This window comes from Peromyscus maniculatus, chromosome 7 (assembly GCF_049852395.1).
Source record: "Peromyscus maniculatus bairdii isolate BWxNUB_F1_BW_parent chromosome 7, HU_Pman_BW_mat_3.1, whole genome shotgun sequence".
NCBI lineage: Eukaryota > Metazoa > Chordata > Mammalia > Rodentia > Cricetidae > Peromyscus > Peromyscus maniculatus.
Genome location: NC_134858.1, coordinates 94,657,647 through 94,729,735, shown reverse-complemented (window position 1 = coordinate 94,729,735; position 72,089 = coordinate 94,657,647). Strand labels below are relative to the sequence as shown.

The 72,089-nt window shown below is 40.9% G+C and overlaps 1 protein-coding gene across 1 annotated transcript; it reads left to right on the top strand.

Moving 5' to 3' along the window:
• The first annotated feature begins 28,017 nt into the window (after positions 1-28,017).
• On the top strand, positions 28,018-61,209 carry Slc25a36 (solute carrier family 25 member 36). The gene is made up of 7 exons (XM_006975158.4): positions 28,018-28,259; positions 38,629-38,793; positions 41,910-41,987; positions 46,468-46,568; positions 54,000-54,066; positions 56,587-56,876; positions 57,529-61,209. The coding sequence occupies exons 1-7, from the start codon at positions 28,219-28,221 to the stop codon at positions 57,720-57,722; spliced, it is 936 nt and encodes a 311-aa protein (XP_006975220.1). The 5' UTR covers positions 28,018-28,218; the 3' UTR covers positions 57,723-61,209.
• Positions 61,210-72,089: the final 10,880 nt, after the last annotated feature.

The window sequence follows — 72,089 nt, the reverse complement described above, 5'->3', positions numbered from 1 at the left end:
CATTTAGACAGGTCACAAAGTCCCTAAAAATAGCACTTGTAACCAGCCACTGGATTCCATAATGCTGAGGATTTAATGAAACCATTCTTCCCATGTTGAGAAAATGTCTGCACGTTGATAAACATGCTGTCAACTGTGGCAGAGCAGTGAACAAACAATTAAGTTTTGGGGTTTGTTTGGTTGGCTTTTTTAAAATAATAACATTGCTGTCTTGTAGGAAGAACTGTTTATATTTTCAGATTAATATTAGACTGGTGTATTTTAAGCAGAATTTTGAAGGGTGGCAATTTATTTTCTTCCACAGAAATAAGATTAGTTCAAATGGTCTTAAAGAAATCCTTCCAATCTGGTTTCATGGTCTCCTGCTGTTTGCCAGCTGCCGTGGGAGTTTCAGCAGTTAGTTAGAAATCCCAACAGAATCAAAGCAAGTAAAATAGCATGTAAAGCTGGATGCAGAGAAATGTATGGTTGCCTGTGGCTGGCTGTTTCATCCCCCTCTTCCTTTTTCTGACTTCCCCAGTAGTTTTCTGAGCTCAGAACAAGGCATCTACTCCCAGCCAGCTTCCCACAGCCTGCCACCATGAAAATAAAGTTAAGAAACTATCGACTCCTGTTTCTCCTGGATCCGCCTGGCCTTGATGAGAGCCATTTTAGTGAAAGATGATGAAGTGAAAATCTGATTGTGAGGAGAAACACGACACACATGAAACCAACAGAAACCCAAGGCAATGGCCAATGAATACTAAGTTGTGGAGTGTTGACAGGCTATTTCTTTAGAGAACAGAATAGACTTCAAATAGAGAGGAGGGTAGGGAGATGGCATGAGGACCCGAACTCTAATCCCCAGCACCTACTTAAAAAGCGAGACACTATAGTGAGTGTCTGTCACCCCAATGCCAGGTCAGGTGGAAACAGGTCGATCCCTGGAACTCACTGGGCAGCCAGCTAGCTGAACCAAGTCAGCTGCAGGTTCAGTAAGAGACCTTGTTTCAAAAAGGAAAGTGGAGAGTGATAGAAGAGAGTACCAACAAGTACCAACATCACCACTGGCCTGCACACACACACACACACACACACACACACACACACACACACACATGCATGGGCGTGCACCTACACCAACCCACACACGTCCATACACACAAAGAAAGAGATGTGAAATAGAACTACTGAGATGGACCTTGAAATAAGATGATACTGATAGTATTGATAGTTGACATTGATTAGTAGGAAAAAACACCAGACTTTGTGTGGATGGCCTTGTTTACTCTTCGGAACAACTCATCTCACAGATAAGGAAACCAAAGCTCAGAGAGGCAAAGGACTTTGGCCAGTGAAGGAATCTGGTTCATCAGCAGTCTAAGCAGGGATCCTTCCCAGCACATCAGATGTGGCCCCTCCTCCAGTGGTAGACAAGAGCCAAATTTGTTGTCTCTCAATGGAAACCGTCTTTGATATTGTGAAGCTGTAAAACTAACGTAGTATGATTCAAGAGCCCCTCACTCAACCTAGGCTTCCAAAAGAAAGGAGGTCATGGCTTGTCAACTGAGTTAGAGACTAGCTGGATATTCATTTGTTCTGAATGGGTGCCAAATCCCCCACAGAGAGAAATGAGAAGTAGGAACTTCTATCAACCAGAAACAAAAGATGGGAGGCCAAAACAAAAAACCTCACTCCCCGGGAAGGAGGGGAAGGACTAACTTTAAAAAAATTTTTTTTTTATTTTCTTATATTCCTTCATTGTGTGTTGGCTTGGCAAGCATGTATGTATCACTGCACACACGCAGAGGTCCGAGGACAATGTGTGGAAGTCTGTTCTCTCCTTCCTCCCTATGGGATCCGGAGAACGAACTCAGTTTTTCAGGCTTGGCAGATAGTACTTTACCTGCTCAGCCAGCACTCTGGCCCCCAAAAGGACTACCTTTCTGGGAGACTGATCCAATGATAATGGACTCTAGGTAGAGAAGAGGTATGGGTGTCTAGGACCAACATCTGTGTGCTACTACACCTAGGATCATGGGTGATGGAATCCAGTCTACCATAGGCTATGTGGTACCCAGTCTCCAAGATGAATCCACATTTGTGTCATCTGCTCTACTGCACCAACGCTGTGCTCCTGTGCTCCCTGCCCCCTCCGTGTGTGTGTGTGTGTGTGTGTGTGTGTGTGTGTGTGTGTGTGTGTATCTCACTCCAATAGAAGTTAGCTATCATATTATGACAGGTCTATTTTTATAAGTGCAAATCAGAGCCCAGAGAGGCATCCACTGAGATTTCTAAGTCATGTGTCCAAATAACAAATTAGACCAGGAGTAGATGGCTAGTAATCGAAATAAAGGCGTTTTATGAAGAAAGAAGGCACATTTCTCCAGAGGGTAGAAATGGGCCACTGAGCTGGGAAAATACAGAAGCTCAGCAGCTCCAGCCCCTTGAGTTCTGATCCTTTCTAGGTCATTACAGTGTAAGTATCTTCTCCGGATCTCTCAGGCTCTTCTCCAGCATGTTCTATTTTGTTTCATTTAGTCCAGTGAGCAAGAATTTCCAATCCTTCTGTCAACTGGCTTCTCTCTCTCTCTCTCTCTCTCTCTCTCTCTCTCTCTCTCTCTCACACACACACACACACACACACACACACACACACACACACACACACACCTATTCTACTGCCACTACTGTGGAGAAAAGCCAAAGCTTTGCCAACAACCACATGGATTTGGAAGCAGATTCTCTGACCTGAGTCAAATTTCAAGACAAACTGGCTCAGGGAGCATCTTGACTGTGACTTCATGAGCAATCCTGAGCCAGAACCACCCAGCTAAGCTGCTCTGAGACACTGGCCTCAGACACTGTGGAGGATGATAACTGTCCGTCGTGTTGACTGCTCCTTTTTGCATTAGACCTTAGAGGGCCAGTATAGGGGTGTGCAAGAGCTTGCCAATCAGGCAGAGGAGCTGCTCCTGACAAATGCAGAAGGAGGAAGGAGCCTTGGGATTCTCCTGACTGTAAGTCCAAAACACATTCTGCTTCCTGATTCCACATAGGCTACTCCTTCGCCTGCAGCATCCTCCTCACGTGACTACCTGTCTCCTCCTTCCAGGGCCTTCTCTAAGCTCCTCCACTGGGTACTTCCTCTATAATCATCCAGGCAAGATAGAAGATTGTTCTAGAACTCGATTTGTAGACCAGGCTGGCCTTGAACTTACAGAGATCCTCCTGCCTCTGCCTCGCGAGTGCTGCGATTAAAGGCGTGCGCCACCACGCCCGGCGGAAGATTTGATCTAATGAGAGATGCATGCCTCTCCCTTTGACTATCTCGCTCTTAAAACAATGGGTCACACAGAACTGGAATTTCCTCAGGAATCCAGAGCCCTGGTGCTCACTTCCCAGGAAGAGATTTCACATTCTTCTGACAACTTGCTACCACCTTGGAGTAGGGACTGGAGCCCCAACAATGATGGGTCTGTGATAGATGAGACCACACTTTGACCAGGACAACTTAGCTATGCGTACCTCTTGCCCTCTCTTTGAACCTAAATCTCACGTCACAACCCTGAAAGTGGGCTTGGAGTCGCTGGACGGCCTTGTTTGCTCTCCTTTCTCTGCTATTACTTGTCTCTTTCTTTGGCATATTGAAGACAGCTGGCCCTAGGCTTTGTCCTAAAGTGCCAATAACAATCCCGTGGCCCCTCCCCCCCCCCCTCCACTCGCCTCCTTTTTCACAGCCGTGACTCCTCAGGGCCTGCTTCCTTGTCCGTCCACCACACAGAACAGGGTAGGGCTGATCCCAGCACCTAGCAAAGTGCTTGTCAGTTAAGAAGGACTTCCAAGTTTCAGTGGCTCCGGGAACTCAGAGTCATGGCTAGTTCTGCGGAAGGGAAGCCCCTGCAAGAAAGAGCTAGAGGAGACTCTTTGGGTTATGAGGACAAGGGCGTCCCCGTTAAGAGAAGCCAGAATCAAGGCCACCAGGCTGTCTGCCCTCCGAGCTGAAACATAATGCCAAGTGAGTTGAGACTAGGAAGCCAGCTCTGGACAGGACCCAGCATCCACCCAGGCCACTATGTTATTCCAACCAATTGACCTTGATCTGGAAGCTCAGCTCTCTTTATTTAGAAAGCAGGAAATGCTGCCATGAGGGACGGAGCCCAGGCTAGGCGGGTGACCTGTTGAGTCATCAAGTCTAATCCAGGACTGGGTTCTGGGTTAATCAGAAACTAGGTTTCTGGAAGACACTAGGTTAAGGCAAGGGAAGGGTACTCTAGCACAGTGGAGTTTTCCATTTCTTTCCTTTCTGTGATTTGACTTGGGAAAGCAAACTCAAATGATGTTTTTCTTCATCTTGATCACAATCCGGAAGGAGAAGAAAGAAACAAAAACTCTCTTGCATTCCAGAGTTTCCCTATTCGGTCTTGATCTGCACACACAGGCTAGACCAGGCGTGTAGGTTCCTTAGCAGCAATAACAGCAGCAGCAACGGCTGCATGGGCGGTACAACAGCAGTCTGCAAGGATGTGAGAGCCAGACACTGAGGAGGCTAAGGCAAGAGGACTGTGTATTGGGGCCAGTGTACACTACGAGATAAGACCCCATCAAAAAGGAAGAAACCAAAGTTTAATGTGGTTGCATTTTTCAGTTCCTGCTGAGGGATTATACAAATAAAAACACTCTGGGATTGCCAAGCACTTTCTCCAGGAAGCCACGTTGTCCATGGTCAGCCCACCCCGGCTCCCGTCGCTACTTTCAGTTCTCAGAACTTAAGGGCCCTATTGCCCTCCCAGGCTCCATTTGGGCCAAGGTAGCTTTGTTCTAATGCCTTGTTTCAGGTAGATTCTTTAGGAGACAAAGAAACAAAGTTGCACATCATTTTTCTAGCTTGTTGTTTGTTTTACTACTTTGCAAATGTTTTTCCCAAAGAGAAAACCCTCATTTCTATAATTGAATTTATCTTTCTTTTATGACTTAAGCTATATTTAGGTGAGGTTCCATATCGCGCTACTATGTATTTATTTTTTAAATCTTTCAAGTTTTATTATAAACTTTTATTTTCTAATTTTAATCAAATTTCATATAAATCATATGCAATAAAATATAGCCATTTCAAGGATACCCTTCGATGAATTTTGAGAAAATGCATACCATTAAGTGGTCAACACTGCAATTAGTATTTCCACCTCCCACTGAATATGTAGCCCTGTATAGACAATTCCCCTTCCTGCCTCCACAGCCAAGCATTGATCTCTTTCCTCTCCCAAAAGAAGAATAGCATAGGAGTTGAACAGTGTGTTCTTTGTATCTTATTCTCCCTTTGAGCCTAATGTCTGGGGATTTATTCACGCTGCATATGTCTTCTTTCTTTTTTGTTACTTTCTATGGTGCTGGAGATTGAACCCAGGACTTTGCACATGCCAGGCAGGTCTTCCTCCATGAGCTGCAGCCTTCACCAGCCCTTCCCACTTTTTGTTTTCTTTTCTTTCATTTTCTGAGACAGGATTTCTCTGTGTAACAGCCCTGGCTGTCCTGAGACTTGTTTTGTAGCCCAGGCTGGCCCCTTTGCATCCCCAGTGCTGGGATAAAGGTGTGCACCGCTGCCACCCAATCCTTACTTTTTATTTTGAAATAGGGTCTCGCTAAGTTCCTCTAGCTGGCGTTGAACTCCCTCTCACCTAGAGAGGCTATGAAATGTCCCTCTTCCTGCCTCAGCCTCCAGAGTAGCTAGGATTACAGACTATGCAACCATGCCCAGATTTTCTTCTCTCTCTCTCTCTCTCTCTCTCTCTCTCTCTCTCTCTCTCTCTCTCTTTATTGTTGAGTATAATTTCACTCTCTGGATAAACCAGAATTTGTTTATCTACTCACTAGTTGGACATTTCCCAGGGTTTTGTTTTGTCTTATTTTCATTAATAATTCTTTTGGTTTTACAGTTTTGTTTTCTCATGGGTTAATTTTTAATAGATGTTTTTAAGTCAGAACAATAAAAAGCACAAAGTTCACCTATACCACCTATCCTACCTAAGTTCAGCCTAGCCCGCTATCAACTTCCTACACCACAGTGGCACATTCGTTAAAGCGAATCAACACAGTATTGTGGACCAATGTTCAAAGTTGATACTGAAGTTCACTCCTGCTGTTTTCATAGTCAGTGGATTTGGATGATGTATACTGTCACTTATCCCTCATTATAGCATCATACAGAGCGGGCACAAATTCTGTGTTCTGCCTGTTTATACTTGTCTAAACCTGACCACCGGCAACTAATCTTCTTGCTGCCTGCCTAGTTTTGTTTCTTTCTCGAGTATCTATTTATGTTCTTCGCTTCCATCTGTATATCTTCTTTGGTTGGGATGTCACGTCTTATACTCACTTTGTAAAGTGAGTTGAATAGATTTTTGTTGTTGTTGTTGAGTTTTAAGAGTTCTTCAGATACTTTTGTGTTAGTGTTTCATGGCTGTGACAAATCTCCAGAAAGAAGCAATGTAAACGATGAAATGGATCTTCATTTCAGAGATTCCAGCCCAAGGTCAACTGGATCTATGGCTTTAGGCATGACGTTGGCAAACTATTGTAAGGTTAGGAGCATGTGGTGAGAAAGGCTACTCACCTTAAGGTAGTTAGGAAGCTGAGAGAGAAAAGAGGAAGGGGAAAGAGGATGAGGGAAGGAGGGATAGGAAGGGTGGGGAGAGATGAAGGAGCCAGGGAAGAACACAGCCCTCCAAGAAACATCCCCAGTAACCTACTTCCTCCAACTTTCCCTACCTACTATTTGCACTGCCTTCAGATAGTGCTATCAAATTATGAGGCCATCAGTAGACTCATCCACTGATCAGGTTAGAGGCCTCATGATTCAATAAACTGTCAAATGGATCCAATAAACTGTCAAATGGATCCAATAAACCATTCAATAAACTGTCAAATGGATCCAATAAGCCATTCAATAAACTGTCAAATGGATGGCACATACCTGTAATCCCAGCACTGGAGACTCTGAAGCAAGAGAATTCTGAGTTTGAGACCAGTCTAAGTTACATAGTGAGTTCAAAGCCAGCCAAGGATACATAGTAAGACCCTGTCATAGAAAGAACAATATTGCTGGGTGGTGTGGCACATGGACCTTTTGAAGAGATCCTTCATGTCTAAACTAAAACATCTTGGATAATAAATAGTCTTGTATTTTCTTGTTGCTGGGACCAAATATCTGACAAGAAATAACTTAAGGGATGAAGTGTTCATTTGGGCTTACAGTTCAAAGAAACACAGTCTATCACTGTGGAAGGGCATGATAGCCAGAGCAGAAGGTCACATTCCATCTACAGGCAGGAAGCAGGAAGCACACAGGAAATCCAGCTAGGCTGTGAAACTTTAAGGTCTGCACCCAGTGGCACACTTCCTCTGGCAAGACTCTACCTCCTAAAGACTCCTTGACCTTCCCAAACAATATCACCAGCTGGAACCAAGAGTTCAAACACATGAGCCTATGGGGAAGGGCACCTTTTTTATCCAAGCCACAACACAGTTCTTATATGAGAATGTTTTGCAAATATTTTCTTGCATTCTGTGACTTGCCTTCCAATTCTCTTGATTCGACTTCCATATTTAAAGTTTTGATCCCTCCATTTAGATCCCAAAGGGTGAGGTGGGGAAACCAAGTACAATTACTCATCATGTAACAGCATTTCAGCCAACAATGGATGATGATGATGATGATTCCCCAACACTGTATCCACCAGTAACACAATAGCCATCTTATTTTGTTTAAGTATACTCTATAAAGTTTGTATAATCATCAAATTGCCTAAAGACAAATTTCTCAAAATACAACATTATTCTACAAGGTTTAGTGATAAGTGACTATAGTTTTGAAGGTGAGATATCTAAATTCACCTTGGTCTGGAGAGATAGCTCAGTAATTAAGAAAATTTGCTGTTCTTACAGACAACCTAGGTTCAATTCCCAGCACCCACATGGTGGCTCACAACCATCCATTAGCATGCACAAGGTGCACATCCATACACAGGCAAAACCCTCATACACATAAATTAAACAAAAATGTAAATCTAATAAAAACATGTTTAAAGAAAGAAATTCACAACTGGGTGGGGGTGGTAGTGCATGCCTTTAATCCCAGCACTTGGGAGGCAGAGGCAGGTGGATCTCTGTGAGTTCGAGGCCAACCTTGTCTACAGAGCAAGATCCAGGACAGGTACCAAAATTACATGGAGAAACCATGCCTCGAAAAACCAAAAGAGAGAGAGAGAGAGAGAGAGAGAGAGAGAGAGAGAGAGAGAGAGAGAGAGAGAGAGAGAAAGGAATTCACCTCTCCCCGCTGATCTGAAGTGCTTTTAAAAACTAAGTGCTCGTGTACATTTGGATCAGAGTCATTTCCTTGTAGTTGCTCGAAACAAAGGGTGCCTGAGAAGCTTCAGACATGGTGAGGTGCCCAATTATTCCATGCGTGAGCTCACCATATCCTGGAGTATATATTAAACCATTGTGGAACCACATTGCGCAGGAACTTTCTCAAGGGTAACTGGAGCGTCTCGGAGAGCAGACACCATTGACCTGGAAGTTCTGGGCGCTTCTCTTCCCTTTCAAACTGACTGTTCCCTAAGGGCAGGAATAGTATCACATCTCTCAGAAAAAGATGGTCTTTCTCATCAGTCAAAAGGACTCCTGTGAAGGTGGCGATCCCCTAGGGCAGTCTGCACCACTTTCCTGAATCACTGGCTACCGGCCTGGAATATTGGCCACTCCCTTCCCCCCATTGGCCCCCCTCTCTCCCTATTAAAACTGTTTCTGATACTGTGGCTCCCTGTGACAGTGTGTGCCACCAGGAGCCAAGAGAAATAATGACCCCCTATGTTTGGTCCAGTGCTTACATTTCTCCTGGCCAGCAGAAAACCACTTGGGGATAGAACAGCCTCACCCCACAGCCAATCATCTCGGGAGGTCTAAATATGCCTCCTGCGGCGATGCCTCCTGCTGAGTCTGGGTGGGGAGAGAGTATCTTCAGCTTGATCTGCCTGCTGCATCCCTCATCTTCTTCTGGACTGTCTTGCATTTTCCACCTTTACCTGCTGCCCTTTTCTTCTTTCTTTCTCTCTTTCTCTCTTTCTTTCTTTCTTTCTTTCTTTCTTTCTTTCTTTCTTTCTTTCTTTCTTTCTTTCTTTCTTTCTTCCTTCCTTCCTTCCTTCCTTCCTTCCTTCCTTTCCTTCCTTCCTTCTTTCTTTCTTTCTTTCTTTCTTCCTTCCTTCCTTCCTTCCTTCCTTCCTTTCTTTCTTTCTTTCTTTCCTTCTTTCTTTCTTTCTTTCTTTTTCTTTCCTTCCTTCCTTCCTTCCTTCCTCCCTTCCTTCTTTCTTTCTTTCTTTCATCTTCATCATTTTGTGTTCCTTCTCACAAAATACTACTAATACTAATACTAATACTAATAATAATAATAATAATAATAAAAGTTTGCAGCTTTAGTCAGAAGGACAAAGAACAGAACTAGGCAGAGTCCTAGGGATGTTGGGATGTTCTGGTGGAACAGCAAAGAGGATCATGACATAGAATCCAGCATGGAAAACGGAGGATTGCGACTCTCAATCATGAAATAAATCAACCAGGACACATCTAGCAATGAGTCAGAAAAATGACACAAATTAAGGTTACTTAGTGCTGACCAGACTTGATGTCTGCGAGAATTCATGATTAATCTGTCATAGAGAACAAATTAATACACTGTGCAAATAAATGGTCCTTTTTAGCAACTCCATCTTAATGTGGCCTGCAGCCTAAAGTGATAATGCCTGGGGCACGAGACAGCACAGAGCCCTGAGCTGTCATGGGCTGGGGTCACAGGTACCTACAGCTCCTCATCTTTACAATGATGATGGCATCACTCAGTTTCCTTCTGAGACTGTCATGATGATACAAAGCATCTTACATATGGTAAGCATGAGGCACATTCCTGTGGGTGTATAGATCTGACAAGTGGAAGTTTATTCTAGTCAAATCATCCAATACCCACTAAAGGGCCCTTGTCCTGGTCATGAAGCTAGCATGTCATAGGCTAGCATCTCTATGGTGATGAATTAATTTGGGTTAAACAACATTTTTATTGGAGGTGCTGTGTATTTTCTTCCTTATTCCATCCACTCACTCTCCTCTCACTCCCCGACAGAAAATGTTCTTTCCTCTGAGGTCACTGTCCGAGCTGCCACTGACTGTCCTGACAGGTCTCCTAGCTCCTTTCCTGTCCCCTTCGAACCCAACTTCCACATGTTACCAGAGCGACTTTTGGAAAGTGAGACCCAGGCCCTCACACCACCGCACTTAAAGCCTCCAGCAGTTTTCCATGTCACTTAGAGCTCTTGCGGTGACCTACAGCGTGAGCTGGCCCTGTCTTGCCCTTCCTGTTTTCTCTGCTTGGGCCCCACTGTCTGCCTCTTCCCTTAAACTTACTCGGGGCCTTCATGCTTTCCATGCTCAGATCATGCACTTGGTCTCTCAATGTGAATTGTACCCCCCCATCAAAAAAAAAAAAAAATTCACATGTTGAACTCCTCCACTCCCTATAGGAATGTGATTGCTTTTACAAATAGCCCCTTTCTAGAGGTAGTTAAGGGTAAAATTAAGTTATTCATGTGGCATCTAAGGCAAAACAATTTCTTTATCAGAGGAGATCTTGACACAGACACTCTCAGGAACAACTCTATGGGGTCACAGTTAGAAGGCACCTATCTGCAAGCCGAGGAGAGGCCTCCAGAAAAAACTGAAGCTGTTGACCTTTCGACTGAAGTTCTGTTGAAGCCCCCAGTCTGTGACGCTTCCTCTGGGCGGCCCTAACAAACTACCACCACCTCCACCCACATCTTCCCATGCTTGCTGCCTCCCATTCTCAGCTCTCAGCACAAATGGCACGTCCTCAATGAGGATGTCCCCGCCCTACACAACGCCCTTCTTTCTTTTGTTCGCTTTCATCACAGCATGTCTTGTCCGATGACCGTCGGTCCTGTCGGTTTTCCACTAGAATCCAACTTTGATGAGAGACGGCTATCTTAATCTGCCACCTCAGCTAGGGTAGTGCCCGGCCCAGGGAGAACAACTGGGACATACGCACTGAATGTCCACATTGGCAAGTACCCAAGAAGCTACAAATATAAGCTGCTGCAAGCCTGGGGAAGCAAGCTGCCTGCCATGTGCCTGGCACTCAAAGGGTGCCTGAGCTGAGGCTGTCCATGGAGCATGGTCTGGAGAGGTCGGAGGAGAACTGTGCAAGCCCAGAGGGTGAAGGAGTTGTTCCAGAGGAGCGTCTGCAAGCCCAGAGGAATGAAACAACTGTGGACAGTGGGCACTGCCCATAGTGCCCTTGACCTGGAGTAACCTCCTGCATTTACAGGAAGGAGGGAGAGGCAAGCGGGCACTTCAGTGGGAAAGGCTGAGTGCCAGAGTCAGTCACTTGAACTTTCTTCTCTCAAGAACTACTCATTCTTCTGCCTTATAAGTAGGGGAGGGGGGAGTACAACGCATAGATTTGTTGATAAAAATCAACTAAATGAATTAGTTGCATACCTGTGTACATAGTTTTGTTTCAGCCTTTGGCCCATGGATTCTGCAGTTTCTCAGCCACATTCACAGTTTGGCTAGTTAGTGACTTCTTCAGCTGCTCAACCCTTACAGGTACACACCTGGTAACTTCATGCCACTGACATGACTTGTTTGCACACCATGAAGTAGAGTTGTGCAGACAATTTATAGGAAACAAATTCTATCAGCTGTAAATTCACCCAAGCCTGAAACAATCCTATAGTTCAGCCCAAAGGACCAATTTCCAATTAGAATTTCTTTGTGCTCAGAGAACACAGTCCGTGTCCCCAGTCCTCTTAAATTCAGTGTTTTATAACTCTGATACGATCTGTATGGTGAATGTTCCGTGTTCCACATGGTAAATGTTCCATGTGTAAAGAATATAAATTCTTCTGGATATGCAGGAACATGCCTATAATCTCAGCACTTTGGAGGTGGAGCTAGAAGGAGTTCAAGGCCAACCTCAGCTACAAAGTAAGTTCAAAACCAGACTGAGTTACAAGACACCCTGCCTTCAAAATACAGCAGAGTTGGCAAGCCCCAGAACTCACATGATGCAAAGAAAAAACTGACCCCTACAAGTTGTCCACTGACTTCTACATGCATGCTGTAGCATGTACATTTACTCTCTGTTCTACATACAAATAAAATAAATGGGAAGGGATTTTAAAAACAATAACAACACAACAAAGAAAAAGATGCTATTGAGAGACCATCTATAAATGTTAGGGCAAGTGACTGATAGTGTTGTTCAAAGCTCCTGTATGCTCACCAATTTCTGCCTACTTGTTCTGTCAACTATTCCAATAAGAGTGCTAAAATACCTGACTATAATTTTAAATTTGTCTATTTCTCCTGTATAGTCCTACCTTTTTTTCTTGCTAACTAGACTATACCACAATGAAATGACTTTCTTTCAAGAATAACTTGCTGAAATGCTTTGCTATGAAGTCTATTTCATTTCATTTTAACCTATCCAAGACAGCTTAACTACTATTAATATGGCATACATGGTGGCTTGAATGAAAATGACCCCCATGGGCTCGTAGGGAGTGGCACTATTAGGAGGTGTGGTCTTCTTGGAAGAAGTGTGTCATTGGAGGTGGGCTTTGAGGTTTCAAATGTTCAAGCCAGGCCAAGTGTATCTCTTCCTGCTTCCTGCTGATCCGGATGTAGAACTCTCAGCTACTCTCCAGCACCATGTCTGCCTACCTGCCTGCCTGCATGCTGCCATGCTTCCCATCATGATGATAATGGGCTAAACCTCTGAACTGTAAGCAGGCCCCAATTAAATGGTTTCCTTTATAAGAGTTGCTCTTCACAGCAACAGGACACTAAGTCAGAAAATGGTACCAGGAGTGGGGTGTTGCTGTGACAGACCTGACTATACTTCCTGGCAAAATGTAGACTTTCGGTCTTTGGATAAAGAAAACAGTTGAATGCTTTAAGTGGGGCTTAATGGGCCATACTAGTAGGAACAGAGAAGACAGTCGTGCTGAGAACAATGTAATATGATGGCCCAGCTCAAGAGGTTTCAGAGGAGAAGAATATTATTAGTAAATGGCCTAGAGATCATTTGTGTGATATGTTGCCAAAGAATATGGCTGCTTTCTGCCCTTGTCCAAAAATCTGCCTGAGGCTAAATTGAAGAGTTTTGGATTAATGGCATTAGCAGAAGATGTCAAAACAGCTTAGTATAGACTCTGTCACATGGTTGTTAGTGATGAAATAACTTCCTATGGACTCTATCCAATCTTGCCTGATTTGTGACATTTTCCACTTTACCTGAGGTGAAAAGGCATTAATCTTTGATCTTAACCCCAAGTACAATATAATTCTCCATCACCTACCTATTTACCCGACTATTAATCCTGCTAAGAGGTGGTGGCCTGGTGTGGAGGCTAAAGAAGATGAAAAGTTGCTGAATCCATTTTCCAAAACCCAGCCCTAGAGGGAAGCGGCCTCCTGAAGAGCGCAGCTGCCGTCACACTCTTCACCGAGCATTGTTTACCAAGAGTTTGTCTCTGCTGCTTCTCACTGCACCTCTGCCAAACTGGACACTGAATCTCTAAACAATGGCCCTTGACCGTGGCTGCTGACTCAGGCCTGACCTTGGGCCAGGTGTTGTAGCAGAAGGAAAAAAAGCAAACATAATTTTGGTTTGGGGAGCTGGAAGACAAGCTGGCACTGAGAAACCACTGAAGACAGTCCAAGGACATGCCCAGCATTTCACTTTCTCACTGGAAGAGTCCATTGGGGACCCAGCCACAGAGAGTAACGAGAATCCACCAGCATCGTGATACTTTGTCACGGAACTTCCCGAAATGGGGGACAATGATAAAGTTCCTAAAGGTTTTTAAAAATATGAGACAGAGAAACAGACAAGTAGGAGGTTGGACTAGGAGCTCGGTCTGCATCAACTCTCACCAGAAATGGAGTAGCTGAAGTAGAATGCAGTGTGGGGAAGTGAAGGGGAAATAGGGAGGAAAAGCCCCTCACACAGGAACCTGCTTTGCTTTTCTCATTGGCTAAGGGACAAGAATCTCTTCACTACTGAAGGAAAAACTAAGAATAAATAAATAAAAGCAAGAAAACAAAAACACTTGAGAGATTGCCAATAGACACCACAATCCCTTTCCTAAGAAACATCTTAAATAGTATCAAAGCAGAAAAGGAGAGGGCTTCAGCTTTTAAGAGAGCTTCCTGTTGCTCTTCTAGAGAACCCAAGTTCGATTCCCAGCACCCACATGGTGACTCACAAACATCTGTAAGTCCAGGTCCAGGGGATCAGCCACCCTCTTCTGGCCTCTGGGGGCACCAGGCACACACAGGCATGCAGGAAAAATATTCATATACAGTAAATAAAATACTCCCCAAAAGTAATAAATAAATAAAAAGAACCAGAAAACGGAGTCGGGTGGGGTAGGGTGGAGAGTGGGCTCAATGGTTAACATTTGCTTCCCTTCTGAGGACTGGAGTTGGGTTCTCAGTACCCAACATCAGGCAACTCACAACAACCTGTAACTCCAACTCTAGGGAATTTGATGTCCTCTTCTGGACTCTGAGAGCACTCACATACATAGGGCTCACACACACACACACACACACACACACACACACACACACACACTCACACACACGTGCAAAAATAGAAAATATTTAAAATCAACAAAAACACCATAAACTGCTATTATTAATAAATATGGTGCAGTTACTGTCAGATCTCCTATCCCAGCATCCCCTGCTGTGAGCAGTTGGTATAAGTAAAGGACCTAATCACCCGAAATCCATCTCAGCACACCTCTAGTCCCAATCTAGAAAGAATCATCACTTTTTAAAATATATGGTGTGACTGAGGGGAGATGGGGGGGGAAATGTAATCTTAAAACAAATTTAAAATTAAGAAAAATGTTATACTGGATCCTAAATAGAAAAGAAAAAATATTTAAGTGGCCGGAGTTTTGTTATGTTGACACAGCTGGCCTTCCATTCCGTAGCTCCAGTGATCCTTCTAAATAGCCTGGATTACTATTTACTTGTGCACACAAATAAATAAATTAGTTAATTAATACCTTCCATCAAAGCCTACCACATGTGAGGCACAACTTGATGCTTGAGAGGTATGCTGACATGGATGTCTATATGGGCGGCTCTTTCTAACTAACCACTCAGTACCCCTGTCCAACTGCTGCTGGACCTTCGTTGAGGTTCTGTGGCCTCTTGGGCTTTTCCCCATTGCTGGGGTTCTGGTGGCCCCTCCGTACTCCTGCACTACTCCTAAGGTTCTGGGCCCTCTTTCCTGGACTCTACCTTGGCAGTAGCTTGGAAAACTTAGGACCTCAAAGGCAAAGAGAAATACAGGTGACATCTTTTGGTGTTCCCAATTAAAACTGGATTTCCTTCATCTTCATCCTGTGTGATCCACTCAGAAGGCTGGATCTGGTTAGAAATCCTAACCTCTCTAACCTCTGTGGCCAGGACTTTCCTGGCCTTCCTCACCCCCACTTCTGCTAAACTATCAGGTCTCAGTTCATTTTCCCATGATAAAACCAGCTCCTGGACTGTAAGAACAACGCACCCCACATTTAAGTCAGTTACAAGTTCAACTCTTGATGCCATTCCAGAGGGCTCTTGGAAAGTCAACCTTCAGCTGACCCCACTTAGTGCTGTGGCCTTCTGGGAAACTCCAAACTTATATTCAAAAACAACTGTCCCCTTTCTAGTCCTGCTAGCTAGCATGCCACATACATGGACTCCAGTGGCTAACATCCTCATGATGCACGAATACAGACACCAACCTCTGACTCAAGGATGGCTGTCTGTCCACTGCCACAGGATAAAGGGAGAGGGTCTGACATTAACTGCCCAGCTTCATCAAGACAAAGCCAGAAGAGAAACAGATGCCCATAGGTCCCTTGGGCCTCACCTCCCTCTAATCCCTATCCCACAAAATCATTTCTTTCTAAAAATATTTAGTGTGTGTGTGTTTGCGCGAGCGCGCGCGCACGCGCGCGCATGTGTGTGTGTGTGTGTGTGTGTGTGTGTGTGTGTGTGTGTGTGTGTGTCTGTATGGGTGCCCAAGAAGGTCAGAAGTAGGCCTAAGATCCCTTGGAGCTAGACTTACAGGCGTTTGTGAACCTCCCGACACAGGTTCTGGAATCTGAACTAGGTTCTCTAATAGCGTAGTAAGCTCTCTTGCCTACTGAGCATCTCCTGCAGCCTCCCTATTTTATTTTATTTTATTTTACTTTATGAGCTGGGGTATCCTGGCTAGTTGTATGTTAACGTGACACAAGCTAGAGCTATATGGAAGAAGATAAACTCAATTGAGAAAATGCCTCCATAAGATCCAGCAGTAGGGCATTTTCTTAATTAGTAATTGATGGGGGAAGGCCCAGCCCATAGAGGGTGGTTCCATCCCTAGGCTGCTGGTCCTGAGTTCTATAGTGTGGTGGTTTGAAAGGAAATGGTCAGGAGGTGTGGCCTTGTTGGAGGAAGTGTGCCACTGTGGAGGTGGCCTTTGAGGTCTCATATATCTCAAGCCACATCCAGTGAGATAGTTCATTTCCTGTTGCCTTTGGATCAAGGTATAGAATTCTCCAGCACATGTCAGCCTGCTGCACACCTCCATACTCCCAGCCGCCCTGCTCCCTGCCATAATGATAATGGACTAAACCTCTGAACTGTAAGCTGCCACCCCAGTTAAATGTTTTCCTTCATAAGAGCTGCCATGGTCATGGTGTCTCTTCACAGTAGAAGTTGGCGCCAGGAACTAGAGTGTTGCTATGATAGGCCTGACTATGCTTTTGTTTGAAGGAACATGGACCTTGGGACTGTGGATTAGAAAAGCTTAATGGACCATCATTATAGTACTTTCCCTAAACTGCTAAACTCTTACCATGTGACAGTCCCATAGGATTGTCTTCCTAAATGACTGCCTGAGATCCTATCTAGGACCGTCGCTAATCTGTTAAACTTAGAAACTTTTCCCTCGAAGCTCAGAGACCCCCCCTCTCAAAGCTCTGAGACCCCGACCCTCTAAAGTCCATAAATTGAGACGCTGCCTTTGTTCTGCATGTGTTGTTGAGTCTCTTATTCCAGCTCCCCCTGTTGTCAATGGTTGGCCTTAGGAAGGACCCAGCCGCCTGACATCCGTCTAAGCACATCTGTCTACCAGACCTGAATCTTTATTATTATTTACAACACTGAGCATGGGGATTCCAGGCCCACAACCAAGCCCGGCTTCCACCTCGACCCTCTTCAGCCAGTGCTGACATATAGACTCATATCACTGCATAACCATGACCATTTCCAGATTTTCCCAGTATCCATAACTGAGCATTGTCCTCATTAAAAATTAAACTTTCTACAACCTCTCTCTCCCAGGAGCTTCTATTCTGTTTCTGTCTCCATGAATTAGCCTTTCTCTCTCTTTTTTATAAGAAAAAGAGGAAGAAATATGGAACTAAAAGCTAAAAGAAAAATCTTATAGTTACTCATAGAGACAAAAATGAGGAGCTAGGAAGGTTGGGGGATCTGATATTTTCCTTGTAACTTTCCTAGTAGTATATATTTACTTCATGACCATGTGCACTGCCTACATACTTTTATTGTGGTTAAAAATCTATAACATAACATTTTACACATAACCACTATGGGACATAAACTTTATTGGTGTTAAGCACATATGTGAGCTAGATGTGCTGGTGTGTGCCTGAAATTCCAGCACTCAAAAAGATAAGGAAGGGGGATTTTAGGTTTCAGCCCATCCTACAATGCATATAGCAAGTTCAAGGTGAGCCTGATATACATAGTAAGACTCTTGCCTGAAAAATTCAAGAGCTCAACATGTAATTCTGTGGTACGGGATGTGGCTAGCCTATGCAAGACCATGGGTTTAATACCCAGCAACATGAGAGAGAGAGAGAGAGAGAGAGAGAGAGAGAGAGAGAGAGAGAGAGAGAGAGAGAGAGAGAGAGAGAAAAGTAGTGTACATTCACATTATTGTATGGCCATTGTCACATATCAATGCCTGAAACCTTTCTATCTTAAACTGAGATTCTGTCCCATCAAGTAACAGCTCCCATTCTTGGCCTCTCTCTTCCCCTACCCTCGGTGGCCATTTTCCTACTTTCTTTTTCCATGACTTGACTATATACTAGGTGCTTCCTGTTAGTGAAAACATAGCGCGTCTGCCTTTCTATGTCAGGCTGATTTCACTTCAAGTGTCTCCATGCTGCAGCATGTGTCAATTTCCTTCCCTTTAAAGATGAATAACATTTTGCTGTGTGCATAGGGCATCTGTAGTTCATCCCTTAGTGTACTTGTTGCTGGGGAAACCCTGTCAGCTACCCTGGATGATGCTGTTATGAGTATGATATATGCATCTCTTTGAGTGCCAGCTTTCAGGTCTTGGGGTGAATGCCCGGGAGTGGAACTGCTGGAGACTATGGAGATTCTGCTTGACTTTTTGAGGAAGCACCATGAAATCCCTCACAGCATTTCACATTTCTTCCAGCAGTGAGCAAGAGTTCCAACTTCTCCACTCCTGGCCAGCCCTTGTTATGTGGGGCTTTTTGTCTGTTCAGCCAGCCTATGGGTAGAGGAAGTATCATTCTGATTTTGATCTCTATTACACTGGTGATTAATGACATTAAGTGTTTTGACCATTTATTTTTAAGCCTTTTTTTTTTTTTTTTTGATAAGTGCTGTTCAAATTCTTTCCTCATGTTTGATCTGGACTATTTATTTGTTTCTGTCAGCTGTTTGTTTTTTCTTGGAATTTAAGAGATTTATTGATTTCCTCCACTTTTGTTGTTGTTGTATTTTCCTCCATTTCTTTAAGGGATTTTTTTCATTTCCTCTTTAAGGACCTCTATCATCTTCATAAAGTTCTTCTTAAGATCATTTTCTTATGTTTCAGCTGTGTTGGAATGTTCAGGTCTTGCTGTTGTAGGATCACTGGGTTCTGGTGGAGACATATTATCCTTCCTGTTATTGATTGTATTCTTACACTGGCATTTAGGCATCTGGATTTGGGGTGACTATAGGTCTAGGTGTTGATTCCTGTTGTTAGATGGGTGTTTTATTTCTTGGCATCTGTTTCCTCTCTGGTTTTTTGGCCTAAGTGGCCAAGGGTTCTAATGACTTCAATCTTCAGGTCCAATAGGGTGTCTTCCCTGTGGCCTTGGATCCCTTGTTCCGGTCTGGCCTCCAGTAAAGCCAAAGTCTTCTTGGGCCTCTAGATCTGGCCTGGCCTCCTGTAAAGCCTGAGTCTTCTTCTGGGGTACCTAGGAGCAACTTGGCCATCAGTACAGCTGCTGGGGCTGCTCTTTCAGATGGCATGAACTGTATGCAGGCCTATGGTTCTTCCAACTGGTGGGGACTGTGTCTGGGCCTATGCAGTCTGCTGCAGTTCCATTCTGGTTTATGTGGTCTGGGCCCATTTTAACTGATGTGGTCTGTGCCTTAGTGGCAGAAGTCTGCTTGGATTGGGGGTGGGAGCCCAGCAGAGCAAGGCCAAGGATAAGCTGAGATGGCATTGGCCTGGGGAAAAGTGTTGTTTTTGCTCTTTTGGGAGCCTCCCAGCTCCCAAATAAATCACATACAGAGGCTTATTCTTAATTATAAATGCCTAGCCTTAGCTTGGCTTGTTTCTAGCCAGCTTTTCTTAAATTATCCCCATCTATCTCTTGCTTCTGGGCCTTTTCCTTTTCCTACTTCTGCATATCTTACTTTCACTCTTACTCCATGGTTGGCTGTGTGGCTGGGTGGCTGGCCCCTTCTTTTCTCACTCCTTAATCTCTCTTGCTGTTTCTTTTTTTCTCTCAGATTTCTCCTCCTATTTATTCTCTCTGCCTGCCAGCCATGCCTATCCTTTCTTCTGCCTTGCTATTGGCCTTTCAGCTCTTTATTTTTAGACCATTAGGTGTTTTAAACAGGCAAAGCAGCACAGCTTCACAGAGTTAAACAAATGCAACATAAAAGAATAAAAGAATGTAGCACAACTTTGCATCATTAAAGCATATGTTCCACAGCATAAACAAATGTAACACACCTTAAAATAATATTCTATAACAGAAGGTCTCAGTGGACAGAATCCAGGGAGGGGTACAGTTCTGCTGCTAGGCAGGTCATTCACCTGGACCTGCTTGGCAGAAGTCTTCTGGGGTTGGGAGGAGGGTCCAGCTATGGGGCTGGGAGGGTGTGGGCTTAGTGACTGCAATCTGGACTGTTTACTTGACTATATTGACTTGTTGGTTTGTTTGTTTAGAACAAATATTTAGGGACTGTTGTGGAATATTAGTTGAAGATTTGTTACATTTGTTTGCGCTGTGGAACATTTGTTTAATGATGCAAAGGTGTGTTATATTCTTTATGTCGCATTTGTTTAACTCTGTGAAGCTGTGTCACTTTGCCTGTCTAAAACACCTGATTGGCCTAATAAAGAGCTGAGCAGCCAATAGCTGGGCAGGTGAAAGGACAGGTGGGGCTGGCAGGCAGAGAGAATAAATAGGAGGAGAAATCTGGGAAGAGATGATCAAGGAGCAAAAAGAGGACAGGAGGACTCCAGGGGCCAGACACCCAACTGCACAGCCAGACACAGAATAAGAAGGAAAGAAAAGATATACAGAAATAGAGAAAAGTAAAAGCCCAGAGGCAAAAGGTAGATAGGATAATTTAAGTTAAGAAAAGCTGGCTAGAAATAAGCCAAGCTAAGGCTAGGCATTCATAAGAAAGAATAAACCTCCATTTATTTATTTGGTAACTGGGTGGCAGCCCCTCCAAAAGAGTAAAGAGTAAAAACAATTACAAAGAACCATGAAATGGCTTAATTGGTAAGGACGTGGGATGGTTAATCTTAGTTGTCAACTTGACTACATCTGGAATCAACTAAAACCAAAGCAACCGGGCACACTTGTGGGGGATTTTTCTTGATCAGATCATTTGAGGTGGGAAGACCCACTCTACATCTGGATCATTTGAGGTCAGAAAGCCCACCTTAAATTGTGGTGATATTTTTATCTGTGTACCCCAATAATGCATATCTGAGATCAGATGAAAAAGCCAGCCACTATAGTAAACAGAAGTCAGACAATGGTAGCATATGCCTTTAATCCTAGCATTCACGAGGTAGATCTCTGTGAGTTCAAGGCCACACTGGGAACAGAGCCAGGCGTAACACACACTTTTAATCCCAGTACTAACCATGGAAGTCTGTACAGACAGACAGGAAGTGATGTAGCTGGGCAGAGAGAGGACGTGAGATGGCAGGACAGAAAGGCATATAGGCATGGGTATACAGGAAGTAGGTCTCTTTGGAGGCTAAGGAGTCGGTAAAGTGAGATTGGCTGTGGCTTGACTTTTCCTCTGATCTCTCGGTTTTCACTCCAATATCTGGCTCCGGTTTTTTATTAATAAGACTGTTTAGCAATTCATCTTACATTAAATCTGGGTCATTTGAGGTCAGAAGGCTCACCCTAAATTTGAACCATACTTTCTGGTGGCAGCCCATATAAATGACATGAAAGAAGGAAGCTTTTTGCCTTTTCCTGCGTTCCCTCTCTGGTGCTGGCAAGTTCATCTACACTGCTGCTGAGGAATTCCTTTGCTGATATTAGAACCTACTTCTTTGGAATTCCAGCACAGACTGAAAACCAACCAAGACATCTACCCTCACCGTCTGAACTACCTGATTCTTGGCCTTTGCATCAGGAGACAGCCATTGCTGGATTAGTGGGATCACTCTAATAAACCTACTTATGGTATTATATTAGGGTTCTCTAGAGTCACAGAGCTTATAGAATGAATCTTTTTCTCTATTCATATATTCTCTCTCTCTCTCTCCATATATATATATATATATATATATATATATATATATATATATTGGAATGACTTACAGGCTGAATCCAACAATGGCTAGCTGTGAATGGAAAGTCTAAGCATCTAGAGTTGCTCTGTCCCATGAGGATGGGTATCTCAGCTGGTCTTCTGTATATGCTGGAATCTCGAAGGAGACTCCAATGTCAGTGAAGGGACGGATGTGCTGACAAGGCAAGGTCAAGCAGGCGAAGAAAGAACACACCCCTTCCTCCATCCACTGTCTTCATATAGGCTGCCAGCAGAAGGTGTGGCCCAGATTAAAGGTGTGCCTTCCAGCCTCAATGTCTGGATTAAAGGTGTGTGTCATCCAGCCTCAAGATCCAGATCAGAGGCCTGATGTCTTCTTGCCTCAGGTCTGGATCACAAGGGTGCCCTCTATTTCTGCATTATAGTTCATTCCAGATATGGTCAAGTTGACAACCAAGAACAGCCATCACAACTGTGTATAGATTCATTCTGTCAGTTCTGTTCTTCTAGAGAAGCCTGACTGATGAAGCTTGTTAGACCAGGAGCGGTTCTAGAGAAACACATGAATTTTGACATAGACTATGTGGGGAAAAAAGTTTTTAAAATAAAAATGTTGAAGTTTTTCAGGGGATCTTGGGCATGTTTTGGGAGCCCTGAGACAGTATTTCCCACAAGGAAACAGCTGATTCACCTTAGGGAAACTCCATCTTTGTAAGGAAAGTATCTTATTTACCTCCAGTACTCCCTCTAAATGCTTATCACCAGTGTTCATAGCTAAGTCATTAAATGTCACTCAGTGTAAGTGTCACAGAGTGGCTGATAGGAAGGTATCCTGGGGAGATTAAACTGCATAAGGAAGCTATTACCCTGGAATTTTCCATTTGGAGCTCAGATATAAGTACACACTTCTTCTCCAGACCTTTATCTTCTGCTGTCTCTCCTCAAAACTGCTCAAGTTTTTGTAGGAACTTCAGCTTATGTTCTGAATGTGGGGAGGGGCTACTGAGCTATCAGTGTGGACTAGAGGACGTGGGAACAGACTTTAGAGCGCGACTTCTTTGGTTTCCAGCCCAGCTCATCATTTGCAAGTTGCGTCAGCTTAGTAAGTCCCACAATCTCTCTGCATCTCAATTTCCTGTCTGTAAAATGGGACTTCCTTATACTGCGTGTAGAGAGGATTAATTTAAATATGTGCCAAGTATTTGTAATGCTTCCTAGTACATAAGAGGAACAAAAGCCTATGTCAATACAAATGCATGACCATGAATGATCATAAGGACTTTATTTGTAATAACTGAATACTTCATGCAACTTAAATGGCTGCCACAGACCAGAAATGAGCTACCAATTCATGCTACTGCATGAATTAGTCTAAGAATAGTTATGCTCATTAAAAGAAACCAACACACATATGCATATGTGGTATGTATGTATATATGTGCTTTATTTAGATCTAATTGTAGACAAATGTAAGTGAAAATATAGTGGTTGCCTAGAAGGGTTAAACAAAATTGGAAAAACCACAATGGGCAGGAGATTTAGGGATGGGGTGGAAGGGAGTTGATAAATACATCATTTACCTTTATTACAGTGGTGCTTCTGATGTATGCATATAACATATCATCAAATTATATTACTTAATTGTGTGGTTTACTACATGTCAATTATAACTCAACGAATCTTCAAACAAAGCAATCAAGGGCTAGCCATACATAGTGCTGTATACATATAAAGTGCTTCAAGATTATCATCACCATGGCACAAAGTGTCCAAAGGGAGAGTCACCCAACTGTGGACAACGGTTTCCACTGAAAAACAGAATCTGAGAAAGGATATCGTCAGGAAGATTTTAATTTTTTCTTCAAACCCTTCTGCATTCGAACTTACTGCTAAAAGTAAAATGAGGAAGTAGGGGTGTGGCTCTGCTGGGAGAGGGCTTGCCTAGCAGCATGAAGCCCTGGGATGCAGCAGCAGCACTACATTCAAACCACAGCTCCACATAAAAGCCAGGCACGGAGGCCTAGACCTGTGCTCCAGCTCTTGGGAGGTGGAATCACGATCAGAAGTTCAAGGTCATTCTCAGAGAAGTAGTAAGTTTGAAACCAGCCAGGATGCCTGAAAGCCCATCTCAAAAAAAAAAAAAAAAAGAAAGAAAGAAAGGAAGGAAGGAAGGAAGGAAGGAAGGAAGGAAGGAAGGAAGGAAGGAAGGAAGAGAAAGGAAAAGGAAAGAAAGAAAGAAAGAGAAAAAAAAGAAAGAAAAAAGAGAGAGAAATGCCACATTTGGTAAAAAGAATCTATTTACCCTTTGAGAGGGTTTGAATGAGAAATGTCCCCCATAGTTTCTGGCATTTGGACTCTTGGTCCTCAGATGGTGGCACTGTTTGGAGACATTTAGGTGGCAAAACCTTCCTGGAGGAAATACATCATGGGGAGCAGGCTCTGACACAAAAAGACATGCCACTTCCAGTTGGCTGTCTCTGCTTCCAAGGTTCCCCTTGAGGATGTAAGTGCTCAGCTTCCTGCTCGGGCATCACGCCTACAGCTGGTGCCATGCTTCCCCACCCCACCATGATGCACTCTCATCCCTCCCGATCCCTAAGCCAAAATAAATTCCTTCAAGTTGTTTTTGGTCATGGTGTGTTACCATAACAATACAACCTTACACAACAAAAACCCACCAGACATTACAATTGATGTGCCAACCTAAGGCATGAAGCTTATAAGAATTTCTAAACCTACAAGAAATAAAAATAACAGGAAAAAAAATTTAAAAAAGGAGATTAACACTGTGGCATCAGTCTAGCTGTGCTCTACTGCACCCTACCCCCATAGCTACTAAGAACTTCCTTCAACTCTTTAGAAATTAAAATCAGAAACCATTATTAGCCAGGAAGTTGAGGCCTTTGTCATCTGATGGTGACCTACTATCCAGAAGCCCTTTGGTAGAAATTGGGAGAGAGTGGGCAAAATGGTGGGAAGCGTCCTTTTGGTTCCATTCACCTGGTCCTAATACCAACCTTCAGGGAAGCGCAGAGAAGCTTGCAGAGAGGGCAAAGGGGGCTGTAGGAAGAATCTGTTGAAGAGGTGTTCTAGTCCAGAGAGATAAGGAAGGTTATGATGGAGCTGCGGCTGGTAGCAGGCTTGGCGGTTAGCTCAAGCCTGAGTCCTTGTGGACTCCAGCAGCTGTGCCCCAATGGGTCCCCACCCCGCCCTGCCCCAATTTAGCCAAAAAGGTGTTCAGTCAGAGTCTGCTTCCACAGTGGCCTCTAAGAAAGTCAGAAAAGGAAATGGCAATACCGGACTTGTCACTGATCTAGGAATTACAGAAACCTGTCATTGTAATGGACTGCGCAGAAACATGTCCACGGGAGGGCTTGTCCACAGCTGCAGCATTGGTAATAGCCTCAGTGTGAAAACAACCCAAGTGACTGTTCACTGAATGTGGATCATAGTGTGATCTAGCCAAGCGAGGAATATCAGCCATGAAAGGGAATGAAGTACCCATCGTGCAGCATGCTACAATTCATCAAGACCACACTATGGTGATATTTTATTTGTATTCAAATGTTATTTGTATGTTAATGAATAAAGTTGCCTGGGGGTCAGAGCTATTAGCAAGCCATAGGAATGCAGGGCAGTGGTGGCATACACTTGTAATCCCAGCACTTGGTAGGCAGAGCTAGGTAAGTCTCTGTGTGTTCAGGGATACAGCCAGTATTGGATACACATGCCTTTAATCTCAATACCAATCATAGAAAACCTGGAGGTCTATACAGACAGGCCGTGACGAGGCGGTCATGTGGTTGGGTTTACAACCAATGAGAAGGCAGAACAGAAACACTATAAAAAGACAGGCACACAGGAAGTGGTTCTGGTTCGGAGAGGTAGGACCACCACAGGAGGAAGGGTAAGGTTTTAGCTCTTAGCTCTGACCTCTTGGCTTTCTTCTTTGCATTGGTTCTGTGTTTCTTATTTAATAAGACGGTTGGTTACATCTGTACCACACATCGTATTATTTACTTATATGTAATGTGCAGCACAGGCAAAACCAGAGGGTAGAAAATAGATCAGTGGTTTGTGTGGAGTAGGAGAGGAGAATGGGAGTGACTACTAACAAATATGTGTTTGCACTGGGGTGAGGAAGCTTCCAGAATTAGGTAGGTGAGGGTTGCACAACCAGGAATATATACCCAAACCCACCAAACCACACACTTTAACAACCATTGTTATGGAAATTGTGTCTCAACAGAACTTCCGTAGGATAGAAACACCCAATGGATGTCATGCCAGAACTTCTGGCATTTGGCCAGGCTTGACACTCAGGAATCTGCTCCTCTAGCTCTGCCCATTTTTTTTTCTTTCTTTTCTGCTCTAATAGACAGCTATTATTTTAACAACTAAAGCCCTGAAGTCAGACTCTCCTGGATTCAAATCCGGAAAGTAGGAGGAAACGGGTAACGTTGGACAAAGTACTTGGACTGCATGTGCCCCTCCCCCAACAACACTAATAATCAAAATAAGAAGGAGCACAAAATCACTGGCACTTACTCCAAACCGTTGAGGTTCTTTAAATATTTTTACCCACTCAGTCCTCTACTGTGGTGTGAACTCTTGCAGTCTGCACATTTTGTAGGAATTTAGGTGCAGGTCAAACATGGAGAGAGCTAAGGCAATTAGAGACTTTTGTCAAGGAAATGGTGCCACCAGGAAAGTGGCTCTGGAGAATTCCGTGTAGGCTGGAAAGAGTGAAGGGGTCCCTGCAAATGGAAGGACAGTTATATGAGGAGGAAAAAAACAACAAAATCTGTTTTGCTTTTTTGGGGGCCTGCCACCCAGCTCCCAAATAAACTACACACGGAGGCTTATTCTTAATTATGAATGCCTGGTCTTAGCTTGCTTAGTTTCTAGTCAGCTTTCCTTAACTTCTCCCGTCTACCTTTTGCCTCGGGGCTTTTTCTGTTATCTTACTTCTGTATCTTACTCCATGGCTGCTGTGTGTCTGGCCCCTGGAGTCCTCCTCCTTCTCTGGCTCCTAGATCTAGATCTCTCCTCCCAGATTTCTCCTTCTATTTATTCTCTCTGCCTGCCAGCCCCGCCTATCCTTTCTCCTGCCTCGCTATTGGCCGTTCAGTTCTTTATTAGACCATCAAGTGTGTTAGGCACAGTAACACAGCTTCACAGAGTTAAACAAATGCAACATAAACAAAAGTAACACACCTTAAAATATTCTACTACATTGTTCCTTCTGTGTGATTAGCATATTGGTATCTATTATATTCCTTTGCCTGCTCATTTGTGCCTCGGAAATAATTGCCAGTTAACAAAAATTAAAAATAATGACCATTTTCTAGAGAAAGTAAACACTTTCCTTAGTCCTACGTATACATATAAGAAACATGTGTTGACCAGTAAGATAAGTAGTTAGTTTATTCCTGTAGTCAACCTTCAGATTCATCTACTTGCCCTTTCCTTGAGGCACTGAAGATTTCCCCCCCACATGACTCTACCTTATTCCCATCAGGAATTCTCTGTCAGCATTCCATCAGAGGAATGAATGAATGTTCTGCAGAGTATGGAACGTCTTTAATCCCACCACTTAGGAGGCTAAGGCATGCCGGTCTCTGTGAACTGGAGGCCAGCCTGAACTTTATTGCGAGCCCCCTAGACCTACCAGGCTTAGTTTCACAGTGAGGCCTATTGCACCCCTCTCCCGACAAAAAGTTTCGTGATTTAGCTCGCCACTCCCCTGCAGATCCCAATTTAACACTCATGTTTAAGGATCACGTTGAATACTGTGCTGTTTGTGAGACTGCCCACGAGGATCTGTGCACCAGCCTTTGCAAGCGTGCAGCGATTTCCAAAGGCAAACCCCGGTCTACGCCGCCCGCCGAGCGGCGACGGCTGGGCAGCCTCCCGGATCAGCGGGTCAGGAGCGAGGGTCCGGCCGACCGACTTACCCTCCTGCACGCGCTCCCATCCTGCCCCGCGGCCCTTCATTGAGGAGCCCCCCCCCCAGCCCCCGCCTCCGCGATCACGTGAAAGAGGCGTGCGGTGCCCGTGACGTCACGCGGCCTCGACCAATAGGAGCTTCTGTTTATGTAGGGACGTCCGACTCCTCGGGACTCGGGCTGCGCAGTCTGGCGGAGGTCGCTGAAGCAGGAACGCCGCCGGGAGGGTCCGCCGGTGGCCCTTCCGTCGCTGCGGCTCCGCCCGCTCCCCCGGCGTCCCCTCTCGGCCCACGCCTCTGACTGTGGCGGGCTGCTGAGTCCGCGTCCCGCCTCTGCGCCCGGAGGACATGCAGAAGAGAGAATGAGCCAGAGGGACACGCTGGTGCATCTCTTCGCCGGGGGGTAGGTCGGTGGGGCGCGCGGCGCGGAGGCTGCGGGCGGACCCACCCGCGGGCCCACCGAGGCCGCGCCGGGCCCGGGCGGGGCTTGGGCGGGAGCCGCGGCCTAGCTTGTCTGCCGCGCGGCGGCCGAGGCGCACGGACCCCCGGCCTCACGTAGGAGGCTTTTGGCCTGGCGACAAAATGGGAGCCGCCTCGGCCTCCTCGCCCCGCGCGCCTGGGCCTCACGTTGCCCACGTTCGCGGGCCACCTTGTTTCCGGCCGCCGCTGCGCGGCTGCTGCTGGCGGGCGTCGCAGCCGTCGGGGAAGGCGTTGTTGTGCCTCTCAGCCGCCCCGGACCTGGAGGTTATTTCCAGCCCGGGAGAATTTTGCTTTCCCCTAGCTTGACCCGCTTGCGGGAGATGGTGCAAAGCGGTAGTGGCTTTGAAGTCTTGTCTCTTGTTATTTTTATTTGTTTTGAGGAAAACCAGCCCTCTGAGCACGCGCTGCTTTGGAGGAGGGGTGGGTTGGGATAAGTCGTGCACTTAGAATGAATGTTTAACTATATATGTGTGCAGGATTAGGTTGGAGCCAGAAGTCTCGTTTGCTGATGCCACAGCCATTTTACCCAGCCAACTTTGTTCCTCCATTCGATATGTTCCTTCCCAATTATTTAGATAAACAGAACAACGTTTTATCTGTAAGATTATAACGTCATAAAAACAGCTGTGGTGAATTAACTCTCTAATCTATATAGCAGAAATAAAGTAGTATTCTCAAACCCCAAGGGTTTGATTTTTGGATCATATCAAAGGAATACACACGCATTCTCTTCCTGGTTGTTTGCTTTGAGTTAATTAGTTCTATTGCTAATAATGGCAATGCTTTCATTAGTTTGCACATATTTACTGCACAACATTTATTATTTACCAATTTTGAACCTTGAACCGTCCACTACTCTGGCATTAAAACAACTCCTAATTTTGTAAGAACCAGTTTGCTTTTCATGTTTCTGAAATATTCACCGCCAGTAAAGGGCTAATTAAATCTCTGCTGTACCTGAACTTTCCACATGCTAGGCAAGTTCTCCACCACAGGGCTCCATCCCCAGGCCTTTAAAACATGATATTAAATTCTGTGTGTGTTGGCGGGGTGGGGTAAGGGGAAGTAAAGATGGATTGTCCTGAAGGTATTGGATTCCTACTTGTAATTAGATCTTCTGGCAACACCTGCAAGTTAGAAGACCATAGGTGTAGTTCAGGCTGCTTGTTTTAATTTGAGTAAAAAATAGACACAACTCATTTTAATCACTTCACCTGTAAAACAGAGTTGACGTCTCTTCTAAGGCAGGCCCTCTGTGGCTCCTAATATTTGTTGTTCTATGTTCAGGTTTCATGTTTTTCAAGTTTTGTTAAAGATAGAGCGCACTTGTATATGAAATAAATGTTAGCACGAGTGCATTAATTTTCCAGCTTGTATTAGGATCATCACGTTGTGTTTATTAATATTTATGAATTTAGGCCATTCAGTTTAGTTTTTTTGGTTGAGAGCTGGAATGGAGGATTTTTATGGGATCCAAAAATATCAGTTTGTTTCCTGCTTCCCAAAGAAGTCTAGAATGTGCACAGTGGAACGTTAACTAGGACAAGATACAGTGTTTGGGCTTGTAAATTCCCTTCCTTAGCATTTCATCTGGATTTCATATTTGTAATAATGGTTGCCTAAGTGATTTAACATACACTCTTCACAGAAACATAGAGTGATAGGTGGTAGCAAAGATTATTTTGATCAAAATATAGAAAAAATACAGATGTCAAAAAAAGTTCTCTAAGGTCAGACATTTTCATAATATGTAAAATGAGGCATAATTGTAAAAGTCTTGATTCTACATAAATTCTGTATCTCATTCTGGCGGTGTTGTATGTGATAAATGTGGAGATGCAAGGCAGGTTATGTTGGAAATGTTCTTAATTGAAAATGTCTGATTTATATATCAGAATTGCTTATTTGTTGGCAGTAATTTAGTGTGTTCTTCATAAGTGCTAGGGTTTTTTTTTTTATCATGATAGGATCAGCTTTATACTAGAAGTCATAAGTTGTTTTACTACACAGAAGAGGCGTGTCTGTAGATTCTGTCTGGGCTTCCTCACATGGTACTCTTTGGATTACACTCAACCTTTTCTAGTGGCATTTATTCTTAGGCAAGGGTTTTCTTAACACGAGAGCCTTTGAGTTCCTTTCCTGATAATTAAAATTGTGTATACTCAAGTGTGCACATCAGGATCCCAGGAGATTTTTACTGAAGGCTGTCTTGTTAAACAGGAACATTTGAAACAGACTGGCATGGACCTTGGTTCTGAATTACATATCACGTGCTATCTCGTGCTTTCTTTAAGGCACCCTTTGATCTCATTATGCCTTGCCAGAGTTAATATTCAGAATTTGTAAGGTCGTTTGTTGGGTTAATTGAGTTACAGAGACAACATGGTAGGTTGCAAAAAAGAGAATGTTAAGATTTAGTTTTCACCATACTTCAGATGCTGTATGTTTGTTTATAGACATAAAGTAGTATGAAAACAATTTTTATCAAGTTATTAACTTATCATCTATTGAGTAATATTGTGATTTTTTTTTATTGTGAAATTATTTCACCTGGCTCTTTGTAAGATCAGGCCAGAATAAAATACTTACTTAATGAGGTTTATTTTTATTATACTATGATTTTTTTACTATTCTCATTTCCTCCATCTTTCCTATTTTTCCTGTGGGGTTTTGGTGTGTGTGTGTGTGTGTGTGTGTGTGTGTGTGTGTGTGTGATTTATTTATGTGTGGCTGGAAAGATGGCTCAGTGGTAAAGAACACTTGTTGCTCTTGGAGAGGACCCGGGATGTTTGATCCATACAGTGGCTCACAACCATCCAAAACCCCAGTTCCAGGGAATCTAACAGGCACACATGGTACAAAACATACACATGAAGTAAAATAAATCTTAAAATTATGTATATATTTGTATGCGTGCATATTTGGGTATATGTATGTGCACCATATGTGTGCAGGAACCCATGCAGGCTAGTCAAAAGAGGGCATCAGATACATAGCCATGAGCTGCCACATAGGTGCTGGAACTGAACCCAGGTCCTCTGCAAGAGCAGTAAGTGCTCTTAACCACTGAGCCATGTCCCCAGTTCTATCCTGTGTCTTACTTAGACCTTTTGGGCCGCAATCACAAAACCATAAATCAGATGGCGTCTAAAAAGTTAACATTTATTTGCTCCTGGTCTAGAGCCTTGAAAGTCCAGGTGATGATGGTGGAAAATTACATGCCAGCCTGGTCAGGGCCTTCTTCCTCAAACTGCATTCTCATCCTGCCTCACATGGTAGAAGGGACTGGCTAGCAGCATACTTGATGACATAAAGCTCTGTCTCAGCATCTCGGCACTTCCCCAAAGCCCAGCCCTTCTGCTCAGTGCTGTCACCTTTTAGGGGGTAGGATTTGAGCCTGTGAATTGGGGGTGGGATCTTAAACATTTTTGAGATATACTCTCCTGTGAGAATTTCATTCCAATGGATTGGAAAACTAAGGGAAGTTGCTTACTCTGACAATATTTTGTTAAACTATTTCCCTGTAGTGGATTCGTGTAGCACAGCAGGGGGTGATGTTTCACTTAAAAATTCATGAGGGTAGGGAGTCCCTGCTGCTCAAACATGAAGACTTAGTTCAAATCTCCAGGAAAAGATTAGGACAAGAGGAATCATCTGAAGAGCCAGATGAGTGTGGTGGTGTATGCCTTTGGTCCCGGCACTCAGGAGACAGGCAGGCAGATCTCATGAGTTTGGGGTCAACTTGGTCTATTGTTGCTGGAGGCTTCTCTCCAGGTTCCCCAAGCCCCGCAGTCCCACAATCCACGTATAAAATAATCACTCAGACGCTTATATCACTTAAAAACTGAATGGCCGTGGCAGTCTTCTTGCTAACTGTTCTTATATCTTAAATTAACCCATTTCTATAAATCTATACCTTGCCACGTGGCTGGTGGCTTACAGGAGTCTTTACATGCTGCTTGTCCTGGCGGTGGCTGCAGTGTCTCTCCTCTCTCCTTCCTGTTTCCCCAATTCTCCTCTCTCCTTGTCCCGCCTATACTTCCTGTCTGGTCACTGGCCATCAGTGTTTTATTTATATAGAGCGATATCCACAGCAGTCTATATAACGAGATCCTATCTCAAAAAAGAAAAGAAGCTAGAAGAAGCAGAAAATGTGTTCTGAAACCGAATGAAGTAAATACCCTGCAGGAAGGAAGACATGGTGAGCTTTCTAGTGTTACTGCCATATAAACTATGTTAAGAGCCCCTAGCCATTGGATCTGATTGGATTGGAGACCTTCAGTGATTTTGATACGGTGTTCATAGGACAAGGAGTTAAAAATGTGATTGGAACAGGAAAGAGATAGAAAACAAATGGACAACTTTGAAATTTGAGGCAAAGGGAAGCAAATAGACAAGCTAAACTTTATGAGGGAAATTTAATTTTTAAAATATTACATTCTTTTGTTTTTGCTTCCATAGTGGATTTTTTAGTCCTTAGTCTGATATTACAACTGTATCTTGATGTATGTATTAGTGTCCTTTCACAGGGCTGTGTTTATCTAACCAGCTGGCCAGCATTTTTCTGATTTAGGTATCATTAGTCTTTATTTTCCTCTAGCATTCAAAGAAAGAATAGTCTTAATTTTTTCCTGCACCAGAAACACCACACATACCTTAAATACATACCCCTTTATTTTCAATAGTTTATTTAATTTTTCATGGTAATCTGTCACTGTATCGGAAATGTTCCTGGCCATTTTGAAAAAGTGTGTTTCTTGCCTTAAATACTAAAGGCTTGAAGATAATGCTCAATCTGTAGTATTGGTTAACAAATTAAGCTATAAAAGAAAAACGTTGGTAGTAAGAATTCCTTAATGAGGTTTACGGGATTTTAGAGGTGACCCATGTGTTTTAAGATACAAAACCCCCTTAAGATTAGTTAACACTTTTGTAAACTGTTTTTAGTGTTGTTTCTCATGAAATGGTGTATTGCTTGGAGACAGGAAAATGGGTCAACCTGTTCATTCTTCTTTTACAAAGATAAACTGCATTTGTCTGAGGAAATAAGTTTGTGTAAAGATAAGAAAGATGAATTCCCAAGCACCTTTTATAATATAACCCAGATTTGTGGACCTACTTAGGAAATACTTCGCACACTTAGGAATGTCCTTGCCTGCCCAACAAGTGTCCTGACCCAGGCATGCTCAGAACCTCAAACTGAAGGCAACCTATGTCTGACAGCCAAAGTCTTGGAATCGGTTCTGTTCTGTGTTCCTCCCTTTCCTTCCACAGAATCTTGAAGGTTCTTAGGTTCCTGTGCTCCCCTGAGCCCCAGTTTGGTTAGTAAGTTCTTTATAGACAGCGGAACTAGTTCTAGTGGTTCATCAGTTGGAGACTGTGTGACTGTATTCGTTTGTGTACACCTGGCAGGCTCGTGAGTCTGAGCATGGTTGAAAGGGATCTGCTTGGTATTTCACTGCTATTTAGTGAAAACTTCTCCTTTGCCTTCCCCATCCCCTCACTCGCACCTTACAGTCCTGGTTCCCTCGGGTAAACTTGTGTGGGAGAACACTCTGAAGCCCTCAGAGGCCACATTGCTTTCCTACAAGATCTGTTTGCAGAGGTTTGGGGATTTTGTGCTTTTAAACCGTCTCTTGGTTACACTGTGCCTGACTTACTCAACCATGCCACTTTCTCAAGAGGTTGGTAAAAAGTACTAAAGTAGTTGACCACTGGTATGCCTGACTTTTTCTCTTAGGTACCTAAGCAAATAGAAGGAACTCCTCAAAGTTGGGTAAACTTACTGCACAGACAGACATAAAAGTAGAAATTTTAACTGTCTTTATAAAGTTGTTGACTTTAACAATGATTGAATAGTCTGTAGATCAATGTATAGAATTCGTGATTGTCTAGACTACACGACTATCTTATCTCTGAGTAATCTTGGTTGTTTACTCCTTTAGTTCCTTTTCCTTTCTTTTCTCCTTCCCTTCTTCCTCCTTCCTCTTTCTGGGTGGCAGTGTTTTGTTACATAGGTCTGCAGTTCTTGGTCCCCTTCCCTTAGCCTCAAGAGTGCTAAATTATAGGTGTGTACCACTCACCAATAACTGCATATATTTATTATTTTATGTGTATAGTGTTTTGCCTGCTTGTATGTCTGTGCCTTGTGTGCACCGGGTACCCTTGGAGGCCGTTGGGTCCTCTAGAGCTGGTATTACATACTGTTGTGACCCTCCATGTGGATGCTGGGCACTGAACTCCTGTTCTCTGGAAGAGCGACCAGTGCTCATAACCTCTAAGCCATTGCTCCAGCCCCTGCTTATAAACTTTTTGAATGCACATTGGTCCAGGTAATTTGACTAAGAAGAAAAAAAAATTGAGGTTACTTTGGATATACTAAAGATATAATGCCATTTTATAGTTCAAAAAGATTCATAATCTAGAGATTTTTGGTGCTATAATGAATTTTTAATGCTCCTTGGTCTCAGACTTGGCTGTTCTCTCCCTGGAATTGCCAGTGAAGAAAAGATAGAGTAAATGAGTGATTGTTTTACAGAAATAACTTTAAATTGTAACTTTTAAATAGTAAAATATTCACATTAGCAGATTAATTGGCTGCCACACTACAGTTGCTCGCTCTAACTTATGGTCTCATCACTGGGTCAGAGGAAAAGAGCACCTGTAGAAGGGAGAGGAAATCAATCCTAGGGCCGTGCTTTAACGCCCTTGGAGTGGGGTGCTGAGAAGCATGTCCACAGCCAGTGAGATGTGACAGTAATTGGTTTTTATTTCTAGTTATTTTGTGACTTTTGTGTGTTTCCTTTGCTTTTTGAGACAAAATCTGCTAGGTACCCATGGCCGGCCTGGTATTTGTTATGTAGACCGGGCTGCTCAGAGATGCATCTGACAGTTTCCCAAGTCCTGGGACTAAAAGTGTGTACCACCACACCTGGCTGGTGTGTCTTTTGCTTGTGTTTTTCTGATAGTTGAGTGTCAGAAAACCTTGAATCCCTTTTTACCTTCCTGATAATTTTTAACTTCTAGAACTTCCTGCGTGAATATAGGCTTTTCAGCTAGTTTTGATTTGAGGACTTCCTCATCTTGATACTATATTCTCCTGTTATTCTGCAAAGTAAACCAAGAGCCTCATGCTCTTTTTATCGTGAGATGGGATCTCACTAAGTTGACCTGACTCATCTTGGAATGGAGTAGCCTAGGCAGGCCTTGATCTTGTGATCCTGCTTCTTGACTTCTTGCTATTTAAAAAACGTAATTATATTGGTTATGCAAGTTTGTGTTTCTGAAAAGTTTAATTATTGCCTTATGGAAATTTAATTGTTTATTGGTATGAAACTGGATGTAATAAGGCTAAAATAATATTACAAAGTATTTGTTTGTTTGTTTGTTTGTTTTTTAAGATAGGGCTTAATGTCGCCTAGTCTTGTTCGAAACCACTGTGTAGCTCAGGATTACCTTGAACTTCTGATTCTGATTCTGCTTCTGCCTCCCAATTGCTGAAACTAAAAGTCTGTGTCATGACACAGCTCTCAGGCCCTTTCCATTAAGTAACTACTTGCTTAGCTTAGAATAATTGTGCCATCCACATCTTCGATGCATAAATGAGCTAAATATTGTATATTTATATAGTTTAGTTGTGCTCAATGTTCATTTAGATGTGGTGATATTGTGTTCCCCAAAATATTGTGCACCCTAATAAATTTACCTGGGGTCAGAGAACAGAACAGCCACTAGATATAGAGGCCAAAAAAATGGTGGCACACATACCTTTAATCCTATCACTTGGGAGGCAGAGATCCGTCTGGATCTCTTTGAGTTCAAGGCCACACTGGAAACGGCCTGGCATGGTGACTCATGCCTTTAATCCCAGGAAGTGAGGGCAGAAAGGTACATAAGGCATGAAAACCAGGAACTAGGTTTGTTAAGCTTTTAGGCTTTGAGTTAAGCTGAGAGGCATCCAGTCTCAGGAAACAGGATCACCTGAGGAACTGGCAAAGTGAGGTGGCTGTGGCTTGTTCTGCTTCTGGGATCTTCCAGCGTTTAACCCAGTACCCAGCTCCAGGTTTGTTTTTATTAATAAGACTCTAAGATTCATGCTACATTTAGACTAAAGCTAAATGCATTATAGCACAGTGCTTTAATCTTGTGCACGAAGTTGATGATGCCATAAAAATAAAATAGCTTTCATGTAAGTTAAATAAATACAACGTTGCTGAGCACTCAGGAGGTAGAGGTAGGCAGCTCTAACTTCCAGATCAGCCAGGCTGTATAGACAGACTGTCTCAAAAAGCACTTTTTTGAAAATAGATGCAAATGATAAGAAAAAAAAAACAGCTGCTGAAAGAAAATAGAACTAGCCACCCTGCCACCTCACTCTTACTTAGTAGTAGTGGATCTCTGTGTCCAACTCTAGGTTTTTCTTGTAATTCTAGTTATTGATTTTTTTTAAATTACTATATGATATTCTGATAGATGAGAATTTAGATTAGTGTAACATTCCTCCCTTTTCACTATGGTTAGTTATAGTATAAGTTTTAATAGAATTAAGTCAGAGCTTACCTTTTTTTGTTTGGTTCAGTGTTTACCTCTTGTAAGAGTAAATATCTGCAAAGCTAAATTGTTTCTTAGGCTTATCTTCTCTTACGTGAATAATGTCACTTTCTCCCTGAGTTAATAATTGTACATATATATATTTTTTTTTTCTTAACTATGTGAGTATTCATACTTGTGATTCTTTTGTTGTTTGCTTGGCGAGGTTTTGAGACAGGTCTTAATGTAGCCCAGGATTACTTTGAACTCCTGACCTCCCTTGGCTTCCCAAGTGCTGGAGTTGTGGATGTAAGCCTCCACACCTGGCTTCTATTTTCTGTGGTCAAATATATTAGTTTTATTAACTCCATTTTAGAGGTTTTTGTCCTTCTGAGCTCTCATATAATAATCCATCTGGATTGTCACTTCCTTACCATTTTGTGACCAAAAAAAAAAAAAAAAAAAAAGTGTGTTGTCGGGAGGTTGTTCCTGGATTAGTTAAGTGTCCAAGAGAAAAACCGTGTAAGCCATTCTCATGCATCAGTATCCTTTGTCTGTATAGTAGTTCGGTTTTGTTTAGGATTGAGAAGTCTGACATTGTGATATTTTCTCCTTTTTGTGTTATCTTCTGTTCTCTCTCTGGACATGAAGTCTGCAGTGGAAAAGATTGCAATAATGTATCTGCATTCAGTGCAATTTGTTAAACTTGAACTCAGATTGTTTAGCTCAACGGGGAATTAGACTCCTGCCCAAGAATGTAAGGAATGTAGTGCCTGTGTCAGTCTGTTTCTTTCTTCTCTCTCTCTCTCTCTCTCTCTCTCTCTCTCTCTCTCTCTCTCTCTCTCTCTCTCTCTGTCTCAACCCGTTTCCTGGTAATCTGGTAGCCAGCAAACTCCCAGAATCTACTAATCTCTACCCCCCCCCCCCCCCCAGTTCTAAAACTACAGACATTCACTCTCTGTATGGCTATGATGTGAACTGTTGTGCCCTGCTTTTGTATTTAAAGATAATAATTGCTTAAGTTATTAAGTTCTTTTTTTCCTAACCAGTTTAAATAAGACATTTTGTTAAAAGTTTTTATTTCATTACTCTGATGATCAGTCTCTATTTAAAAGGGGCGTTGTTGTTGTTGTTGTTGTTGTTTCACTAAACCTGCCTATTCTGCACATGTGGACATAAGAGATAGTGACTGAAACTATGTTTTGTAGGTAAAGGCCTTCTGAGTGTTGGGAGTACTTAAATTAGAAATGTGTATATGTATGATTATCCATAAGAAGTTGATCTCTGTCCTACTGTTCAGAATTATTTTTGGGATCTTAAAGGGTTAGAAATTTGAAAGGTGGGATATATTTCAAACACTGGTGTAGACTCCAACAGAGCTACAAGTGAGCACTAGTCAGCTCTTCCAGCTTTAATTCATTTTCAGTCTTAAAATTTAAGTAGCAGTCATCACTGGAACTCTTCCGTTACCTAATTGTGTGTAAAGTACTAAACTCAGCTTTTGTTTGTTTGTTTGTTTCAAATTTTATTCTGATGTGTGGGGACAACATGCTGGGTGCTCTCCATAGTTCCCTCGGTTCATTGTAGTGGCTGAAAGTGTTCATTTGCAATCAAGTAAGTGAAACTTTCACAAAAATTAGTCTTCAGATTTTTAAATTTTAGTAAGGTTGCAAATCACCTTTGGGTTAGAGCACCAGGTAAAAACGTATATTCTCATTGGCTGATTAGATACCTAAATTCTGGTCTTGTTGATTTTTTTGTAGATGTGGTGGTACAGTGGGAGCTATTCTGACATGTCCACTGGAAGTTGTCAAAACACGGTTACAGTCCTCCTCTGTGACACTCTACATCTCTGAAGTTCAGCTGCACACCATGGCTGGAGCCAGTGTCAACCGAGTCGTGTCCCCCGGACCCCTGCATTGTCTAAAGTGAGGAGGGCAAAGCTTTCACGGATGTGGCCGCCGCTGCCGCTGCTTATCTTAGTGATCCCACACCCTTAGTTTTCCCTTCATGTCTGACAAGGTTCTTTAGAAAAGGTCATGACAGAAATCAGTGTGAACCATACTTATTAGTGGTAACAGGCCATAGTGGAGTAGAACAATTACAAAGATTGTATATATTTAGAATATTTTTTCTTAATTTATCCAGTGGGCTTCTTTCTAAAGTTATTATAGGGATTTTGTTTTGAATGGATTAATTTTAGTTTCATTTGTTTTCAGGCAAGGTCTCACTATGTAGCCCTGACTGACCTGGAATTCAGTATCCAGAACAGGCCCACCTCTGTGCTGCCATATCCAGATGACTGTTCTGTTCAGTTTTGAAATGAAGGTAGTATTGGTGCTACTAGTGTGTGTTAAATGTTCACACATGTGCACAAGTACCTGCATCTAGTTGCTTACAGTCTGTTTTCTTTTACAAAATATATAACATATAACCTAAAAAGCTTCAGCTTGAAACAGTTATCCCAGTTTTAAAAATCTGTGTGTTGACATTTTCTGATGATTAGAAAAAGACTGGCATATTTCTGTTACTAGACTTAATTAAGTTGCTTTCAAGACTAGCCATGGTGGCATACACCTTTAATCCCAGCACTTGGGAGGCAGAGACATGTGAATCTGTGAGTTTGAGGCCAGCTTGGTCTACAGAGCAAGTTCCAGGACAGCCAGAGCTACATAGAGAAATCCTGTCTCAAAAAACAAAACTTAACTCAGATCAGTTTCTATGTCTTTATATTTGTATTTGAGTTCAATGTTTGTGTGTCTGTCTTATCAGCTCGCTTGACTTAAATCTGTTTGAACTTAGTTCAGTAGTATTTATTTTGTAGTAGCAAATGAACTCATCCAGTGTATTTACATTTGCTACTAAAAGATTGCATCACACCTATTTCAACTTGGTTACCTAAGTACATGACAGGTAGGATAAAACTGTCAGCAATTTTGAATTAAAATGTTGTAGTTACAGAAAAGTACTGATTGATGTGGGAAATGTCTCCTTTTTAAAAATATTATTTATATATTTTATGTATATGGGTATTTTGTCTATATATATATATATATGCATACTAGAAGAGGACATCAGATCCCATGGGACTACAGTTATAGATAGTTGTAGCTGCCATGTGGGTGCTGGGAATTGAACTCAGGATCTCCAGGATCTCTGGAAGAGTAGCCAGTGCTCATAACCACTGAGACATCTCTCCAGCCCTAGGAAATGAATCCTGACATCATAATTCTGACATTACCATTGATCAGATCTTAAAATTCTCCCTTATACCCCTGAGATATATTTTGCTCTGGTTTTCAGTAATTTTGCTTTTCCTTCATCATAAGAACTTTCATTTTTTTTTTTTAAATTTAGATTTCTTGAGTGTTTATTTGATACAAAGCTTTACTATGTAACATTGGCTGACCTTGAACTCTATATAGACCCAACTGGCCTTGGACTCACAAAGATTCACCTGCTTTTGCCTCCCTGGTGGTAATGGGATTAAGGCATGCACCACTACCACCATTTCCTCAAGATTTTCATGCCCTCCTTTAATCTTTTTATAAATTAATTTACTTAGTCACTAAAGTACCCAATAACTGAATACTGTTTTGCTTTCTTATCCTAAAACTAAGGTGGGTGAAGTTAATTTTTTCGTGGTTATTCTCCACCATTGGACTTGATAGGAGAAAAGTCTTATTTCAGCTCATACCTTTAATTAACTATTACACTCATCTGCCATGTAAAAGATCTTTCTTAAGTATGTAGATACACCCAGAGAAGCACTTGATCCGCCTCTTTCTTAGCTCTAAAGTTTCCTTTGCTTTCTATTTTTTGTCCAAGTCAGTTCTGATTAGACTGGCCTGAACTACTTCAGCCTTGACCTCCCGAATGTGGGATTACAGGCATATGCCACCACATCTAATGTGGGGTTACAGGCATATGCCACCACATCTGGCTTCTAAATTAAAATATTCTGTCCCTTCTCACCTCTGCAACTTCATTGAACTACTTAATCTCAGAAAGCCTTATATGTTTTAGACTCTGTCCCTTTTTCTTCTGGGGATAAATATCTTGTGCAATATTTGCTTTTCATGACCTATTAAATTATTTGCCTTAATACGCTTTTTTTCACAACTATTCAAAGTTTTCAGTATGCAGGGCTCTATCTTTTCTATTTATCTAGTCAAAAGATCTTTATACACTAAGTTCTCAGTACAGTAAGTGTTAACTGATTGGAGGGAAACCAACCATTGTAGTAACCCATGGGTGTTAGGGTGATAGAATTGCCATAGCATCTCACTGGAACTGTTGATTGGTATTATACTTCAGAACTTGAGGTAGTTTCTAGGATTGTGTAGACTACAAGAATTGGGCTGTGTATGAGGCTGAGTCAGATCCCCAGCACCAGACAGAACTGTGAGAGCAGGAAGAACATGCATTTCTGCTTGTGGAATTTGCTGATAAAATGAAAGAGAGAGAGAAAGCAAGTCAGTGTCATAATCTGTCTATTTTTTCATCTTTTCTGTTATTTTGAGACAGGGTCTCATGGAGCTCAGTCTGACTTAAAACTCACTCACACTTAAGATGATCTCTTATCTCAGCCTCCCTCCTGGTGTTGGAATTACAAGCATGAGCCTGCATACCTCAGTAAAACTGTAATTTTAAGATTTTGTGCATGTGTGTATGGGTACATACATGGCACAGTATACATGTAGAAGACAGAAGCCAACTGTGTGGATTCAGTTTTCCTTCCAACATTAGAAGAGTTCCAAGCATCCAAATCAGATCCTCAGGCCAAAAAGCAAGTGCCTTTACCCACTGAGCCACCTTGCTGGCCATTTTAGAAAAGAGTATGTGCAGAGTTTTATTATCACTAGTATCACTTTGATTCTTCAGTACTTTTTCCTGCCCCACCCCCACCCCCAAAGTTGTTATTAGTAATGAAAATCGACCAGAAAGATACATTATAAACAGGAGACAATTGGCTTTGCTCTGGGATATTAGTGAAGGGTGTAATCGGGTATTTCTTTCTAATAATTTCTTTTTCTCTTTTCAGAGTTATCCTGGAAAAAGAGGGTCCTCGCTCATTGTTTAGAGGATTGGGCCCCAATTTAGTGGGGGTGGCCCCCTCCAGGTAAAAAAAGGGGGGGGGGCTAAAATTATGTCAGTTTTTATTTCAAGGTATCTGGATATAATCATCGGTAGATACATTTAAATTTATAAATGTGACTTTCAGTGTTCATGGGAAGGTATTTGAGAGTTTCTGGTGCTAATCAAGTATTCTACAAAGAAAAGCATGATTCTGGGACTGACAAATTCATTGTACTAAGGAAATGGTTCATGTTGTAAGGGAGAAGGGATAATGTTTGCTTTAAACTATTAATGTTCACACTTGGAAAATGAAATGTAGAATAAAATAGTTCTAAGTTTAAAACTATTTGTAGATAGTTTTGATTTTAAATTGTTATAAATGGATCTGAGATTTGAGGGGAGAATGCTATATTCAAAACTATAAATTGAAATAGCATCTTTAAATTGGATTGAATAGGACCTATTATACTAGTAATGCTTTCAAAATAAATCTAAATTTTCTATTATGATAACTTCTGAGAAAATGTTTATATTCTCTTTTGACCTTAGGAATTAGAGAAATTTTATAGTTACGGGAAGAGCTGGATATTTACCCAAGGCAAAAAACTATAAACTGATTTTTTTGTTCGTCTGTTTTGAAACTAGGTCTTACAATGTAGCCCTGGTTGGCTTGGCCTTGGTATATAAACCAGACTGGCCTTGAAATCACAGAGATCCACCTGCCTCCACCTCCCAGAATGCAGGGATCAAGGCTAAACTGACTTTTTTTTTTTTTTTTTTTGGTTTTTCGAGACAGGGTTTCTCTGTGTAGCTTTGCACCTTTCCTGGAACTCACTTTGGAGACCAGGCTGGCCTCGAACTCACAGAGATCTGCCTGCCGCTGCCTCCCAAGTGCTAGGATTAAAGGCATGCGCCACCACCGCCCGGCCTAAACTGACATTTTATGATAAATTGTTGGAAGCTGTGTTTTTAATTTAACTGGGGTAACAAATTAAAAAAAAAAAGTCTTTAAAGAACATAAACGGTATGGTGTATGGTGGGTGAGGGGAGTGCATGCTTTCGTTTTGAGACAGTCTTACTGGGTAGCCCTGGTTAGCCTCATTTACATGTACTAGAATTCTAGAGGTTCACCTGGCTATACCTAAGTATTTTTAAAAATATGTTTATTCTGTATGAATGTTCTTCCTGCATGCATGTCTGTATACCATGTGTACCTAGTCAGAAGAAGGAATCAGATCCCCTGCAACTGGGTTCTTCTGTGGTAGAATCCTATACAAAAAAGTTCATATTTAGAATGTATATGGACACCTAGTTCTGTACTTTAAACCACATCTTGTTACTTACTGGATTTCACATCTTTCATTTTTAAGAAATTATTCAGAGCTGAGCTTGTTTGCCTACACCTGTAATTGGGAGGCTGAGCAGCATTATCTTGCATTCAAAACCAGGGCTTAATTTAATTAATAGGGGGGCTGGGAAACAGCATAGGTGGTGGTAGTGAGATGACTCAGTGCATAAAGGAAAGAACTTGCATGCAAGCCTGATGACTAGAGTTCAGCACTCAGAACTAACAGTGGAAAAACAGAATGGACTCCTAGAGTTGTTCTCTGACCTCCACATGCACATAGGAGCATACACACAGACACACAACAGTAATAAAGTCAGATGTGACGATTTTTGAAAATTGTATGTGTGCATTGCACGTGTTGGTATGTGCACATGAGTGCAGGTATCCATAGAGTCCAGAAGAGGGCACCAGTTCCTCTGGAGCTACAGTTACAGGCAGTTGTGTGCCACCCAGCATGAGTGCTGGGAACCCAACTGAGGTTCTCTAAAAGAGTGGTAAATGCGCTCAGTGAGCCATCTCTCAAGTACCTAAAATAAAAATTTCAAAAGAAAAGAAAATCCAGTATATCACATCATCATGAAGATAAAGGGGGGGAAGTATCATAAAAGTTCACTTTCCACCTTAAATATATTGCCTTACTATTGGTGACATTATTAAGGCCACTCCACGTAGTTAAAAGGAAGATTTAGTTAGTGGGTAACTTACAAATAAAGGGATAGGTAGGTCATGAGGTCTGGGGAAGGTATATCACAGTCCAGCAGTGTCCTCTGGAGCTCTGCTTGGTCAACCTCCGCCGTCAAGGGTCCAGGAACAGAGAGAGCGCTGGCCCATCCAGATCTCGGGTCTCCAGGTGCCTCCCTTGGAACTTGCAGATCAAAACTGGAATGGCTACCCACTACACCTTACTGGTTGTGTTTCCACACACATTCATTCTTTTCCTCAGCCACCTTTAATAAACAGTGCAGTGTACTTCGTCCCAGTAATTTCCTGGGCTGTCATATGCTTAAAGACGTGCATATATTATTTACATAAGCAAATCATAGAAAATACTTAATGTAACTTGTCTTGAAGCTCTATGGTCTTAATATTTTTACCTTTTGTGTACATGTGTGTCTGTTTATATACAGGTGCCTGTGGAGGCCAGAAGAGGGATTAGATTCCCTGGATCTGGACTTACATCCTCCTTGTGGGGGTGCTGGGAACCAAATTCAGGACCTATGGAAAAACAGCAAGTGCTCTTAACATCTGGGCCACCTACCAGCTCCTACTGTAGTGGTGGTTTTGTGAATGTTCTCAAACATTTACCTTTTGTACTTCAAGAAGTTTATTAGTTTATATTTGTTTTTGTTTCTTTCTTTTTTTTCTTTTTTTTTGGTTTTTCGAGACAGGGTTTCTCTGTGTAGCTTTGCGCCTTTCCTGGGACTCACTTGGTAGTCCAGGCTGGCCTCGAACTCACAGAGATTCACCTGGCTCTGCCTCCCGAGTGCTGGGATTAAAGGCGTGCGCCACCACCGCCCAGCTGTTTTTGTTTCTTTGGGACAGGTAGTAATATACAGCCAGGCTGGCCTCAAACTCAAAATCCTGCTTTTGCATCTGGAATGCTGGGATTACAGTAATACACAACAGTACCACAAAGATATATATTATTTTAGGATGACTACTTAAATAGGACTTCTGGATAAAGGGAACTACATGCATTGCAAAGTAGAGATTGCTAATTTGTCCTCTGAAGAGGCACATCATGTTTTTATTTTCATATAGTGAACTCATTGCTCCTAAGCCACGTATTTATGAATGCTGGCTACTGTCCATCTTTTTAATACTTACTAAATGTACTAAAAAGTTTCTTTTGCTATTTGACATTGTATTTAATTTTTTGTGTAATTACACCCTCTTTATTATAATTTGATCTTTTATTTTTTATTTATATTTCCTATATGTATATTCCATATCTATTTTCTCATTAAGATGTCTTCTGTGATTCCTTCATGGGAATGAGTTTATTCTCCCTAATGTTTTAGAATTGTGTATCCTAAGGGCTTTGTTCTTGTTGTTGTTTTAAAATTGTGTATCAGAAGGTTTTTGTTGTTATTTTCCTCATAAATAGAATGTTTTGTTTCAAATTTTGAAACAGCCTTTCACTTAGTAATTCAGGTTGCCCTTGAACTTACGATCCTCTTGCCTTAGCTTGCTGACTACTGAGATTGCACATGAAAGCCACGTGCCTGGCCCCTTTTTTTCTTAAACACTTTTCTTAAATTTAAAAAAAAAAAAAAATACAACAGTGGAAGCTGAAGAGATGATGCTTTCTTTTTTGGTAAGAGCATTTGCTGCTCTTGCAGAGGACCTAAATTCAGTTCCCAATACTCTCATGGAGGCTCACAGTCATCTATAACTCCAATCCAGAGGATCTGACACCCTCTTGTGGTCTCCAAGGGCTCTGCATGCACCTGGTACACTTCTTACATGCAGGCAGAATACTCATACAATCAGGAGAAAAAGACAGAATAATGAAACTGTCTCCATTATCAGTTACTAGTCTATTTTGTTACTGATATGTAAATCAGCATTATTGAGAAATAATGCAATATTTGATTCAGGAAGCCAATAATTCAGTACTTCAAAGGCTAAAAAGAACTCCACATTTAATGGAGTATTTACATACATTGCAAAACCTAACCTGACTTGATGGGCCTGATTACACTTGTTAAAATTATTTTGTCTTAAGAATACTGTGGGCAAGAGGTATAAAAGGGTAAAGGCTTGGGTGGGATCTCCAGCACTAAAAAAGTAGAATATATGAACCTTTTCTTTGTATGTTTCTAGTGTAGAATATACCACAGAATCTCAAAACTGTCCAGCATCAGACCTCTACAATTCTATTCACCCAGCTGAGGTTAAGTACACTGGCACAGAGCAGACACCACAGCCTCACTGGTGCAGAGTCTCCAGTTATCAGGATGCTTTGTACGTTGTCAGTATTGAGCAGAGCTTGGGAGCCAGGAGAATGGTTGCTAGGAACTATACATTGGAGTTTGGCTTTCTAATGTACAAAACATGCTTTGTGGAGAAAATGGGTAAACCTGATACTACATTGAATATGACTCAGACTTTATTAGATTTCTCCATTCTAAAATTAGGAAGATTTATGCTTTATTAATTATTTTATTTTTAGAGCAATATACTTTGCTGCCTATTCAAACTGCAAGGAAAAGTTGAATGATGTTTTTGATCCTGATTCTACCCAAGTACACATGATTTCAGCTGCAATGGCAGGTATGAATATTTAATAGTAAAAAACTCTTCTGAAACCTGGAGATGTTAATATTTTATGATGACTTTATATCAAATTAAGGTGGTTAGTGTGCTCTTTAATAATTAAAATCTACAAAGATGATGATTTTTTGTTCACTTGAATAAAACATTTGCTATACATAAATTCTTACCAGTTATATCTTTGTAATTAAGGGTTTAAGTGGCAAACTAAGATAGTATATTTACTTGGCTGTGTAGTACCTAATATTAAATGCACTCATGCTTTAAGAGTCCAGCCATAATCCCACTGGAATCGAGCTGCCTCTGGCCCTCCTCAGTTTCCATTAGTGCCTTCCTGCTGCATGTTTTAAAATGCTTCTGTCTGAAATGTGCCGCCAGTACTTGGTAAAGTATTCATTGTGTTCTGTGCTTAGATGCTGCAGTTTTTGTGATGTTTATTATGACCCAGTTACTATAATTTGTTTATGCTTTAGAATATGTTTATCATTCCTCATAATCTAGACTACATACTAGACCTGAACTTTAGACACTGCCTTATGTGTACATGCTTGAGTAGAAATGTTTCCAGGAACTTAATGTCATGGTGAGAATGATTCTGAGTCAGCACAGCCCTCACAGGTCTTTGCACTACCTTCTAAAGCCAAGTGTAGAGATGGTTTGTCAGTCTGGTTCTAGAATCATTTGCTGCCATGCATGTTAGACAAAGCCTTGAATTTTAGTTCTTAATAGAAAATTCTTCCGATTTTCTGAGAATTATTTAATCTACCTATTTCCAAATTGTTCTGTAACTTTGTAAAGAAAACTATAGCTGCTTGTATCAGCTGTTGATCAATAAATTAACGTCCCATTGCGTGCTTGATAAGTGCCTTAAGCTGCTAATCATTTTCTATTTAGAATAGTTTAATTTGAACCACATATTTAACTAAGTGTAAGTTTGGAATACTGATTTGTGAAAGATTGATAGCCTTTGCTATATAATAAATCCAGCATATAACTTACAAATTGTTTCCAAGACTTTTTATATTTGCAATTGATGACTGATTGACATTTTGAAGCTGGAAGGGACAGTGTTTAAAGTCAAGATAGTATATACTCTGATTTTCCAGTCTGGAGATCTTGATTCCTGGGAGTTTGGGGGACCTTATCCATGGAATTACTGGATTGAACTGGATAGATTGAGTTTTGAGAATTAGTTCTTAGTGTAATAGTATTTACCTAGTAACAAACTAGAATTTTTTAATTGTACTATTTGTAGATGTTGGTTATGGATGTTTTCCTTTCACAGGTTTGACTGAGTATAGGTGAAAATTGGACCAATTAGTTATAAACCCCGTAAACATTACATTAGGTTAATAATAATATATTTCTAGATTATCAGCATTTGTGTTGGGGGGAATTATTTGTCTCTAAAAGAAATGTTAATATTACTTTTAAAAATTGAAATCAAGAAACTAGATAAGCCGGGCGGTGGTGGCTCACACCTTTAATCCCAGCATTTGAGAAACAAAGACAGCAAATCTCTGAGTTCGAGGCCAGTCTGGTCAAGAGAGTGAGTTACAGAACAGCCAAAGATACAGAGAAACCTGTCTCAAACACATACACCCCAGAAAAAGAAAAAGAAACTAGATAAACAGTCATTTTAAAGTTGACAATGTTTATTATGGATTCAGTATTGCACATTTAGAGGTTCAAAGTATCTAAATTCTTCCCAGAACATCTTATTATATTAGGATATCTCACAAAATTTGTTATTATTTTTTGTAGCACATTGCAAAGTAATTCAGTAAAACTTCTTAAAAATTCTTTTCTCAAATGTATGATATCTTCATTAATACTGTTTTCCAACTTGAATTCCTTCCATTTTGGTAAATTAATAAGCATGCCTAGTCAGACATTATTATACTGTACACTTACTGTGTAATTTGAAAATATTTTTTCATTTGTTTGCAGTTACATTGTCCTGAAAAGTATGCCTTCGGCATTTCCTTGCACTGTTTGTTAGCACTGGCATCTAGCTTTGCAGGTTTTTATGTGTAGCTGCATGGCTGGTGAAACAGAATGGTCCAGGACAGATTGATTAAGGTAGCTTTTTGGCCCCTTTATTCTTACCTGCACCAGATTGCTCTGGGTTTTCCTCAAGGTCATATTTTTGGACATCAAAGAATGATGGAAGAGGTACAAAGTACTTAAAGATAAGTCATGTGAAAAAGATTTTAACTGACTGTTACAAAAAAATGCTAACCTTGTCACCTTCGTAGCAAAAATGCATTAAAAGAGGCGGTTAGCCATATTGCTTGGGGATTTTGCCACACCAGTATGCACACACAGTCTCTCTTCAGTTTCATTTTGCATGTTACCCAGATTGACTAAAACATATAATTTAAACATTAAACTTAGTTCAAGTGCAGTTAAAGAGTCATTTTTTACAGTGTTATTAGTGGCCACACCTAAAACGTACTGAATGTTTTCATTTACTGGAACATTTTCCAGTTACAAAGATATTTAACCCAAGTAATCCTGATTGTCTTTGTGTTTTACCTACTCCTTTCCCACTTACACACGACTTGACACTGTTGACTATGGCTATTGAGGTTGTCTGGTTGAAATAATCTTGAGTAGCCTTCTGAGTACACCATGACATCTGTTAGCATGCCAAAATATATTGTTACTTCTTTTTTTACAGTAATTCTCAATTTTTAAAAGTTTACCTGACAAACACATATATTTATATGTGACATAAGTATAAAGGAAATGAATTTCTGTTTTTATTTTTATGTGTATCCATATAGGTTAGTGTGAAATTTCTAATGTGTCAATAAATATAATCATTTAGTGTTGTCAATATATCTAGTGAGTAGTATATGCTTACAGAATACATCATTATTATTTTTTGGTTTTTTTTGTTTTCAGGAACACATTTTTTTCAAGGGTTTTTTTTTCCTGTTATTTTAATTTCATATTTAAATATAAGGTTAGGTGTTTTTTCACTCTTAAATATAAAGTTTTCCTTACAGTATTCAGCCAAATGCATGGTTGGACAGCTGCTTTGTATGCTTATTTGTGAACATTTTTCCTGTTTTCTGTTTTGTAGAACACAAGAATTAATACAAAATAATCCAAACTATTCCATAACTATGGATGTGCAGTATTACTGCTAGAGTCAAAAGGTGACAGGTACTATTGGTAGCACTGTGTTCTTTATTAGTTACGCAAAGTTCCAGACTTTAATATTCTGTTGGGGCTCTTATTTCTGTTTGGTTGGTTGGTTTTTAAATTGCTAGATAATCTGATTATTAAAGAACAGATAAAAATGTTTGCAACTCTTTTCATGGTAGATAACAGTAGCAGGAAATGGAACATAGAATCCCTTCTGAACTTTTATTAGATTCTCCTTTGACAAGGTTAGCATTTTTTCTTTAAGACAAAATTGATCGTCTTTTTAGGTAAGTATTTAGACTCGGAATCTGCTGAAGATGGTGGGATTGTCAGTACTCTGTACGCTTTCATTATAAAACACAAAGCCCATTCTGATATTCTTCTAACTTAAAATTTTTCAAAAAAAAAAAAAAGATCTCACAGTCACTATTTCTTAAATCCTTCCAGTGGGATTCAGTTTGTACACATGTATCTGATGAGGTCACTGCTTGTTGTTATGATACAGAAAAGCCTGTGTCTATTTTAGGCATTTACTGTACATTTCTCCCGAGAAAAGAGTGAGATCGTGTCATCTCATGCTCCCCATCCGCAGGTCACTTCCTGTAGAAATATGGACTAACTTAAACCTCGTGAGTACTGATCTGAGCATCTCTTGCAGCCTCTAGTATAAGAAACACACCCTGGGATTTTATAGTAGCTGTGGAATAGTAGAAGGTGGGACGTGGATTTGTGTGCATTGTTGAGTATTTCATAAAGATTTAACTCCGGTCCCTTTGTTATCCTTCTAGAAGGAAGCATGGGGTACTTTTCAGTTACCATGTAAGCCTGGGGTCTTCAGCTTGGCCATAATGGTCTTGACCTCCACAGAATGACAACAGTATATATTAATATTAGAGAGAGCTATAGTTGGTAATATGCTGTCCTACAACTGTTACATAGTAATGGTTGTCTTGTCTTTGCTTAGCTAACGTTTAAAATTCTAATAAGGTGTTTTCCACTCTAGTCTATTGGTATTTGAATGACTTGATTACTGCTCTTTTTTGAAAAAACTGATGTCTGCATTCTAAGAAGTGCAGGCATAGTGAATGAGGTCTTAGCTGTTTTAGTGTAGTTTTAAATTTTAAAATAGTTAATACTTTTCTCTTAGGTTGTATATGTTTTGTACTTTCAGAATTTAATTGAAATGTGCTGAAATAAAATACTGCAGATATCACTCACTTAAACATTTTCAGCGAGTTTCTATAGGTGGGATTTGTTTATGTTTTTAATTGGCGTATTATCAAGTGGAGTTTTATTTGATGCATAACTTAAATTTACATTTAAAGTTTTCTAATAAAACACTGACACTACTAACTAAATGCCTGTATTGGCACTTTGCTTTAGCTGATTCTGGAACAATACAGATTCTTACCATCTATAAGTGGATTCTTCACTATACTCTTCAGTTGATTTTAATGTTTTATTGGGTGTTCTGAATACAGTAGCCTTTTATCAAAATGTAACAAAACTAAAATGAAAAATAAAAAGTGATAGGCAATTTCTAAACTGCAGGATCACCTGGCCCAATGTCTATGTGCTTGTCGTAAATGTAGAAAGAAGACATGTTTAGTTGTGGCTAACCACAAACTGCCTTACCACATAATTTTGCTAATAGTAAAATTTTGTTTTATTCCATTTGTTTCATTTCTTGGGTTGATAAGATTATATTTTTCCAGATTGAATTAGTCTAATAATGTCTATTTGCTACTTAAACTATTTTTTGGTTAAGAGAAAGTAATACTGTGAAACTCAAGAACCAGTTAGTTTTTTTTTTAAGGACCAACAGCTAAAAACCTGTAGCTAATGCCTAGCTTCTTTATCCAAGCCAGTAGTAGTTTGCTGATTGGCTGGTTGTCTATCCTGAAAATTGGTACCAATTACTAGAAGAGTTAAGTATAATCTTCTCTCACTTACCTAAATCTTAATTTAGCCTCTTACAGATTGTATCTGGAAATACATTTTAGTTAAGTGAGAAATACCAGTTGTTTGCTTTCTGACGTAGTTTATTTACAGAGATGTTTTAAAGTTACCGTTTGAGTCTTAAAAGTTTTGTATTCTGAGTAATACTTTAAAATATTTTTATATGTGTTGTTCCTATCTTAAAGTGAGGGATTTTGTGACTTGGAACGAGATTAAGGGCAGAAACTTGAATTAAAAGTTTTATTTTAAACTTAAAATTGGTGATAATCTTTTCAAGGAAAAGTTAAATGAAAAATTTTAATTGGATAGCTATATTTTTAGCTTAAGAGAAGGATTTCCACTTTATGCCTCTTAAGTTTTATAAGAAGTCACGTTTTTCCTAGAAATAATTAAAATTATTGTGAATAATGAATAATTGTGGATTTATGCTACTCCCCATCTTTTCACTTAGAAACTTTCACTTAGAAATTCTTAATCTTGCTGTAGACACATAGCTACTATAACTGCTTAGGAGATAGAATTCTTGTTTAACTATAATAAGAATCGGGCTTAGGGATGTGGCTTTGTAGTTGGATCACTTGCCCAGCAGCTGTGAGACCCTGATTTCAGTCCCCAGCAACAAAGAGTCGCTTAGTTGGTGTTTTCATTTGTATTGATGTCTGATAATACATAATTTTAATATGTTGAGCTTAACTTTCTCATTTAGAAAAATGGGGTTCAAAGGAAGAAAATAAGTGTAAGTTCATTCTCAGATTAAGCATGTAAGACAAACATTTCAGCTAATCTGATAGTCATGTTTTTTCTTTCACCAAGAATATATTCATGAGAAGAACCCCTTATTAAAAAGATGTTCCTTGGCGATCTGCTCCACATTTATTATGTTACTACCAGCTAATGCTGCCATAGTGATTGGTCTCATTCCTCTTTATGTATGTAGTATTAAAAGCACTTAAGTAAAGCAGAAACCATGTACTAGTCACAAAATTATTAAAAAGTTAATAAACCAGATTTCATTTATCTTGCTAAGTAGGTTTAATTGGGACACCCCTCTGTGTGTCATGGGGCCATTTCTACAGTGTTAGAGCATAAAACAAGTCAAATGTGAGTAAGTTAATGATCTGATATTACAGAAGGGAAAGAGCACTGTGACACCAAATTTGGCTTTGTAAACAGTTTGGTAAAATTATTTCACTTATGTAGCAGCTCCAAGAGCCAAGGAAAGTTTATGATTGAGTCTAATAGCTTTTAAAGTAGTATTAAATTCGTCACAGCAATTGTGTCCATAGTAAGTGTGATGAGTATAGTATATCTTTAAAAACAATCTGCTTGACTTGATAATATTTGATAGAAAGTATTGAAATAACTAAGTCCCTTATTTCTGTGTCAGTTTCCAGTTGAGTAAATGTAATTCTGTGAAATTTCTATTACTGATCTTAAATGTAAAAGGGAAATAAATGCCCTGTTTTGTGTAGATGAAACATCTTTATAAATGCCTGTCATTAAGATTGCATTTTCTATGCTATTTTTTTTAAAGTAGGAAGACACCAAGTAAAAAAATGCATGGTCCCAGAAGCATACTGCTCCTGAGATCCTAGTTACTGTCTGACACTGAGCCACTGTGGGGACTGCTCTGCAGCAGTAGTTACTAGGTAGACCTGACTGCTAGGAAAGGAGAGCTGCCGCCTCCTGCCCTACTGACTTTCTTCACTGTCTGTAAAAGTGAGAGGAAAATTCCAGTTTGTAACTTTTTGCACTTTAGAGTTTTTATTTGCTTAATTGGATGACAAGTAGATCCCACCTATTAACCCTAACAGAAACCTTACCTCTGTGCTAATACTTACTTATTAAATAAAAAAAAAAAAAAAAACAACTAGGCCAAACAAATCTTTTCTGGCCCACAGACCTAAATATTGCTAAGCAGTGCCATTTGTGTAGGATTCCATTTGAATGTAGTGTGACGGGTGATGTGACTCGCCCCCGGGCAGCTATTTTAGAATGCATGCTTTTTAGCTCTTGAATACACAAAATTTCTGTGTGGACTCAGTTTACAGGGTAGAGAGCACCCTGTTTTCATGTAAGTTAGGGTAACACTTGAGGTGAGATAAGACTGTTCCTGAAGGACTCTTCTAGGAAGGGCAGAATTGAGAAGTTAGGTAGATGAACAGGTCTTCAAAGTGTAAAGCTTACTTCGGTTAATAATTTAAACATTTGTAGACATTGTCATTACTGTAGAATAATGTATGTAAAATGTAAAGATCCTTAGTGTGAACAGTGTGGTTCCTTTGTACTGACATTTATTTAAATATATTTGTTTAGGTTTTACTGCAATCACTGCAACAAACCCCATTTGGCTTATAAAGACTCGGCTACAGCTTGATTCAAGGTACGTTTTTATTTGGTTGTCTGGTTTAGTTTGGTTCGGAGGCAGGAGGAGCAGAGGCTGCCCTCTTCTTGCCTCAGCCTCCCAAGTGTTATGCTTACAGGTGAGTCACCACACCCAGCTTAAGGTATATTTATTCTTGAAAATGAAATAAGCTAACATAGATTTAACTAATTTTTTATATAAATTTGTGTCAGTAATGCCTCACAGCCAGGTTGCTTACCTCATTTTATCCTATTTATACACAAAAATGGGATGGCATTATGACATTTCCACACATGCACATGATGTATATCTATCATGTCCACCCCCATTACTCTCCTGCCCCCTTCTCATGATCCCCTTCTCAACTAGCACCATTTCTGCTTTTGTCTTTTTTGTGTATGCAACTGTGAATTTCTTTAGGATTATTTACAGGAACCCTGAGTAAGAGTTTATTTGCAAGAGGGTAGACCCCTTAAAATAGCTACACCGCTGAAGAAATTCTCTCCCTGTCAACCTTCATCTGCATCTAAATCTTCCGAGAAAAGTAGCATCCCATGAGCCCCCTTCCCGTCCCCGAGAGTCTTGTGGAGATCCTGTGCAGGTCATTTACAACTGCCATACCACAGTCATATCACAACTGGAAACCAGTGTGCCACACCTTTCCCTTTCCTCTGGCTCTTACATTCTTTCCACCCCTTCAACAGTGTTTGCTGAGCCTTGGAGGGGGTTATGTCCCGTTTATAGCTGAGCATTCAGCAGTCATTTATTCTTGGTACTTTGACCAGTCTTGTAGTCACTGCTCACCTTTACAAAAAGAAGCTGACATCAGCATTCTTCTATGGACATGAGCATAGTTATTTAGAAGGCAATTTGACAGGCATATTATGTCCACTTAGCAAAACACAAGTTGCTTCCCCACTTAGCCATGAAGTCTTGACCAGTTTTCAGAACCAGATGTGAGTCTTTCCTATGCAGAGAGCCTCACATTCAGTCAGAAAGCAGATTGGGTATTGCACCAGTAGGTTCAACTTGCCTAGCCAATCAATGTTGTTGCCCACAGGGTCTACAGCTGAGTAAGATCTGGTTGAAACATCTTACCTGGCATCCTGAATAGCACTTTCCGCTGCTGGGAGGGCTAGCTGCTGAGTATTTATTGTTGCTTTTGCTTTATATTGAAGTGTGGATCTCCCATCACAAGCAAAAAGTTATATAACAGTTGATAATGAGACAAACTAAAGAAGAGAACTGCATGTATGTTAGAGTTTTATGTGCTTTTTATTGTAGGCTAATCGGTTGACCAAGGCGGAGAAGTGTTACTCTACCTACCTGTATGAGTTGTAAGGGCCTCCCAACAGCTAATTAAGTTACATGGTAGCTAGTCTAAAGTGAAGACCATTGCTCAGATCCCAGGACCTATGTATAAAAGACACTGTGCTAGGAGGTAGCATTCCTATGATGTATTCCAGTAAATATTTTGACAAGGTTATGTACATATGAAAGAGTAGATTCTGTACCCTTATGTGGCACTAAAGGAGATAGTGCTGGGAAAGATACTGAGTAGTAAGCACCTTGTAACTTGAGGGACTGAGTCATCGTTTATCAAGTTACTACCAAGGACACCACATAGGATGTCAGGCTTCCGTTTATCTGGTAACTTCAGGTGGACCTGGGTGAAACTGAAAGAAACTCAGTCATACTCCTCGCTTAGTGAGGCTGTGTCATAATGAACACCTCCCTCAGTTGTTGTTTTTTATTTGTTTTGTTTTGATTTTGTTGGGGGCTGTTTGGTTAGGTTTTGGGGGGTTTTGTTTTTGTTTTTTGAGAGCAGAGTCTGTATTATGTAGCTCTGGCTGGCCTAGAACTCACTATGTAAATGAGGCTGGCCTCAAACTCACAAAGATCTACCAGCCTCTGCCTCCCAGAGTGTTGGAACTGAAAGTGTGCACCACCATGTCCAGCCCTCATTTGTGTGTGTGTGTGTGTGTTACTAAATGCAAAGGAAGTTGAGCATCACTAGAACTGGAATGATCACAGTGTAAGGAGTTGGGGGTTTTGATACTTTGAGTCTTCTTGAGTCAACACTTGAACATGGAGTTCTACCACCGGAATCCCACTGAGGAGCGGGGAGGCTGAAGAGTCAGTGTAATGTGTTGTGTGTTTGGTAAGATAATTACATAATATCCATTTTAATAGGACAAATTTAGGAGAAAAGAAATCTAATAAATGTTTACTTTGAAATTCTTTTTTTTTTTTTTTTTTAAGATTTATTTATTATGTATACAGAAGAGGGCGCCAGATCTCATTATAGATGGTTGTGAGCCACCATGTGATTGCTGGGAATTGAACTCAGGACCGCTGGAAGAGCAGTCAGTGCTCTTAACCTCTGAGCCATCTCTCCAGCCCATGAAATTCTTAATAAGTTGACAAAAGACCATTGTTTAGTAGAGTGACAGAATATATATATATATATATATTGTCAACTTTGATAAAAATCTTCCAGTACTTAATGTCAGTAACATTTCCCTTTTTTCCTTTCAGGAATCGTGGGGAAAAGCGAATGGGTGCATTTGAATGTGTTCGTAAAGTATATCAGACAGATGGACTAAGAGGATTTTATAGAGGCATGTCTGCCTCCTATGCCGGCATATCAGAGACAGTTATCCATTTTGTTATTTATGAAAGTATAAAGCAAAAACTACTGGAATGTAAGACTGCTTCTATGATGGAAAGTGATGAGGAGTCTGTGAAAGAAGCATCAGATTTTGTGAGAATGATGTTAGCTGCTGCCACCTCAAAAACCTGTGCCACAACCCTAGCATATCCACATGGTAAGAGAGGAGCTGGGGGGATAAAAGTGCCAAATATGACTTGAATGACATTTAACAAAACACTGTTCTTGGGCTGGAGAGATGGCTCAGAGGTCAAGAGCACTGACTGCTCTTCCAGAGGTCCTGAGTTCAATTCCCAGCAACCACATGGTGGCTCACAACCACCTGTAATGAGATCTGGTGCCCTCTTCTGGCCTTCAGTCATATGCTATATACATAATAAATAAATAAATCAAAAAAAAAAAAAAAACCACTGTTCTTAATAGTGTTAGGTATGCCATCATTTTCAAATTGGAAACAAGAAATGTAAAAATTAAGTAATTTGACCAAAGGTACCTCAGAAATGGATCTCAAATTTAAAGTCTTTAAATTGCAAGGACCCAAGCAATTTTATTTTATGTTGGCACATTAAACATGCCTGCCAAAAAATTTTCTAGATTCATCTTTCCTGTATTTATGAATATTATTTATTCATCATGCTGTACATACACCCTTTTATCTGATCTGGGCCGTATTAGTTTGGTGTTTATGTAGTCTGACTGGTTCAGTAAGCTATACATTGAACAGATCAGGTATGTGTTCAGTTGATGAGAGTGGAAAGGTAAGAGTAATGTTTCAGTAAAATGATTTTTCGTTTTTTTTCCCTAAACAGAAGTTGTAAGAACAAGACTACGTGAAGAAGGAACAAAATACAGATCTTTTTTTCAGACACTGTCTTTGATTGTTCAAGAAGAAGGTTATGGGTCTCTTTACCGTGGTCTAACAACTCATCTGGTGAGACAGATTCCAAACACAGCCATTATGATGGCCACCTATGAATTGGTGGTCTACCTACTCAATGGATAACAACATGGGCTTCCATGTTACAGCGCAGGAAGACCAAAAGACGACAGTGGACCATGGAATCTTGAAGCCAGCACGGTGGACAGGAGACAGTAGTTTGGAAACATCCAACTACTATGGCTGAGTGGAAGTTTGGTTGTAGGAAGTAAAATACTACACTACATTAGTCTTTCAGGGAAGAAACCCTGGGCCACCTGTAAGAGAATGCTTTGAAAAGCGTTCCTTTTCCAAAATTGCCATTTTCTCTACCATTGTTTACCAGCATTGGTTTTGTTTTGGTTTTTTATTGATTTATGACATTCAGAATATAGTGTTAATTCCATGAGTATTCTTTCAGGCTTCTAAACAAAGTCATCTCTAAGTATGTATCCAAAGGTAGTAGTGACAATTACAAATGTCCAACTTGACATCTGTGATACTGTAAATACCATTTCCCTGATAGGGCCCTGCCTGGTACAATGTTTTAAGTTATTTGTCATCAATAGTCAGTGTGTTTTGACAGCCAGTGAAATATTATCTAAATACTATATGTATTTTCATCATTAAAATGTTTTGGTTACAGCTAACATTATTAATGTGAACTTCAAATTAACATCAAATATGCATGGTTAATGTTGGGACTATAAATAAGCTAGTGGATACTGACTCGGTGACTTAGAGTATATCATCAAGCCTTCTCCAGTTACATAATGCATGAATAGAGCCATAATGTGATTATCACATTTTCATACCCACCTATTATTTACTTTAAAAGTAGAAAAGTTAATGAGTCTCTTCTACTTACTTACACACTGAGAATTTTAACCTTTAAATTATTTCTACATCTGTATAGATTATTCTTAGTTGGTAGAGAAAATGGTAATTTTGCACTTTTGCCCTCTATAGGTTCCTTGAAGTGATAACTAATATTTAGGACAATATAAATATTACAGAAAGAGGTCCTCAGCTGTGCGATGCAGCGAATCTTAGTTGGCCAAGAGTCTGTCACTGAGTGTGCTGCACTGGACAAATTTTACTCTGTCCTAGTTTCCTGAATGCTCTATCATAAAGTCAGGCTAATTTTAGTTCAGTGCATTAACAGGATATAGTTTTAAATTTTGCTATTGAGTCAGCGACACCTTTTAACACTTAATTGTATTCTGTATGGCCATTATGAAGGTGTTTGCTGGAATACTGTAGATTTCCAGTGGATGTTGCTCTACTGGTATATAAAACTTCCACAGTTAAACTCCACTGTGGTACTCATCAGTGTCCCTTAACCTTACATTTTTGTGCAATGGCTTTCTCAATTCAGAATGACTGTATGAATGCACTTTGTGGCCTTTTAAGAGGGTAAGAATTAGGAGAGGATTCATGTTCATTTTTTTAACATTGTTATATATTAGGCAGAAACAGTATTCATAATATTTTTCTGGATTTTTAGATATGTTTTGGAGATCTTACAGTATTTTAAGTGTGCTGTGTACTGTGTAATGCCACAATATTATGGAAAAAGCCACATGCCATTGAAAGCTTTCTCTGCTGTCACAAATGAAGTTTAATGCCCTCTTAAATTTCTCACCTTGACTTCTTTGTAATCAATAACTGGATGTTTTTGAGGTGCTCAATTGGAATTTATAATATTCCAATCTATTTGGAGACCAAAGGCAAGTTCAGATTGTTACCTTTGGAATTACTGCAGCTTTGACATTTATTACATGGAACATACCAAAAATAAATCCTCACCTGGGGGTTTAACTTAAATCTGTAGAGAAGGTCTCAGACTAGAGCGATTATTGCCTCTTCAGGTGCCATTGATACTGCCTAATACAGTGCCATTTGCTCTGTGAAGATCCATAACTCTTAGTTGTGTTGTGTAACTCAGGTTCTCCTGAGTTACAGAGATCTCAGATGGTGAAGAGTGGCAAGAAAACCAGCAGCTAAGGAACAGCTTGTGTAGTTGGAGCAAATCCATAATAAGTGTCCTTCAAGGATGAACATGTATTATTCTGTATTTTGCAAAAAACGTAACATTAACCTCTAGTGCATTGTGCCCAGCTTTTAAAGTGTTGGTGTGTGTTCTGCAGGAAAGTGGGTGGTTAGAGTCTTAGTACTAACTTGGAAAGCAATCCTTGGAAAGGAGCAGTGAGGTCTGTTTTGTTTTTACCCTGAGTACTGTCTCCATAGTTTATGACAGATAATTTAAAAAAAAAAAAAACCATATATATATGTGTTACATATAGTTTGTCTTTAAAGTGTTTCTTTGAAGATTTTCTTAAATCAATTGTAATGTTTAAAAAGCTGTGCATACTCAGAGCATTGGTTTTTAAAAACAGTTTCCAATTAGATAATCTTCTAAAAAGATCTTAGAGCTAGTGTGGACCTTGTTGTATACTTCTGTTACGGTCTTCTCAGGAAACTGGACTTAGTCAGGCGGAGCAATAGCTACTAGAAGCAGACCCTCACACAGCAGGAACTCTGCTGCTGCTGTGGCTCAGAGGCTTGAGCTGTGGCTGTTCCAGGTGTTGAGTTGCTGAGCTGTGGGGATACCATACAGTGCTTTAAACTTCCAGGGAATGACTTACCACCAAACTTCTGTCTTTGTTTTCTGTTTGCTTATTTTGTGATAGGGTCTCTTGTTCAAGATGACCTTGAACTCTGGATTCTCCGACCTCTGCCTACTAAGTGCTGGCATTACAGACCCACCCCTTCAGGCTCACCAAATCTGTCCCAGTTTTCATTATGTGACTGTAGAACCAGCCGGACTCACCAGAGGGGGCTCAAGCTGGCTTGTAATTCTGAAACCATGGCAGCATCATTAGGTCATTTAGCCCGGCCTTTTGTCTCCTAAACCTGGACGTCTCCTTGTTAGGATGAGCACAATTTGGGGTGTTCAAAAGAATAAATGTTCTTTTACTAAAGTGGCTTTTTTGAAAGTCACCACGAAATAGTAGTTTCAATCTGAAGAACTTAAGTGGTAGGAATCAGTCTCCCCTTTCTCTAAGGACTTTGTTCATACCTCTCGGTTTACATGCTCTTCTGTCCAAACCGCTAGTGTTATAGGGACCCCCGTAGGGCTAATACATAGCTCCTTTATCCTCATTGATCATGACTTTTAACATTCCTAAGAAGATAGATAGATCTGATTTAAATGGGACAGAATTTTACCATATGAAATGAAGTATGCTTTCTGCCCCCTCACATACCTTCTCTACCGTAACTTTGTTTCTCCTTAATTGTACCTTGATTTTTATGATTCCCATTCTAGAAACTAAAAAGTCTAATTCTGCTCAGTTATGTTGAACTTTTTGAATGTACCCCAGTGGATGTGAATTAAATTATACTGATCACTCATCGTTTAGTCAGCTTTAAAAGAGCTGATGAGTTTTGCCCTTTCATATGAGTGTTGCTATTGTTGCATTTTTGTACATGGCTGCAGATGATGTGCATTTATTCTGTATTTATGTTAACTAGCTGACTTGTACTTGAATTAAAATTCAAAAAATTAAAATGCTTTTGAAAATGTGGTTTTTAAAATATCTTAATACTTTGTTATGGTAAAGATACAATCATTGTACTGTGTGTAGAACAGATTGCATTGCTCTCTGAGTTAGGCATTAAGCTCTTCTATTCATACAGTGAACTGCCTACCTGTAGACCTAATGGTATCAAAAGGTCAGGTAGTATAACTCCTTCATATCCTGGTAAAGAATACCTGTTCTTGTATGGTCCTACAAGTCTGTTGATGTTTGAGTCCAGTGATTTTCATGTATCAAAACATCCAATTTAGAGAACATTGAACAATTTGAGTCTGATTAGATAGTTAAATTGATGCGCTTTGGGTTGTAACATTTTTGCATCAATATTTTTTAACCCAAAGGGCTTGTAGAATAACTAAGTGAATCCATACATAGTAGGTGCTGTAGGTAAAATAGATGTTAGTGGGCAGGCAAGATGGCTAAGCAGGTGGAGGTACTTGCTGCCAAGCCTGACCTCCTGGGTTAAGTCCTTGAGATTCACATGGTGGAACACAAAAAACTTCCAATTCTTGCAAGTTGTCCTCTGACTTCTCCATGCACTCCATGGTACTCGCTCCCGTACATACACACATAATAATAGTTGTTGTTTTTAACTGAATTGTGCACCTAGTGCCTACCCACTTTACAACTGTAAGATTGCCCCGAGTCCCCGTCAGCCACAAACATGGCATGGTTTTCCAGGCACGGAAGCCAGGTCAAGTTGGTCCTGTGTCCGTGGCTGGCGGTATTCTTCACACCAAAGGTGCACTAACAAAATAACAGTTGAGATTGGTGGATTTAATTCAAGTCTCATGCTAAGGGGTTGGAGTGTGGGTATATGTGTCTTACTAAACGTCAAAAGAACTGTGGCAGGGAAAAGAATGGATTTATGCTTTCTCAGACTCAGTGTCACGTCTGTACAACTTGTAAAACTCAGACATTTCCATTGTGCAGATCTTCCCTGTCCTTTGTTAAATTAATGGAATTGTTTACTTTATTGCCTCCTCAAAAACATTATTTGTATGTGGGAGGCTGCTGAGTTTTATGTTAATTCTATTATCCATCCATTTTGCTGAGCATCTTCATCAGTTGTAAGAGTTTTCTGGTGGTGTCTTAGAATCCTATCATCCACAAGTGGAGGTGCTTGCACTTGAACCTCTTCCTTTCCGGCTAGTTTTCCTTTTATTTGCTCTGCTTATCCTAGTTTAAGACTTCTAGTGCAATTGAATAAGAGAACAGAAAATGGACGCCTTTGCGTTACATTAACAAAATACAGGTTTGTCATGTAGCCTTCATGATGGTGAGATAGGTTCCCTCTGTTCTGAGTGTCTTTAGGACTTTTAATATGAGGGGGATAACATATATTGATATATGTATATTGAGCCATCTCTGCATGTCTGGACTAAGTAAACCCAGCTTGGTAATTGTGAATGATCTTTTTTAAATGTATTCTTGAATTCTGTTTGCAAGTAGTTTGTTGAGAATGTTTGTGTCTGTTCATCAGAGAAATTGTTCTGAAATTTTCATTTGTCACATTTCTTTTTTGTCTGTGTTTGGTATCATGTTAATAGTAGCATCATAGAAGAGTTTGGTAATGCTTCTTCCTGTTCTGTCTTGTAGGATATTTAGAGAAACACTGGTTTTAGTTCTTGGAAGGTCTGATAAAACTCACCAGTGAATCCATCTGGACCTTAAATTACGACTACATAACTATTCATCTTCATGGTATTTTTGTAGGCCATCCATTTCTAACAGCATTTCCAATTCAATGGAATGTAAGTGTTTAAGTTCAGACCTAATGATGTTATAAATTTCACCAGTATCTCCTGTTATGGCCCCCCTTTTCATTTGTTTTGTGATTCCTATTTTTTCTGGTCTGGCTAAGGCTTTTACAACTCCATTTAGCTGTTCAAATGAACTTCTTGTTTCATTCTGTTATTGTTTCTATTACATTAATTTCTTCCCTGATCATTTTTTTTTCCCATGTACTGATACGGAGTTTGGCTTATTTTTGTTTTTCCAAGGCCGTAAGTTGAATCATTAAGTAATTCATTTGAGATGTCTCTAATTTTTTTTTTCCAACTCAAATGCTCCTCCCTCTGTGAAGAATTTTATTTTTCCCCATGACTGCATTTGTCTATCACATCTCTGAGACTTCATTTCTAATGTCTTAATGCATAGTTTAATCTTTTTCTTCCCTTTTCTTCTTCCAAGATTAGCTCAATGTAGGGATTCTCATATCTAGTTCATTAAATGAAATTCCTGAATATTAATTGAGTTAGGAAATTAAAACATTTACAGATTTTTTACTTTAGTCATTTATGTGGTCAAAGGCATGTCTGGCATTTTCTTTTCCCACAGAAATAAAACAATATTAAAACAATATTTAAAATATTTAAAAATAAAACAATAAAAAACAATCATTGCTTATTTCTTTTTAATTTATTTTTTTATTCATTTTACATACCAACCATAGTTTCCCCCCCCCCCCCAGGTCTCTCATTTCTTACTGTAGGAACCAGTATCGATAAACTGTTCTCTTAGGACCGCCTTCATTATTTTCCATGGACTTAAGGGTGTTGTGTTTTCATAGTCATTCTTTCTCCAGGAATTTTTTTAAATTTCCTTCTTGATTTCAGTTTTTCATTGATCATCCAGTGTGGTGGTGTTAAGTTGGTACATGCCCGATAGTTTCTCTGTTTTTAAAAAATTACATTTTACTTATTTGAGCGTGCACAACCACCAAGAAGGAGGCGAGAGGCTAAGTAAAACACAGTGGGACAATAGCCCCATTTCTGCCCGCTCCCAGTTGTTTGCCTGGGCGCCCGTTAGTGGGGGTTTGCCAGAGTGGCGCCAGTGTGGACTTCTGCAATTCAGGTGGTGAATGCAGAGCCTCGTCCCATGGGTCCCAAACTCCCCATGTGACCAAATATGAATTGTCCTGTGGGCCATAGAACTCAGCCAAGGTCATGTGGATTGAGGTGGGACCTTATCTGGTGAATGTCAAGATATCTATGTAAATATGCTCTTAAGAATAAAAATGTCAGGCCGGGCGTGGTGGCGCACGCCTTTAATCCCAGCACTCGGGAGGCAGAGGCAGGCGGATCTCTGTGAGTTCGAGGCCAGCCTGGGCTACCAAGTGAGTTCCAGGAAAGGCGCAAAGCTACACAGAGAAACCCTGTCTCGAAAAAAAACCAAAAAAAAAAAAAAATAAATAAAAAATAAAAAAAAAAATAAGAATAAAAATGTCAGCCTGGAGAGATGGCTCAGTAGTTAGAAGTACTGGCTACCCTTGTATAGAGGACCTGGGTTCAATTCCCATCACCTACATGGTATCTTAAAACAGTCTGTATGACTCCAGTTCTAGGGGTTCTAGTGCCCCCTTCTTGCCTCCACAGACAGCAGACGCATATGTAATACACACATACATGCAAGCAGCCATGCATACACAAAAACATCTAAAAGGAATAAAAACATAAAATTTAAAGGTTGAATATATCAGCACCATCTTGATAAAATAGCCAGTTTATAGATGTTATAAGCAATACTCAAGCAATTTGATCTAGTCAACATTTATAGAATACTCTAGATAACAACAAACATCTTTTAAAAGAACATAGTGTATTCACCAAAGTAGTCATAGGAAGTCTTAATAAATTTAAAAAAAATCACTTTAGGAAGGAATAAAGATACCTGGAATAGCCTCCCCAATACTTGAAATTAAACAGCATACTACTTCTAAGTAACACAGGTATCAAAAAAGAGGTCATGAGATCTGTTAGGAAACAATTTTGAAGTAAACAATAGTAAAAACATAAATTTTCAGTAAAGAATATGCCCAAAGGGTAGAGAAACACTTAAACTGTTGCATTAAGGGAAAGACACAGAATCAATGATGTAAGTTGCTACCTTAAGCTAGAAAAAGATGAAATTAATTCCTAAATAGAAGGAAGGGAAGGTGATAGTAACGTCAATTAAATAGAAGACGAACTGTAACACCAACAGCTACATTTTTTTAAATATCAGTGAGACTGATAAGAAAGCATAGATACACCAGATGAAAGATGATGAGGTTGCCGTCAGCGGGCATGCAGAAAGAACCACATCATCTTTGATCTTCCGTGTGCACATACCACTTTGGTGTCTCATGTAGTGGAGTGTTACTTATGGGTTAAAGTTTCAGATGGACCTTCTCTAGACCATTGCAATGACCTTTAAGGCCAGAAGCTGAGGTGGTACCTTGTATAATACAAGGGTTCTGTGGTCACAGGCCCATCTCCCACACTTCCTTCCCTGTAAAGTGGCCCCCAGTTTGACATGGAGACTGCATTCTTAGTTCTCAAATGGTTGAGGCAAGCAGAAATATCAAACATGACATTCAAGTCTAATTCTGTTATTCCTGAACCTTCTCAAATGCAAGACCCTGTAAGTGGTTTCCTGGTCTCAAGAAATGGTACCATGCTTGGCACTTAGCTTCAGCCTCCATTAAGACTGCCACTGGGTGGCAGCACTAGCTACATCAGACCTGACAGGCCCATACTGTTGGACCCCGGGATCCTTCCATCTGTATGGGAGTGAATACTTGGCTACAGTACCTGTTTTGAGCACTAGTGTAGGAATTAAAGTTTTTCAGACGTATCACTGCTAGATGACTCATCCTGTTTCTACAAAGTCACAGCTCTGATCCTGGACATACTAGACCTATCTGGTTAGGCATTTAGTCTTGGAAGTCGGTTCGTTTCAGGTTGCTGCTACTCCTCTGGTTTTCATCCTTGTTTTCAGCTGCCTGCTAATCACTAGAGCAACTGGAGAACTTAGTAACAGCCATCCAGGTCAATGTATTTGTACCTTTTGAATGTATCCTGTATACCCATTTAGTGTGCTTGTCTCCACAGTTTTGACAATGAATAAAAAATGATGTGCCTGGGCTGGAGACATGGCTCAGTAGTTAAGAACACTGACTGCCCTTCTAGGAGACCCATGTTCAATTCCCAACGCCCACATGGTGGCTCGCACCTGTCTGTAACTTCAGTTCCAGGGTTTCTGACACCCTCAGACAGACATGCAGGCAAAACACCAATGAACATAAAATAAAAATGTTATTAAACAAAATAATGTTTATCTCAACACTGCCCATATCTTGTTCCTTTCTTTATTTCATTTTGCCTGGAATGAGACCCATCATGCCTTAAGCCAACCAGCCAGTGACAGCAGTCACAACATACACTATGGGACTGAGCAGAAAGACTAAGAGATCTGGGTGCCAGACAGCACAATGGAGCTGTCACAGCACTCCATAAACAACCCACTTCTGATACTCAAAAAAAATAAAACCTGCTTAAGTCACTAGATTTTGGATTGCTGTTGCAAAAAGAAAAAGCAAAATGCTAATTGTATGATCATGGAAATGTTAAGAAAATTGCAAATTATAAGGATCACCAAAACTATTAATACTTGCACCTACAAGCATCCTTGAAGGTTTTAATCATGTTTTACCAGCCACACAAGGACCAGATCATTCCAAATACACACATTTTACCAGAGGGTAGGAAACAAGGCCATCCTTTGGATTAGTATATCTTGATATGAAAGTGGTAAGAAAAGCTGCAGGTAGATCTCACTCATGGACTTGGAGCAAACTGAAGTGATTCCTGACTTTTAAAAGGTCTTTTTGGTTTTGGTTCTTTGTTTGTTTTTTTGTTTGTTTGTTTTTTTTGTTTTTGTTTTTCGAAACAGGCTTTCTCTGTGTAGCTTTGTACCTTTTCCTGGAACTCACTTGGTAGCCCAGGCAGGCCTCGAACTCACAGAGATCTGCCTGGCTCTGTCTCCCAAGTGCTGGGATTAAAGGCATGCACCACCACTGCCCGGCACGGTTTCTTTTGAAAGAGGATCTTTGTAACTCAGTCTGGCCAGGAACTATTTATGTAGACCAGGCTGGTCTCCAACTTAGAGCCACCTGCCTCTGTCTGCTGAATGGTAGGATTACAAATCTGACCTACCATGCCTGGCATTCATGACATTAAAAAAAAAAAAAGTCTAGCCGGGCGGTGGTGGCGCACGCCTTTAATCCCAGCACTCGGGAGGCAGAGGCAGGCGGATCTCTGTGAGTTCGAGGCCAGCCTGGGCTACCAAGTGAGTTCCAGGAAAGGCGCAAAGCTACACAAGAGAAACCTTGTCTCGAAAAACCAAAAAAAAAAAAAAAAAAAAAAAAAAAAAAGTCTATTATGTATGTGTGTCTATGTATGCATGCATATACCTGCAGAAGTCAGAGGAGGGTGTCACATCCTCTGCACACTTAAACACTGAACCATCTTGTCAGCTCTCTTCCTGGTATTTTTTGTAAAAAGATGGCAAGTCCTGACAAAATTGGCTTAATCTCCAGAATTCCAGGTTCATTTATTGTTAAATTTACCACATCTGGCCAGGCGTTGGTGGTGCATGCCTTTGATTCCAGCACTCAGGAGGCAGAGGCAGGTGGATCTCTGTGATTTCGAGGCCAGGCTCTCTATAGAGAGTGAGTTCCAGGGCAGCCAAGGCTACACAAAGAAACCCTGTCTCAAAAAACAAAAACAAAACAAAACAAAAAATCTGAAGTTTAGTGAAGAAAAAACATATCCTCATGGAAAAGCATTCAGCAAAACCTGGTGTTTGCTCACAATTACTTCATCAAACTAGAGATAGGAGACAATTTTCCTTGATTCAAAAATATTTTCCCATCATAAGGATCTCTGAGCCTCACTGACTAGCCAGCCTAGTCTACTCACCAAGACCCAGTGAGAGACCTTGTCTCAAAAAACAAAGTGTTCCTTGAAGGACACCTGAGGTTGACCTCCGACCTCCACAAGCACTCAGGCATATGAGCGCATGCCCCCATGAACACATGAAAATCCAAAATAACCAGTAGAACAGAAGGCCTGAATCGCCTGGATGCTTGTCAGGTGAGCAGAGACAAGTGGTGTTGCAATTACAAAGTCTGGGATCATCAGAGACCACACGGCTTGAAAGCGGATCTAGAGAAAGCAGTGGGGCTGGTGGTGGCACCAGGAACAGACACGCGTGCTTAACACAGAATCCTCATGGAAGATGGGTGTGGTGTGCATGCCCGCTGTCCCAGCACTTGGAAGGCTTAGGCAGGAGATTGAGAGGTTGAAGCTGGCCTGGACTACGTTAACAAAACACTTAAAAGGAGAAAAGAAAATGTATTTGGGTCATAAATAGCATGATAAAAACTGGACGGACCATCCAACAAAATGGTAATAGCTCAGTGGTTATCCACGTGAGAAGACAGCAAACTGGACATTCATCTCCAGTTGGTGCACCTCTCATGCCCGAGAATCCCTCCCAGGTGGATTAGACCTAACTAGGGCAGGCTGACCTTTTACAAGTTTAAGAAATCATAGAACAGTCCGTGTAGACTGGTGGAAGAAAGGCTTTTCTGAGCACAATATTTAAGTGCACAGCAGACAGGAAATGACTGGTAAATTAGTCTGCATTAAACTTCAGAACTCCTTTTCCTCAAAGTACTTCACAAAAAGGAAAATCTAATCCAAAGCCTGGAAATATTCGCAATTCATATAACTGTCAAGGGATAGAATCAGAATACATAAAAACTTCTATGAATCAGTCAGCTAAAGCAACCCAATAAAAATCTGGACAAAAGTCCTAAGTAGGCATTTTACAGGAGAATCAAACCATAATAAATTCTGGGGGTGTGGGTGTGGTGGGGGAGTTCATCTTAGTGGCAATTACGAAACAGCAAGTTAAATTGCAATGAAATGTGATTTTTAAACCTTCCAGAAATGCACAAATTAATAAATCAGACAGTATGAAGTGGATGGGGGACAAAGGAATTCTTAGGTGCTGCAGTTGTCTACAGTGAGGCTGTGTCAACACTGGAAAAATATGTGTTGTACAGTTGATGCGAACAGCATAGGACCTGGCCAGTTCGCTCCTAGACACAGACCCCAGAGAAAACATAGCTCAGATGTTCCAGGAGTCACACAAGAATGTTCATAGCAGCCGGGTTGCCATAGCAAAACAGTGAAAACACTCTCTGTGTCCAAGAATAGGAGAATGGAGAAATTCACATGAGGGAAAATGAATGAACTCCAAGACGAAGCTGACTCAGTCCAGGACCTGATTTTGAATAAGAAAACTAAATCATATCAGTAAACAGAAAAGTAAGCCACAGCTGAAAGATCAAACCCGCAAAATGCAACAATGTATTTAGGCAAGCAAGGTTCCTGTCAGTATGGTACAGAAAGCCAAGAGAATGATAAACAAAAAATTCTTGATATAGTCATCTTAGGCAGGAGAGAATATATTTCTTTTCTATCACCGCATAACTAACTACCCTCAGACTTCACTCAGATATTAGATAATAAGATATTCACTTATTATCACTTAGTTCAGGAGCCTGGGTCCTCCATCTCAAGGACTCTGAGCGGCATGGTATCCTCTGGGGCTGGAAGGCAGTTGAGGAAGGATCTGCTTCCACACCCTTCTGTAAGAACTGCCAAGCCTCGTCTCGCCTTTGTTGCACTGAGGGTTCTGGATCTGTAGTAGTTTGTCCTTGACTTCCTGAGCTCAAGGAAGCTCTAAACCCCTAAACACTTTCCCATGATGCCCATAGAAGGAACAACCTGATGTGGCATTTCTGGAAGCCGCTCTCTCCAGCGCCTCCTCTGTCCTCACCTGCTGGTCACACCCTACCCATCTCCTGGGCTGGTTGGCTCACGGAGCTCCAAGAGGACAGGGTTTTGTCCCTATTTACATCCGGGTGCCTGACCAGAGACCCAGCACATGAACAGGTAAAGCAGTGTGGACCGAGCAGAAGGATGCAGGCGTTTGTGGCGAAACGTGGTTTCCATGGAGAAGGAGTAAAGGGCTGTAAAGTTCCCAATAGGGTGGGGTTATAAAGAATGGTTGAGGGGAGGAGTCACTTTTAAGAGCTTTTGAATTTCACATGACGGGTTGTATATTTGTGGTTGCTTAAAATAACTCATCATTATTGGGAGACGTTTCTTTTTTCCAAATGAGACTTTTCATCTTGAAAAAATTTAAACCTACAAAAGTTGCTTAATATATGTCCTTCGTTTATTAACTCATTTGTTAACATCTTGATACATTTATTCTGTGTGTGTGCACACACACAGCACACACACATGTGTTAGGCAATAGAGTCCATGAAGATATCCACGTCCTAACTTCACGACATGTTGTGTATATGGCAAGGAGGGATTAAGGCAGACCTTAAACTGAGAGGCTATCCTGGGCTATTAAGTAAGCCCAGTTCAATCATAAGTGTCTTTGTAACTGGGAAGAAGAAAGGGAAAGAGAGGGTGAGAAATATTCAGCCAGCTCTTACTGGTTTTTAAGATGAGGGAGGCCATGAGCCAAAGAATTCAGGCAAATTCTGGAAGCTGAAAAAGGCAAAAAAAAAAAAAAAAAAAAAAAGCACACAGATTTTTCTGCTGGAGTTTCCAGAAAGGAATGCAGCCTAGTGGGGCCCATCTCAGACCTCTGGCTTTCATGACTTTGAGACAGTAAGTCTGGGTTACGTAAAGCCACTAGATTGGTGGTAGGTTTTGTGTGTGTGTGTGTGTGTGTGTGTGTGTGTGTGTGTGTGTGTTAGTCAGCTTTCTTTTGCAGTGAGACAGTACCTGAGCAAATCACTTTATATGGAGCAAGGTTTATTTTGGTTCATGGTTTTGGAGGCTTTGGTCAATGGTCGGTTGGTTTCATGGCTTTTGTGTCAATGACAAGACAGAATATCTGGACAAGGGCACATGGGTAAGAAAGCTGCTCAATGCATGGCAGCTGGAATCACAAGAGGGGCCAGCATCCTAGCATCCCCCTACAAGGACACACCCTAATCTTGGTTGTCATCTTGACATACCTGAAAAAGCAACCTCTATTGAGGAATTGTCTCCATTAGATTGGCCTGTGGGCATGTCTGTGGGGCATTTTCTTGATTGCAAATTGATGGAGGGGACTCAGATCTCCATAGACAGTCCCACCCCTGTTGTAGAATATTGTTTTAAGATGTGTTACATTTGATTATGCTATGGAACATTTGTTTAATGATGCAAAGATGTGTTGCATTCTTTTATGTTGCATTTGTTTAACTACTTTGCTTTGCTTATCTAAAACACCTGATTGATCTAATAAAGAGCTGAATGGCCAAGAGCTGAATGGCCAAGAGCTAGACAGGAGAAAGGATAGGTGGGGCTGGCAGGCAGAGAGAATAAATAGAAGAAAAAGCTAGAAAGGAGATCGAGGAATGAGAAAAGGAGGAGAGGAAGATGCCAGTCAGCCACAGTCAGACATGGAATAAGAAGGAAAGATATGCAGAAATAGAGAAAGGCAAAAGCCCAGAGGCAAAAGATAATTTAAGAAAAGCTGGCTAGAAACAAGCCAAACTTAGGCCGGGCGTTTATAAGTAAGAATAAGTCTCTGTGTGTGATTTATTTAGGAGCTGGGTGGTGGGCCCCTGTAGCTAGAGTTTTTCTCTCCGGTCCCGGCCAAGCCCCAGCAGTCCCGTAGCCCACTTATAAAATAAACATACAGACACATATTATTTAAGCTGCTGGGCCATTAGCTCAGGTCTACCATTGTCTAGCTCTTACTCTTATACTCAGCCCATTTCTGTTAATCTATATGTCGCCACATGTTCTGTGGCTTTACCTGCTGCCTTTACATCATGCTCCCTGGACGGCAGACTGGCGTCTCCTCCAGACTTCCACCTCTGACTTCCACCTCCCGGTCTCTCCTCTCTGTTTGTCCCACCTATCCCATACTTCCTGCCTGACTACTGGCCAATCAGCGTTTTATTTATTCACAACATACAGGACATCCCACAGCAGGACCCCAG

Excerpts from the sequence above, each read along its gene's own strand:
- Slc25a36 (XM_006975158.4), top strand. The coding sequence starts at position 28,219 with ATGAGCCAGAGGGACACGCTGGTGCATCTCTTCGCCGGGGG. Across the intron at positions 38,794-41,909 it reads GGACCCCTGCATTGTCTAAA|AGTTATCCTGGAAAAAGAGG; the intron begins GTGAGGAGGGCA and ends TTCTCTTTTCAG. Across the intron at positions 56,877-57,528 it reads AACCCTAGCATATCCACATG|AAGTTGTAAGAACAAGACTA; the intron begins GTAAGAGAGGAG and ends TTCCCTAAACAG.